The sequence below is a fragment of the Tachypleus tridentatus genome, chromosome 8 (genome assembly GCF_004210375.1).
Source record: "Tachypleus tridentatus isolate NWPU-2018 chromosome 8, ASM421037v1, whole genome shotgun sequence".
Classification (NCBI taxonomy): domain Eukaryota; kingdom Metazoa; phylum Arthropoda; class Merostomata; order Xiphosura; family Limulidae; genus Tachypleus; species Tachypleus tridentatus.
The window spans coordinates 122738605-122796044 of NC_134832.1; the positions used below are offsets into that span (position 1 = coordinate 122738605).

Sequence of the window (57440 nt, forward strand, 5' to 3'; positions counted from 1 at the left end):
TCTTGCATGTAACCTTTAAATAGACATCCCATCTAATTGTTAATCTTCTCAGACACACGGTACTTCTCGTATATCAGGTACTTCATTCAAAACAAAAACTCAAAATTTACAGCGTTGAATTAACTAACTAGCTGGTTTAAAAATGAACCAATGAACTAATCATCCAATAATTTCTTCTAATCCCTTCTAACATGTTTTATGTATAATTCAAACACTTTCATAAACATGTGTGTACTTATGTTTTTTTTATAGCCAGGCCACATTGGACTATCTATTGTGTCCTCCGAGTGGACTGAACCCCTGATTTTAGCGTTGTTAATCCGTAAATTCTCCACTGTCCTGTTGATTTTTAGGTTATGCAATCATCAAGTGACATATAAAAACTCTTTCTAGATAAAACAATGCAAATATCTAAATTTGAATAAAACCACAACATATCTTATGAAACTGACTTCATCTCCAGATTTTAAAATCCTTTGAAAAATCCTATTATACAAATAAAAGAATGGCACATTGAACTTAAACATCAGAACTTAACAACAAAATAACTGATAATTAACGACAAATATAAACATAAAATCATTAATTGTGTGAAACACATTAGTATAATAAAACCTTTAATAAAAATAAATCTTATTTCTTATGAACATTACCCGATTAATGTAGATCACATAAACCTGGGTTTGGGGACTCGCCAGCCACCTAAATATATATACAAAAAACGTCATGATTAGTACAAATAGAGGCGAGAGTGAGCTGTTATTTCTATTATTCTCAAATATTACCAAGAATTAGGGCTCCACTAAGCATTAATCAAGACCTTCTTATGGTTTACTGTCTCTAAACGGTACAATAACCAAAATATTGCCTGGTTGAGATAATCCACTGGCACCATCCATGATAGCATTGTAGACATAGTCTCGACAGTAATCTCAGACTCTTCAGCTAATTGTTTTACCTCTTCCAAAGTCTTTTTTGAAGTTAACCAGGTGATTCTTATGCAGTCGCTGTACCTTAAATGAAAATAATATTAGTTTAGCTTTGGTTTGAGCTATCAGTTTCATAGACGCTGCTCTTTACTACTGTGGGCTGGATATCTTCAATCCTTGTTGTCACTAAAATCCAACCTTTGTTGGTGTAACTGCATTTGAAACTAGTTAACGTCATATCTTTGTTTCTATATGCGGTATATTTCCAATGTGCACTCTTGCTCAGGGTCAGTTACACAAACATTGTGCTGCTCAAAAAGGGTGACGTCTTACTTTCCTCTTGATTGAATGTATAACCAATTAAGTTTAGATTTTCTTGTGTTATTTTTGTGGACAACCCTTGAGCTTTCATTACCAAATCTGCTTAAACAAAGACAGTTATCCATTAAAATGTTGCAAGGTTTTCCATCAATAATTCTATTAACCTTTGGACTCATTTGTTGAAATAATAAAGTCGTTTTATCTCATATTGATCTGACTTTTGCCTTTATTGCCGTTTTGCGATGACTGTTTGGCTCTTTGTTGTACCTTTGGTAGTTTTGGGTTCTGGGACTCATCCTATATATAACATTTCTTAGTTTATTATCGTCTGTTAGTTTGTCACAACTTCGTACGTAATGTCCGTGTTTCCCCACACTTATAGTAGTCTCGTTTTTGGAATATTTTTGGAAGTAAGTATTATTTCTCACAGTATTTCCTTACAGTTCCTCTCAATGTGCCCTTTTAAATAGAAGTTTAAACTCTAATGTTTCTTTCATACATCTCTTCAATTCCAAATAACTGCTTTTCTAACTAATTTTTAAGTTTTTCTTGACTTCCATTATAGGTAGTTGTCATTTCCATACTATTTGACCCTTAATTCGAGCATGGTGCTTTTAATTGTTTATACATAGATTTAGTTAGTTGAAGTTCCATCGCTAAACACAAGGCTTTTTTTAGAGAGTTACACTTAGTTTGCTTTAGTCTATATCGCATATCCTCATACACCATAGCATCTATGAATTGGTCACGTGCCAACGAATCCATTATTTTATGTGAAAAATCTGGATAAGATAATTGGATAAACCTTCTTACATTTTTAACAACTTCAACTAAATTTTCGTCATTCCTTTTTACGCTGCTTCTAAATTTTGCTTTAGAAACTTCCTTCTGATGTAACACCCCAAACCTGTTTGATAAGGCGGCCATTAACGTGATATAGTTGTTATGACACTATTTTTGGAAAGTTACTTAATATTGTTAAAGCTGATCCTTGCAAACATCCATTAAGATTAATGGCTCTTTGTTCCCTATGCCATTCATTTACCGAGAAAATTATTCCGGACCGTGGCTAACGTGTCACAGTACATTTCCACCATAATCCGTTGGACTGAAATAGCATGCTAAATTCCATATTTGGATGAGTAGTGATACAGCTGAAACACTCCAGGAAGATTCTGTGCTCACATGTGGTGAAACAATAGTTGTAATAGTTTATTACAGGACTGGTTATCCTTTTGTGTATTCCAAAGCTAATTATATGTGATGACGAAAGTTTTAAACGGATGTAAATAGAGGTGTGGCTAGTTTAGTCCTTGTGTTCGCCAGTTCAATTTCTAGATGTTTTATCGGGATGCTGATGTTCGTCTTTATTTCATTGGTGCTCTTCTGCATATTTCTTGTGGTTTCATTGATTGTTACTAACATTGATCTGTACTTTGGTTGGTTGATTATTTTGAATTAAGATCAGAGATGCATGATAAGCTGTCTGTGCTCTGCTCACGATGGGTATCGAAACCCAGTTTCTAGCAATGTGAGTACTCAGACACACCGCTGGACCAGTGGAAACCATTATCCATACTTGTTTAATTTGTTATAATACTTCTATACATTTCCTACGATTTTTTGCATCTTGTCTTCATCAGAATGGTAGAGGCTCACATATGTTTCTAAATCTCATATCTCGTGCTTGTAATTTCTTACTCTTTCTTCTTCGTCTTCCTTTAATCCACTGTAACATTCGTTCTTTATCTTCTTTTAATTTTCTGTCTCATTCTTCGGTGGACTCAGCAGATACCCTGATGTGGCTTTGCTATAAGAAAACACACATACACACACACTTTTATTCCTTCTTGATCTGCTCCCTAGTGAGTCTATGGCAAGTTTTTGCAACGCTAAAATGATGGGTTTAATTCTCGCACTTGCTAGAGCGGAAATAAACAAATGCACTAAAAAGAAACTTTCTTGATTGTTTTTTCACTGTTACTTTTCATCATTTCCAGGAAATTTATGTTCTCGCTTTGAGCATTCATAGTGTAGGCCCGGCATGGCCAAGTGGGTTAAGGCGTTCGAGTCGTAATCCGAGGTCGCGGGTTCGAACCCCCTTGCACCAAACATGCTCGTCCTTTCAGCCGTGGGAGCGTTATAATGTGACTGTCAATCCTACTGTTCGTTAGTAAAAGAGTAGCTCAAGAGTTGGCGGTAGGTGGAGATGACTAGTTACCTTCCCTCTAGTCTTACACTGCTAAATTAGGGACAGCTAGCACGGATAGCTCTCGTGTAGGTTTGCGGAAATTAAAGAACAAACAAAGAAACATTTATAGTGATGGTAAAGTTTGATTCTGCTTTTTTAACATAACAATCCTATTTATAACACAATTTTTTTATTGTTGGATTGGTACGTTTTTATATTATTCGGTTAAAATGTTTATTTGTTTGAAGCTAATTGTGTGTGTTTCTTATAGCAAAGCCACATCGGGCTATCAGCTGAGTCCATCGAGAGAAATCGAACCTGCTGATTTTAACGTTGTAAATCCATAGACTTACCTCTGTACCAGCTGGATACTTGAAGTTAAGCATAACGCTACATAAAGGGCTATCTGTGCTACACCGACCACAAGTATCGAAACCCGCTTTTTAGCACAATAAGCCTTCAGGCTTACCACTGTACCACTGAAGGGTAGGAGACAGTTCCACTCAATTCAATTATAATATTTTTTACTTCTACTTTTATAACTTGTACAATTCCCATATAACTAAATATAAAATTACCTCACAAGAAAATTTTAATATTTTTAATTGTATCGTACTTCTCGTATCCCTAGTACTCGTTAAAAGCCGAACTTCAAAACGTATGGCGTTGAGAAAGTTAACTGTTTTGTTTTTGAATTTCGCGCAAAGCTACTCGAGTGCTACCTGCGTTAGCCGTCCCTAATTTAGTAGTGTAAGACTAGAGGGAAGGCAACTAGTCATCACCACCCACCGCCAAATCTTGGGCTACTCTTTTACCAACGATTAGTGGGATTGACAGTCGCATTATAACGCCTTCACGGCTGAAAGGACGAGCATGTTTGGTGCGACTGGGATTCGATAACCAGCCATCCTCAGATTACGAGTCGAACGCCTTAACACGCTTGGCCATGCCAGGCCCAACTCGCCAGTTAACTTGTTGGCTCAAACGTCAATCAACCAAGCCAGACTCACTAACCAAATAATAAACTTTTCTAATCTCTTCTAATACGTGTTTTATATTGTTTAAATCGTTTCCTGAATTTGAAAAAATGAACATCATGTGATGTAAGTATCCTTCTAAAAAACAAACAATATAAACGTCTATATCTTTTTTAAATAAATAACAGCCTGCAACAATATCAATCCCTAAGAATAAAAAAAAAATTGTAACCTGTAAATCTCAAGAAATTTCATAAAGAGATGCAAACCGAAACGTAAAGCAAAATAATAATAATACACATTTCTATGTAGCTGTTTGTTGTCTTTCTCGGAAATATAAATATATTTGCATTATTAAATATATTTAAACTTTAGAAGTTTGTCTGTTTCTAATTTTGCACAAAGCTACACGAGGGCTATCTGTCCTAGCCATCCCTAATTTAGCAGTGTAAGACTAGATGGAACGTTACAAGTCATCATCACCCACCGCCAACTTTGAGCTACTCTTTTACCAACAAATAGTGCGATTGACAATAACATTATAAAGCTCTCACAACTGAAAGAGCGAACATGTTTGGTGGAATGGGGATTCGAACCCGCGACTCTCAGATTAAGAATCGAGCGCCCTGATCACGTGGCCGTGCCGGGGCACGTTAAAAAGTAAATCGAGAGATGAACATTGGTACTTCCTTTATGTGGCTGTTTTTCTTCCGATTAGTTGCTTTTTTCTAATTTGTCGTGAACATGCAACAAATCAGAACAACGTAAATGTTTACTTTACATTTTCACAATTTAAAACAGCAGTCGACTTGTAATCCGAGGATTGCGAGTTCGAATCCTCATCCCACCAAACATGTTCGCTCTTTCAGTTGTGAGAGCTTTATAATGTTATTGTCAATAGCACTATTTGTTGGTAAAAGAGTAGCTCACGTTGGCGGTGGGTGGTAATGACTAGCTGCCTTCCCTCTAGTCTAACACTGTTAAATTAAGGACGGCGAGCGCAGGTAGCCCTTGTGTAGCATTGCGCGAAATTGAAAACAAAGTAACACGCATACAGTAGTAGCAAAAAGGAAATGTCGAAGTTTTTATTATTTTATAGTGGAAGTTGTAATGTTTCATACTGTAGAATTGGTCGTTTTATAATTATCAGGTTGTGTGAATATTGTAGCTAATTTCATTTAACAACCTCGGTATCAGTAGACGCACTGGCTTTGGAATCATTTCCAAATTACACAGTTAGATCCAAAATTGACGACAAAGACAGATAAATAACTATGACTCGTTGTTTTATTAATTCTGCCAGTGGTCAAAGTGTAGCGGTATACGTTGATTTGCTTGTTTGTTTGTTTGTTTTTAATTCCGCGCAAAGCTACACGAGGGCTATCTGCATATCCGTCCCTCCGTCCCTAATTTAGCTGTGTAAGACTAGAGGGAAGGCTGCCAGTCATCACCACTCACTACCAACTCTTAGGATACTCTTTCACCAACGAATAGCGTGATTGACCGTCACATTATAACTCCCCCAAGGCTGAAAGGGTGATCATGTTTGATGTGACGGGGATTCTAGCCCGCGACCCTCGGATTACGAGTCGAGTGCCTTAACCACCTGGCCATCCCGGGCCACGTCAGTTTGCATACCAGTGAAAACAATAATAAAGACGGGCTGAATGACATACCGGAGCTGAAACTGAATAAATAATAAACGGTTCTACTGTTGTAAATATATATTGTATATTTATTTATTATTTACACCTCTTGTTTCGCAAGAAAACGTTTTTGGTTTATGTCGATAGTAAGTTTCATCTCAAGACACTGCCTTTGTACTCCGTGAGGGCCATTTTTCAAGTCTCCCTTCCCCCCAATCCACTTTAAACACTGCAGGTGACTATAACTGTTATTCCTACACAAAAACTGTTTTTGTCTGATTACATGAAGAAATCATTCGTCTTTCATAAAAGCATATCCATTTTTAGATTAAAAAAAATTGACAATATGAGTATATCTCACAGCATAATTACGATTAGAAATGTTTTAGTTTCTGAATATATTTATTTAGATATATTGAGATGGTTTGAATAAAACAAAGTTATAGGGTGAATCATATAAAAATAAGATTAAAATAATATAAGTCACACCCCCTTTTCACTGACCTGTTGCCGATGTTTCTGAGCTACGACAGAGCCATCTAGTTAAACTTTTCGTCAATCTTATTTTGAATTAATACTGTAACTTTGAATAAAGTCGTTCCTCCCCATTTAAGGTGTTATAAACCAGAAAATCTTAAAGTAACATTTATTTTAATGAAACGCGTATTATGATATTGACCACATACAAAATAATACTAAAGATTGTTTACTTAGATTAAAATGTCAAACCTCATGTATCCTTCCGCGAAACGAAACGTGACCAGAGAAAAATATATTGACAATTATTTTATTAGAAAGAGAATTATGCCCACAATGTTTACCAAAACAGAGTGATTACTGAATTCTTTTCGTTGGGTTATGAACTTAATCTCCTAATCAAAACTTATTTATACGTAAACAGGTTCAGAAATTTATATTTTTGTTACACTTGCCTTAATTGTGTTTATGGCATCAACAGAGTTCTACCTCAAGTGTTGCCAGATCAACACAGTGTTTTATTACGAGAGCATCAATTCGCACCGATACTGAAAGGTTAGAGTAAACTGATAGAGTTAAACTCAAGGTATTGAGGTACATAACATCTGATCAAAACCTTTTATATGTATATTAATAGGTATATAATATCAGATGTGTTTGTATGTTTTTTTTTTATTTCACGCGCAAAGCTACTCGAGGGCTATCTGCGCTAGTCGTCCCTAATTTAACAGGGCCAAGTGGTTAAGGCACTCGACTCGTAATCCGAGGGTAGAGGGTTCGAATCCCCGTCACACCAAACATGCTCGCTCTTTCAGTCCCACTATTCGTTGGTAAAAGAGTAGTCCAAGAGTTGGCAGTGAGTGGTGATGGCCAGCGCAGATAGTCCTTGAGTAGCTTTACGCGAAATTAAAAAAAAAAGTCAACACTTTTTTCTTTAATTATTATCTGAATGGAAACGGAAAATAAAGATTCTACTGAAGTGAGATAGATTCAAATCCCCAGCTGTCAATAAATTAAGGTTAACACTGTAGACCACTACATCATTCCTTCATTTCATATATTCCACTTACCCCTGTTGGAGAGCAATTTGCCATTAAGGTTATCAAAAATATTAATGCACGTGCTGGTATTTTCAAACCATCAGAATTCCCTAGTTCAGATCAATATCTACCAGATAGTTACTACATGCTTCTTTTCTTCAACGAGAAGACAAAAAACAACAATTTTACTATTTTTTACTGCTTATTTCTCTTAGTATTTATTCGTTTCAGAACAAGCCCACAGTAAGCTATCTGCTGTGTCCATCACGAGGAATCGAACCATGGATTTTAACGTTGTAAAAACGAGCTCTAACAAACGTTCTACCGGAGGATCTCTTAGTATAAATTGAGCAGGAAGCTTCTGTTTGTATATGTGTGTGTGTGTATGGAAGTAAGAGTGTATGATAACACTCGAGTTAGTCAAGGTTGGCCCGACATGGCCAAGCGTGTTAAGGCGTGCGACTCGTAATCTGAGGGTTGCGGGTTCGCATCCCCGTCTCGCTAAACATGCTCGCCCTTTCAACCGTGGGGACGTTACAATGTAACGGTCAATCCACTATTCGTTGGTAAAAGAGTAGCCCAAGAGTTGGCGGTGGGTGGTGATGACTAGCTGCCTTCCTTCTAGTCTTACACTGCTAAATTAGGGACGGCTAGCACAAATAGCCCTCGAGTAGCTTTGTGCGAAATTCAAAAACAAACAATAGTCAAGGTAGTTTGGTGTTACTGATTTTAAAAATGAAGTAAGAATTTGTCTATAACCGCTAGATGCTGTGGTGTTGTAGTGTCTCAATATTCTCTCAGCACTGTCTGAAATTCTATGCAATTAACTCAGTGCAATAGGGACCCGGCATGGCCAGGTGGGTTAAGGCGTTTGACTCGTAGTCCGACGGTCGCGAGTTCGAATCCCAGTCGCACCAGACATGCTCGACCTTTCAACCGTGGGGGCGTTATAATGTTACGGTCAATCCACTATTCGTTGGTAAAGAGTAGCCCAAGAGTTGGCCAGGTGGTGACGACTAACTGCCGTCCCTCTAGTCTTACACTACTAAATTAGGGACGGCTATCGCATATAGCCCTCGTGTAGCTTTGCGCGAAATTCAAGAAACAAACAAACAAGCTACTACAAAAAATGAAACTGTTTCCGAATGTTGATTATCTCTAAGTGTTCGAATTGTAATAGTTTTATTCAAAATATTCTTATATGTAGTTAAAATAATAACTTTTTCTTTAAAACTTTATTTATTCATTGAAAATTACATTTAATAATTTTTCAAAGTCCCCCAGTGGCTTAGCGCTGTGTCTGCGGACTTATAACGCTAAAAAGTGGGTTTCGATACCCGTGAAGGCGAAGAACACTGATAGCCCACTGTGTAACAATAGTCAGCACCACTTATTGCCAACTCTCGGACTCCTCTTTTACCAACAACTTGTAGGATTTACTGTCACATTATAATGCCCCCACATCTGAAAATTACGATCCAACTGCCCTGTCAGACCTTCCTCTGGTTAGAAATTATAAACAAGAAGACACGGCCTCAGCCTATAATCTTTGACCCAGCTATTTGTTCCACGTAACGTAAAGTTTCGCATAATATTTACAAACTTGTTAAAATTAATCAAATCAAGTCTGTTACATGTTGCATACTTTTTAAGTAAAAAGCTTTAATTGTAATAATACGTCCACCAGACATAAAGTAGCTTGGTCCCTAAATATGTTACAAAACCAAGTTTGTATTTAAGGAAAGTTGTTTATACTTAATTACTAACGTGCACTGAAAACACTACATATAAACTTTTAGAATATTTTAATGTTAATAACTTCTAAGACTGACATGTTCCACCTACTCTGTTGCGAAAGTTAGAAGAGTAATTACTGATACCGAGACAAAAACTACATCTTTTAGTCTAAATACTTGTAAACAAAAGCATACTTTCTCGAACATATCTATGGACTTTTACATATTATATAGCATTAATAACTTAATTTAGCTTTTAAAGAAGAATTGCAAATGAATTATCATTGGCAATCTTTTTGAAACCGAATCGTAAGGAAATCTTCTGGCCAACACATTTGTTTTGTTTGGTTCAATCGTGTAATTAATGACACATTATAAAAGGGTTATATTATGTTTATGCATTAATTTTAAAGGGTTTAAGATTTCTAATTTGATAATCTCGAATTTCAAAGATTTCACTTCTGTCTATTTCTTTAGAAATTCTTTCTTGCTGTCAGCTGGTTTGAATCTCTTTGCTTATCCAGAGGAAAAGAACCATTGAGAAAGAAATAATTCTAAGGGTCTTGCTTATCAGTCGTCAAATATTCCAATTGCACAACAATAACACCTTGACATCTTTCATAAAATATTTAAGACTTTTAACTATATTTGTAAAGTTCAAGATTTGTTGATTTTTGGTTTTTTTTACAAGTAAAATCTCGAGAGAATAGTAGACTTTTCAAACATGTACACTTTTGGTACATCTATCTTGCCCTACAATAATAATGCATTTTATTTTAGAAGCCAAGTTTTGATGATATTTAAAAATGAATATTTTCTAACCGACACATCTTGTCTTTTTAAAAATTACAGACATCATTTCATTGTACCAAATTGTAATGACATTCTAAAGATATATTTTCTGGCCCACCCATCTTCTCCCTTTAATATTGACACATATTAAACAATATTGGTTTAATATCAATTTGCATATCAAATCAGCAATTATGAAAATGATTTCTTTGTTTAAGGATTTTCGCTCAAAGTTACTCGAAGGCTATCTTCGCTAACTTCTTAATTTAGAAGTGATAATTTAAAGAGAAGGAAGCTACTCAATACCTACTGTTACTCTAATGGAATAGTAGGATTGATCAATACATAATAATGCCCCCATGAATAAGAGGGTGAACATTTTCTGATGTGAAAATTGAGACTGCAACCAGAAGATTTGGAGTCGAGCATCTTAACTATCAGGCCTAGTGAAAGTAAACTCCACCACTTTTTTTATTAAATCGATCTATTTCTCTGTTAGCCCTAGAAATGAGTGAGAGGTTTAAAAACCTCTATAAAATAAGACGAAAACTGTAATACCTACAGGTTTATATTTTTAAAGGCTTTTTATACTTGCATCGAGTTATGATTACAGTTTGTTTCTTTTTTCCAGTCGCCCCAAACATGCTCGCCCTTTGTCTCCCGCTGGTCAGCGGTAAGTCTACGGATTTACAACGTTAAAATCAGAGGTTCCATTTCTCCCGGTGGACTCAGCAGATAGCCCGACGTGGCTTTGGTATAGGAAAATACACACTGTGACTTAATTGAACGGCTGTTTATTAAAAGTGTACTAGTCACATATTTTTGTCTCGGCATGGCCAGGTGGTTAAGGTACTCGACTCGTAATCCGAGGATAGCGAGTTCAATTTTCCGTCACACCAAACATGCTCGCCCTTTCAGCCGTGGGGGCGTTATAATGTGACGGTCAATCCAACTATTCGTTGGCAAAAGAGTAGCCCAAGAGTTGACGGTGAGTGGTGATGACTAGCTGTCTTCCCTTTAGTCTTACACTGCTAAGTTAGAGACAGCTAGTACAGATAGCCCTGGTGTAGCTTTGAGCAAAATTAAAAAAAAAAAATCGGAATTGGAAGTCTTTTTGTCCTCCATCCTTAACTTCGGTTAACATATTAGAATAACTAGACTGCCTCTTTCTAACTGGATAGATGATCTTTGTTCAGTGGTTTTGTTCTGTTCCGCTCTTTCTCATTATCTCATTAGTTTATGTAGTATATTTGGTCACCATTTTCTGGAGGAGGGCAGGTATTCATTGTATATTAAATGATATTTTGGTCTTCGTAGGTATATAATTATGTAGTGTTTCCCGTCTTAAAGGGTATTATTATATATTTCTTTGTTAAATGGTATTTTTATTTGGTTCATTGTTAAAGAATTTTCTTTATCGTGGTATTACATTTTAAATTTAGATCACAGTGTGTTTATTTTATGACTATTGTATTGACTAAAAATTATAGTTAAATGGTTTCTCATTATTGCTATATGTTGTATGTGTTTTAAGCTATGACTAAAGGAATTTTTCTTTCACTTCTTTTTTAGGATTCCATAGCTGAGTTTTGGGGTTCTTTGATGAAGGTTTTTGTCGTCCATGTGGCTTATACTTATGAAAACAAAAACCAAGGTTCTTTTTGACCGTCCATCGTGAGTACAGCGTTATGTTTACGGATGTCCACCGCTAAAATCAGAAGTTCGATTCCCCTCAGTGCGGTCAGTAGATAATACGATGTGGCTTTGCTATAAGAAAACTCCCACACATACATGCTTTTTGACCACGTCACGAGTTTAAAGTTCATTGGGTTTAAGTTAAATTTGTTTGATGGCTGAAGATCAATAAGATACAAGGTAATATGCAAAAATATCATGTGCGTTTGAGCCATCTTTATTCATGTTTAATTTTTTTTTACTTTTGTGAGTTATTTATTTATTTCTATGCAGTCTTGACATTTTAAGACACATGTTTCAATAAATCGTCGAAATTGTTTAACTTTATTTTACTTTATGTCTCTGTTTTTCTCATAGTAAGTAACACGTACTTTGGAACTGAAAACATTACAGAGTCCTTTTGCTAGCTAAATAGAAAGTTGGTGTCTGTATGTTCCACTTGGTAAATGTTATGAATGGCCAGTCACGTGGTGACACTATTGTGAAAGAAAGGATACAAGGTTTATCTCTGGATTAAGACCTATAAAAGTTCTTAGTTCTACTTGATTTTCATTGTGACTAATTCCATAGAGATATGTCTCGAGGAACAGAAAACTCTAGAACTATTGGTTTCCTGCTCAATCCTCCCATTTTAAAGTGGACCATATTTGATACTTGTGAGGGAGTAATTTTACCTGAGAATATCACTCATGATAGTTCACAAGTTGAAGTAAAAAATACCTCAGACTAAAAAAGTTATCTTTTGAAATATGTTATCGGAGAAACAAATAAATGAAACAGTTTGTTTAGTGTTACTCACAAAGCTCTACGATAGGTTACTGGTGCTTTTTCTTGAGTATCAAAACTTGAATTTTAACATGATAAGTCTTTGGATTTCCTGTTCAACGACCAGCAACTAAACAATATATATACCCAAACTGTTTGGTGAATTTTCATATTATTAGAGCTTGGGGTAAATTATGCATCACCTTACATAAGTGTACCAAAAGTTAAGTATGATTAAAACACGTTTACTTATATATATCTTACCATCTTAAGTCATCATTAACCAACTAAAGAAACATAAATCTAACCTCTAATCTATTTTTAATCAGAATAATAATATGCAAAACTGGCCTTAAATTTTCTTATTTCTTTAATGACAGTTTGTATTTTACTTTACACATAACAAAAGTAAAGTCTGCTATTTAACGTTGTTATTATATAACTAGAAGAATCATCATTTTAATTACATTCATTTCTAGAATAACTGTTAATGTCTTGTTTAAAATCTGCCTCTTACTGTGTGTGTGTGTGTTTATTGCTAAATTGTTTCCAACTCTGTTTTGTGTGTTTTAAAAATTTGCAAAATCTCTTTTTTATACAAAAATTAAATACCTCCATAAATAGTATATCAGACCTGATTCACGTTTACTATAGTTTTTTTGATAGAAGATTCTCCCGCTGGTACAACGCTAAAATCAGGGGTTCGATTCCTCTCTGAAAACGTCAAAAGATAGCCTGATGTAGCTTTGCTATAAGAAAACAAAAACACACTGACAGAAGAAACTTTTCTGTAAAGCTGCTACCTACACTAATTCCATTGTGCGATTTTAAAGGTAGCTATTGAAACTAATAATAAAGCAACACACAATATAAAATATACATAATATTGAAAATTATCTTGAATAAATGAGCCGGCAGTTTTTGTCTTTATATTATTACATAAATATGTAAGGTATCAATTCAAAAGATCGCTTACAAATTGGTGTCAAGACTGTGTTTGCTATAATTACTTGATATATGCTATTGTTTGTCTAAAAATAGCTTCAAAAACTTCTTACTGAAAATAAAAACTTTCATTCATTAAAAGTTTCAATCATCTATGTAATTAAAAGAAGAATATGTGTCAGTTAGTCAGTATGTGTATGCGTGATAGCTCACATGGATATCTAATATTCCTATTGGCTAATTGTACAATGGTACTTTTATATTTATACGAGTGCAAAAGGTAAATCACATTTTACGATCATTTTTCCGAAGAAATTTAAAATTACGATCTTTATAAGATTAAAGACAATTTCTTCAGTAACATAAACAAACACATAAGTTAATTCTGGCGATTATCATAAATATTCATTGCCTAAACTTCCTTCATTTTCAATGTTTTACAGCTATTATACTCGAATGACAATAATTACAAGCTCCAGATGATATGCACTCATGAAATTACACGTTTCAGTTCATACACATATAATTTTTTAAAAAAACCTGTAGTTAAAAATGAAGATTATCTAGAAAGATAAAGTGTTTATACAAAAAAATGTTGTGTACAAAAATATGTTTCATTTACTGTAATTATATGGTTTTACACTTCGTTACTTTAAATCTGAGTACAATAACTTCATATTATACTTGGTATATTTTTCTTTCTTCCATGTCCAACTACGTTATTGATTTGTTTTGTTTTGTAGATTGTTGTTGTTGTTGTTGTTGTTTTGAATTAAGCACAAAACTACACAATGGGCTATCAAAACCCGGTTTTTAGTGTTGTAAGTCCGTAGACATACCGCTGAGCCACTGGGGGACTGGTTTGTTTTGAATTTAGCGCAAAGCTACACGAAAGCTGTCTGCGCTAGCCGTTCCTAATTTAGCAGTTTAAGGCTAAAGGGAATGCAACTAGTTATTACCAACCACTGCCAGCAATTGGGCTACTCTTTTACCAACGAATAGTAGAACTGAACGTTACATTATAACGCCCCCACGACTAAAAGGGCGAGAGTGTTTGGTGTGCCAACTACGTTATACAGCAACTGCAATTTAAAGAATTTATCTATTTCAAACACATGTCCTTCTTATATATAATATTCCGCTTAATAAAGATGAATTTGTTAATAAAATTTATTTTGACTTTAGCTCATATGGAATAATATGCAGTTCGTATGCGAGAGTTTGTGAATTTAATTCTATCTATATACAGTGTTATTGTTTTGTCAGTATTCAAATAATTTTAAAGTATGCATATTACACAAAATACAAATTTAACCCCTACTTCAAGGATCGTCAACCTACGACTATTCTGCAATGTCCACCAAGGATAATTGAATCCATGATTTTAGTATTATAAATCCAAAGAGTTACCACTGTTCCACTAAAGTACCTTTGGTTTTTTTTAGGTTAAACTGTAGGGCATATTGCAGTTCTCGAAATGTTTTGGTCTTAGAAAAACACAGAAAAAAACAATAAACTTCTTTGAAGGGTCGCCGAGTTGTTCATAATTATAATTTTTTATATACAAATTTAGTTTGAATACACTAGAGGGCAGAATTTCACTTTCCATTAGTCAAAAGCTTAGCCCTATAATATATTATTTGATGTGTTACCGAGCTCTAATAAATAGAAGTTTTTCTTTAAATTTAGAAAATGTAAACGTGTTTTCAATGTCATTGCAACAAAACAACATTGAGAAGATATCATCACAGATACTGTTAACAGATATTAGAGAAATTTAGTTAAACTGGAGTCTGGAGAAAGTAAAACGTAGAAGTGATATATACGATAGTGTTAATTATTAGTACTGCTATTACTAATTTGTCTTATAAGGTAAATAAAAAATAAAATAGAATTAAAAGTTGGTATAGACCCTAAATTTTAGAATATTGAAATATGGGAATTTTTACTTTCAACAATTTCATTTCTAAATTCTACCTGTTTGTAGAATCTAGACCTAAGTAAGACTAAATGTATTGTTTCGAAAGCTGCAATAACATAGGTATTTGAAAGTAAAAGGAAACTGAATTTAAAACAAAGTAATGACCAACCATAAATAATGCAATAATTTTGATTAAAATCGTAATTCATATCTGAAAATTTAACAATAATCAAAATTTTTATGGTCTTGTTGTTTAACATGGTATTCTGTTTTATATAGGAATTTTACTTTCCATGGAGGATCTTTTGGTGAAAGAGCAAGCTGTTTTGGAATCGTATTTCCATTCTCTTGCCAATTTTGCCTATGACAAGGCAAAAGAAACTGTGGTAATTTTTCATTAGTTTTATATATATATATATACTGGAAGCATGATGTAATTTTGTTTTCATCACAGCCAAGTAAAATTTGTCTTTCGCTCAAAAGTATTTGAAATATATATACTCATGATAGTTCAGATTTGAAAGAACATTTCAATAATTATTAGAAAGAGCAAAAGTGTTGTAACAGATTTTCATACATGTTTAACCAATACAAGAGATAAAAAATATCAGTTGTCACCTCACTGTGAACAATATGTTGTTATTTTTTCAACTTTTGAAATTATATATGTGTTTATCTGAATTATGCATGGTAACTTTTTTCTATACTAATCAATTTTATAAAAAATATTCTGTGAGAATTTTTAATTTTGTTTCAGGAACGTGAACGTGATGCTGCACACAAAGCTCACCAGACCACCTGGATCTTAAGTAGCGTGTTAACAGCTCTGTCTCAGCTTGCTGCATGTGAAAAAAATTACACTGGCTTGTTGTTTTTGGTGCCAAAAGGGTTTCTTCGAAAGATGTGTGTTAACAGTTTCATTTAAGTTTTCTCTTTCCTGATATTAGGTTTTACGTGTATATAAATGTAATAATAAAACAATATTCATTTTAGTTGCTACAATGCATACTTTTTGGCATCAGCTCATTTTTTTTAAACTTGCTTTTATTATATTATAATCCTCATACATCCGTATATCTCACCTCATATGTTTGTAATTTCAATGTTTCTATGCACCTCAGACTTGTATTATTAAACAGAATGAAGAAGACATATGTTTTTTCATTAATAGCAGGTAATACAAGTTTACAACTAATTCTTTGAATGTGTTTTAAAAAATTACTAGTTTTTTTGGTAAAAAGTAAAATGACTGAAATGTATTTATGGTTTGAATACAGAAAAGCAGGCCATTTGATAAGATCTAAATCTGTTCTCTTCATTTAGTGAATGTAGCAGGTTGAGGTTAAATTTTATTTCATATTCTGGTATATCTTCCTAATGTAAAACTGTTTTGAATTTGTGTCGTGTGTGTGATTAATTCCTTTACACTATGAAAATAAATTAATTTCTAGTCAGTCACTGTATCCAAAATACCAGGTTTGTTGCATCAAACATTTTTTGTCACAAATACACAAGTACAGTTGTATGTTCATAATTGTATCACACACCAAGGAATAACAATAATCTTGGTGAATGTTTTATGAATTAATTGGATTATTTAGGCAGAATGTAGTTAGAATTATTATTGTTTTATTACCAAGGAAATAAAACTTTACATTTGATAAATTCAGTTTTGATTTGTTCCAAGTTCATAAAAAGATCTTGTTTCTATAGAGTTGCAAACAATTTCTAACACTTTTATTACCATTGTATTTCAGAGCTCTCTGAAAACAATATATGAAACTCTGCGTGGCGAGTTTCGAAGACTGGAAGAAAGAAGTACTGGGAAGTTGACACCTTCCTCTAGCCCATCTGTAACACCCACTCCTTCATCGTACAGTCCATCACCTTCAACTCCTATAGCATCTCCATCATCAACTGCTAGCAGTCTTGTAGGCACTCCCGTATCTAGTTCTACGGGTAGCACACACAGTAATTATTTACCTGGAATAGTTGGTCATTCTGTCGTGGGTAACAGCCCTCAGTCTGGTATAGATATGTTAGAGAAGTTCATTGGACATCTGTGTGGTCAGCTTTTCCACTATATCTGTGCTCGTATAGACTCTATGACCTTGTATCTTTTGATAACATATTTCTTTACTCAGGATATTAATTTGTAAGCTTAGGGTGTTATAACTCATAGAAAATATTATTGTTATTTGATTAAACTATAATTTTCTTTATTTGTTAGATTACCAATATATTACAAGAAAAATTATAATATAAGAAACTTTTGAAAATAAATTTGTATTTTGTTATTTTGTTTAAATTTCACTTTTTTTTTATGCATTGAACAATACTGTGTTTGTTTCACTGTTCCAATTTTAAAACTAATACTTGCTCTAAAGAAAGAAGACAGAAACAAATGACTCTATTAATATGATGAAACGTAGTAACTTCAAACAGATGAAAAGCAAATTCTTGAACCAATGATTATAATATTTCTAACTCTCATCTTTTTTTCTGTCCTTTTTTTTTAACAACCTCCAATTCATAATTTTGTACTTTAAAGCAGTTTGGAATATACAAGGAATAAATCTTGCAGATTAGAACAACCAATAACCAGAATGTTACAGTTTAAGTGTTCAAAACTTGTGAAGCATTAGAAAACAATTTGGCTAACATCTGTAGTTTGTGATTTTTATTGCTATAAGCCAAACTCTAGCAAAATTAGATAGTAACATTTAATTTATCTTCTTTTTAATACTTTTACGTCGTAGCTAAGTATTACACATGTAGACAGGTTACACATTAATCTTTAAGGTAAATGTCCGGCTCCTACATGTTATACAAACTTGTGATATTTGCTACTTGGTCAAAAACAAAGTTAAACTATCTTTCTATAACCAGATATGACTTTTTTTTTACTTTGTATTCAGTTCTGGATCCTTTATGAGTGTTTTAAATAAGATATTATTAAGCTTATTTCATCAGATATTAACATTAATAAATTTATTCACTTTAACTTGAACTCAGCTATTACAAAATGTACACAATGAGCAATAACAGATTTATCAACTACAAGGAGCTGATCCCTGCAGTCACAAACGTTGTCAACAAAAGTCGGACACTGTTTCATCATCCTCTTCTCTCTCCTCTCAAGTCAGCCTTTTGGTAAGTAAGGTGTTTTATTTTCTATGTGCACTATTTCACTTCCACCATCAAGTATGCTTGCTGTTAAGTTACTTGTATTGTTTGTTAAGTGTAAAATTTCACTTCCACTCTTGTCTCTCAAGTGTGTCTGTTGGTAAGTTATTTGTATTGTTTGTTAGGTGTAAAGTTGCACGTCCACTTTTTTTTTGTCTTTAATTAAGTCAGCTGTATTGGTTCGTAAATGAAAAATATCACACTCCTATCTTCTGTTTTTTTGGTAGTTCAAATGTATTGTTTCCTGGATTTGTCATCTGTGCATCCCTCAAAATCTATATTTAGATAGATCTTAATAGAGCTAGATGATTACTGTTTGTAATTGATTATCCACAAACATTTATTACATTCATTAGTTTCATATAAAATAAAATAATTGGTTAATCAAAATTTGTGTTAATTCAGTTGATGCCACAGAAATAATCAATTAATTAAGTTTATGGTTTATATTATTTCTTATTATTATTCCAACTGTTCAAGTAATTGAAATATTGTCATTATGATTTTACATTACTACATTTGATTAACTAGTGTTTGATGAGCATGAGGCCATAATGGCTTGGTAAGTAGAGTGGTTATTTCATGATACAAGGTCTATGGGTTCAATTCATGTTGCCATTGAACATAGCTGCCCGTTCAGTCACAGAAGCATATCCTACCTGTTTGGGTTTATTTTTCAACACCAACCCTATTTGGGTCCAACTTTCTCCACTTTGTCAATGTTTGATGGAGCTCTCAGTTCTCAAGCACTTCTCCCTCTGTTTTTGTATACGAGTTTCTGTGTTGTTTGGGGATATGGGCTTCTCTGGAAGTCCTTATTATATTGGGTTAGGCACATACATTCTATTCAGTGAGTTCTGTGTGGCCAATGGACTCTTGCTCAGGATCCCTTGGACTCCCAACTTACCCTTCCTCTTTCCTTTATAGATAATCTGCATTGGTGGTTGAACAAGGACACCACAGCAATGAAAGTAGTGCTTTTTCCATCTCATCCAGATTTGCATCTGTTCATAGATGCTTCTCTCCATGTTTGGTGAAGGCTTCTACACAGTGGCCTCAGAACAGAATATCTTACCATATCAACATCTAGTTTCTAGTGGTACAGTATGCTTTGGTTCTTTGATTCATTTTCTTCTTCTGATACTGAAGCAACACTTCGTGTTCCATTCTAACAAGTCTAACATTGTGGTCTATATTGATCACTGAGGGAGTCACTTGTTCCTGTTCTCTTTTTGGCAGAGTATTAGAACATCTTTACTAGGCCCATATGCTGTTGATAAATGTCTTTGAATGTCACATTCCAGGTGCTTTTCACCTTCTGGCAGATTGTTTTTCACGATCTATCCAGTTTAACCCATAGATTGGTCTATGCAGCCAGTGGGTACTCCTCAGCTGGATGCTTTTGCCATTTTACTTGAACACCAGGTTACCTTTTTTAGGGGTCTGGATCCTCATCCTCAGCCCCTGGCAGTGGATATTCCCAGTCAGGATTGGACCATCTTGTATCTTTTGTGTTCCTTCTGACTTCATTGATCTTTTTGTCCCAAGTTTCTTCCAGATTATGCTATCAATATTATTCTTAACTACACTACCCTCCTTATATTTGAACTTTATCTTATTCTTCCATGTCCAATCAGATTTATTTCTACTCATTTTAGTGCCTGGGTATTGTCAGTCTGACATATTTCTCATTCATGTTTTACATACTTTTCTCTCATCCACATGTCTTCTACTTTATCTAGATTAATCTTTCCTACCCCAAACTTTGGCATTTAATGAGGAACTTTTTTCCTTCTCACTGATTTTACCTCCATTCATTTTCCACCTTGATTCCTAGTCTGATTAGGATAACATTCTGTGTCCAATACTCGCTCTTCCTTGTTACATTACCCACGTGGTCTCCTTAGTGGTTCCAGTTCTCTCACCTCTCCAATTCCTAGCACCATTCACTTGTACCTGAATTTGTCAACTCATTCAATTGCTTTATTCCTCCCTGTTTCTTTCTTCCTGAATTCTGTTTCAGGTGCTATCATATCAAATAATTCACCTTATTTTATTCCTGTTACCTCAACTCCATCACCCATTGGAAGAAATTCTTCATTCAGACATGTACTACATCTCAGATATTCCTCTCCTGATATCTTTATTTGGGTGGCTGTTATTTTGTTGTCAGGGTACTGTCTTCAGCTTGTTGCCATCCTTCAAACTTTAGTATAGCTGTTACTGGTTAAGTTATCTTTTCTCTATATATATTTTTCACCTCTAATGACAAGCATTACCAGTCCAGGTATGCTTTCTATATGTCAAATGTGCACTACGCGGCCAAGATGTATAACCATGGCGAAGGACCCACTCTTTTGAGAAGGGGTGTTCTACAAGACGACTAGTACATTTCCTCATGATATATTGGCTTTGTCAATATGCCTGTTCCAGACCATACTAACCCATGGACTTACATGTGGCAAGCAGAAGGAAATAGTTGCCCATCCTTGCTGTCCCTTCGATTGAATAAATAAGGATTGGTCTGCTTTTCGAAATAGATTTTTCATGGTCACCCATTGCACTGTTTTCAGTGTTGGCATTTTTCCAGATTCTCGCTGCATTTTGTCCCACCCACCCCTTGTTAAACTTGTGAAGTAAAGAAGTTCCTTCCACTTTCTTGTTTTGAGCAATTGAGATGGGGTGGACCATGAAAGAGTCCTCCTGGAAATGATCACTTCCTTACAGTTCAAAGTAGGGAGGTGGTGTTCTGCTGGTGTAGTTGGCATCCTCCAATCATGTGCTAGTAGGTCTCTGAGGTTGATGTTGCATCCACCTTATGTATGGTTCTGTATGTAGGGTGTAGTTGCTTATATTTACTACTTGCTGTCCACTTCTGTGAAATGGGATCCAATAGGTTTCATTGGGCCCTAATTTTTATGTGGTTTTATCAGTGGGATGATGATGTGCATGTCAACAAATAATACACTCCACCTTTGTTCAACATATCCCAGAGGTCAATGTTCCACACATCTTCTGTATGGTTTTATCAGGAAGGTGAGGTTGCTCATAATTTATAGATGCGATCCACTTCCATGTGGTGGGATCTGGAGATTGCTATTGTGCTTCAGCCTGTGTGCCATCCAATTTAGAGGATGTTGCAATTTGTTTTGAATAGTTACTTTGATGTATCTTAATGAACTATTAAAATAGTTAGATATGTAGGCCAGATTTTAAATCTTGCATGAGCACTCATTATTGAACAATTAGCAGTGATATGTTTTAATTAAATGGTAAATTGGTGAAGTTTGTGTACCTTGTTTAAACTTGTATGAGCAGTTTTGCACAACTGTAAAAATTATCTAAATAATTTACTAAACTGTTTAGGTATGTGGGCCAAGTTTTAAGCACTGATAGATATGGCTAGATGATTTAATAAACTATTTGGAGAAGGCCCACATATTGGTGAGAGTCTCACTTCCTCCTCTGCAACCTGAGTTACATCTGTTTACAGAAGATTCTCTTCAGAGGTGGGGTGCATGAATTGATAGCCAGGAGATTTGGGGTCATTGGTCTGTGTAGGAGATTTCCTCTCAGACTGCTGGCTGTTTGTCAGGTTTTGAATCATATGTTTTCTCTTGCCAGTCATCTGCAGGTTATGATTCATTTTAACATTTCTACTGTGTAACTTCTATTAATCACTCAGGGTGAACAAGATACCATTTCCAGTATTTTTGCACTTTGGATCTTCTTTCTTAGACCCACACATGTCAAATGTTTTGATGACATATCATGTCACAAGTGCTTTTACTATCCTGCTCAGATCTTCTTTATCCTAGATGTGGTCCCAGCAACCTGCCATTTTTTGGTGTCTCTTTCTGCATCTGGGTACACCCCTTACTGCTGACCCTCAATCTCAGTTACATTGATTCCAGTCCACAGTTCCCCATACTCTAGCCTCGGCTATTGATGCCTTCAGCCATTATTAGTTTCCTTTGTTCCTTTATGTTTACCCATCCCTCCATTTACATCTTTGGGTGGTCTTCTTTATACATGCTACTCTAGTTGCTCATTCCAGGTCCACTGAAACTTGGTTCCATAATTTCCATAGACTGCAGGTGATCCCTTTCTCTTCCATTCCACACCATACTTATTCCATCTTCTCACTTTGCTTTTTTTAAGGTCCATGGCTAAATTTTCCAGTTTCTCTCACATAATAGCATCACATTTAGCCCATTCCATTTGCTTTTCTTTGGCCATTTGTCTATGTAAATAAGGCATTTATCTCTCCTGCATTGACTCAGGGTTTCTGGGCTTTCACTCAGCAGTTGCTTTGAATATCAGAGTGTCTCATATAACCCTCTGAGAAGGGTTCTTTAGTCTCCTCAATTTTGGGTGGCATTATCTCATAATTTCAATTTTTTCTATTTGCATATGGTTCTTTTTTCCCCTGTTCATTCCATATTGATTCATTTCTTCTAACTCCATCTACCACTGAGGCATTCATCATTTCCAGCCTTGGAAATTATTGTGGTCCTTCCTGCCCTAACCTTTCCTCAGTTTACATCTCTATGTGTTCTTTATTTTACTTGTCTTTAATGACATACAAGTTCCTCCTCCTGGCCTGTGATTGTCATAGGTTGGATAATTTCATCCTCAACATTACCAGGTCCTTGTACCTTATTCTTTATCCTGATCATGTTTTTCTTCCTACAACCTATGCAGCTTAAAATTTTCAGGTCTCCTATATGCTTATCCTTATTTCTCATTTCTGACCTTTTCCTGATCCAGATGGACTCCTCTGTCCTGTGTGTGCCCTCCATTGATATATTACTCACTTAGCTTTATTTTGGGGTCCTTGTTTCTGCCTGTTACTCCATTTGCAATCTTCCTTTTCCTGTGATATTTCCCTGGTTAGCCTGACATCATGGGTTCAACATGTGATTCAGGTGACTAATTCCTCCTTATCTCTTTCCTGACCATTATGTGGTTATTAATAATGTGGTTCATTTTGGGCTTGTTCAGTATCATGAGAGCTAAGTTCATGTGATGGACTTCAGATACTGGATGATGCATTCCTGGGTCCTGGTATTAGACCACCCAGTGTGTTCTAGGGCTTGAGGTGAAGACAGTATAGGTTTTGATCTTACCCTTGCTAGGATATTGATACCCAGCAAGAAAGGTTTTGGACATAGTTGACTTGCCAAGCATGGTTTGTTGCTAGCTAACCACTCTACACTTTGGTGTACATCATCTCTTATCCATCTTCCATCATGGGATTGAATGATTCTACTTCTTTTATTTCCCTTTGTTGCACCATCTTTCCCCATGTAGATGAACTCTCTTCTTGTTTTGCCATATTAAAGATAGGAAATAAAAGTTGCTGTAATGAGTTTAAAAGATATTCTAATGTAATATGTATTTATGTCATCACTCTTAAAGATATGTAAATAATTAATGATAGTTTTGGCATTAGGTTTTTGGAAAATATGTTGAAGTTCTAGATAAGGCCCAGAAAAGGTTTTAGAACAAGTTTACAGCAAGTAAATTATAAGAACTTTGTTTTATTATTAATATAAATTAAGTGTAGAAATGAGTTACATAGACAACTTTCACTGTGAATATGTTCATGTATTTTTGTTTTAGCTTTGAGTGCAAATCTCTCTTAAAGCTAATAGAAGCTCAAATAGAAATGGAAGAGCTTCACTTTCTTCCTGCACTACTAAATTTATACAATGCTCATACTCGTATTGGATCTTGGACTTCCACTATGAACCAGAGTGTTGAGGTATGTTTATTTGATCTTGTACCTATCACATTGAGATATTGAAGGTAAAATATAAAAGTTATACACTGGAAACTAAATTGAGTCTCTGTCATTCCTTATAAAGATTAAGCATATGACATGCAAGGAATCTATTTCTAACCTTAAAAAATTACACTCTGCATCTTGTTATCTCTTTATGTGGTTGTTTTAGCTAAATCCTTAAATATCAAAAAAACTTTCTTAGGTATCAGAACTTTTTCCAACACATTGTTTTCTGGTTTATATATATACACACACACAGTAATGCTCATAGAAATCTTCTTGTAAAATTAAAATTAGGCTTAAGTTTATTTTTGAATAACAAGTGAAATTTAGCTGATCTGATAACAGAGCTCACCAGGAAAGAAAGAAAAGACTTTTACACCAATCTGAGATTGATTTTGTATTAATATCTACAATTGTTTGTTGTTGTTTTTTTGTTAAAGTAGCTGAAATATGATTTTATTATTAAAATTTAGTAACATAATAAAGATCTTCAGGATATTTGTCCCTTATGTTACATTAAGTATGGACAAATGTAAAGCTTTGATGTAAGTGAATGTAAGATGTTTAGGACATTAAGAAAAAGACATTTTATAACCAAAATAGATTTGTATGCTTGATTATTTGAGAAGGTGGTTTTTAATATCTCATTTTTTCATATCAAAGGCAGTTTCATAATTCTCTTAAATTAATTGTTTTTGAAATGTTTTAGTGGGAGATTATATGTTTCAACCTTTAAATTAGTTTTATAACTAACAACATCATTGCAAGACTGTTTCAAGTTTCTTTACTGTATCAACAAGGTTACCATTCTCATGCATAATACTGGAGTGAAAGTTTTTTTTTAAGAAACTGTTTTAGACTCTAGACTTTTAATTCTTTTCTAATCTAATTCAGATCACTTTAATTCAATCACAATCCTGATATGATTAAAATACTAACAGATAATTTTAATGCTGAATGGCTTACCTTTTTTAGATACCAAGGTTGAAGTTTTTAATGCTTAAGTGTTATCAAAGGCCAACTTTTACAGGACAGTATTTTCATTTTGGTAGTTTTTTGTTTTATTTTACCCTTTGGATATGAGTAACATAATTGGTGTGTTAATTTATTCAGCTTATAACATAGTTCTTTTTTCCTCATTCCAATGAAATACAAAACATAAAGGCTATGTTACCAGGAATTGTTTAAAAACTATGATTACTCCAAAAATTAGTAAACAAGTTGAAAACAAAAAAAAAAGGTTTGTTGTATTCTACTGTTTACTAGTAATAATTATATAGAAATTACCATAAAATTAAATCTATTTTGAATAACAAAATTTAGAATTGTCTTTAAACCAATATTTCATTTATGTAATTATATAAATTTAAAGACAGGATTCATATTATGCATTGCTCTTATGTCATATATAAATTGACATGTCCATGATGTCTTTGGCTATATAGATTCTACAAATTATTGTCTGACCTCACAGCTTATAATCAGTTGTCCATACTTTACTACTGCTCAGAGGACTGTGACATAAATGTCATTTCAAAAACTAACATCTTAGTGAGTGCAGATGGTAAAGAAATGCTCTTTGTTTCAAAAATAATTTTAATGCATTGGAAAATACACATTTTGTTTGTCATATATATCTCTGCTTTTTTTCTCTGTTGAAATAGTACCATCTACAAACTCAATAGAAAAATATAGATTATTAAGTCATATGTTGTGTAAAAAAAATGATTAAAATACAGATTCATTACGTACTAAACATGTTCACCTTTTCAGCTGTGTGGGGATTATAATGTGATAGTCAATCCCTCTATTCATTGGTAAAAGAGTTGGTAAAAGCTCAAGAGTTGGCAGTGGGTGGTGATAACTAGCTGCCTTCCTTGTAGTCTTGAACTGCTAAATTAGGGACAGATAGCCCTCGTGTAGCTTTGTGCAAAATTCAAAAATAGACAGTTTCATTAAGATTCCACTTCTTATAATCCATCAGTTTTATATGTTTTAAAGACTTGAGCAGATAGTATACTTGAGATGTTAAAATACACTGTTTTACTGAAAACCCTTATTTGACCAGTAAAGATGTGATTATTGATAGTATATTTTTTTCTGATGACACATATTACAATATTTTGTGTTTGGTTTTCAGATATTACTGCATATAAAATACATTATACAGTAAAACCTGTCAAAAGCGGAATTGCACAGGACCGAGTAAAATTTCCGGCTTAGACAGTGAACATGCATTTACTTAATTATATATAATTTGTGAGCTGAATGTTATGTTTGCTTGACTCAAGGGAAGTAAGTTATTTTACTGTTTATATTATACAGGATGTCCCAAGAAATGTATACACACTTTGATTATAAATATAATGTTTATTAAGATATATCTAGGTTTTATAATTGAAGTTTAAGAAAACAAGTGAAGAATCTTTTTGAGTTATCACAGGTATTCAAACTGATGACCATTCTGATTCAGGCACTGCTGATAACGTGGACAGGTGGAATTGCAAACTTCACAAATAATTTCATTTGGTATTTAGGTGCATTCTCTTTCACTTTCTGCTTTCAGCTCATTGATTGTTGCAGGTTTTATGCTATAAACCTTATCTTTAAGGTATTCCCATAAAAAAAAAAGTCCAAATGTGTGAGATCTGATGAACGTGGGGGAAATTCAGTGCTATTTCTTTGTCCAGTCCATTTGTTTGGCAAATTTTTTGTCAAGATAGGCCCTCACATTACAATGGTAGTGGGGAGATGTTCCATCTTGCTTGAAATAAAACTTTTCATCTCCCAATTGCTTTCGAATGTGTGGCACGACAGATTCTTGCAGCATGTTTAGATGAACTAGACCAGTGACTGTGTTTTTGAAAATGAATGGCCAAATTATGCCCAACACTGGTAATCCACACCACACTATAACTCCTGAGAAGTTTACATGGTGCTCAACTGTAACATGTGGGTTGTGAGATGCTCAGTAGGTGCAATTGTGGTGATTAACTGAGCCATTTAACTTAAATGTGGCCTCATTGCTCCAGACAATCTTGTTTGGAATGTGTGCATCCTCTGCAGATTTTTCCAGGTACCACTCACAAAATTCAACTCTCTGGTCAGAATCACCTTCGTTCAAGGCGTCGACTAATACTGGAATAAAACTTTTCAAATGAACGTGCTTCAACATGCAATGGACACTTGATTTTGGGATTCCTGTCTCACGGGCTGTTTGCTGAACAGATTTTTATAGAGATAGGTGGAGACTTTCCAACAGCTCTGCTTCTCGTGTGGGACTGGTGGATGATCGTGGTCTTCCAGAATGCCCTTTATGGATGTCTTGAACAGTTCCATTTGTTTCAAACTTATCTCTGATGCAAGTAATGGTGAGTCGCATTGGTGGATCTGTTTGAAACTCCCTTTTAAACCATCTTTGCACTTCCAATAGCACTTTAAGATAAATTTCCTTTTCTCAAAGTTTAGTCTTGCTTCTGCCATTACTTCAAATCAGTTGTACCTGTAGAAGAAGAAAGTTTGAGTGAGTTATAATCATTCAAAGTGTGTATACATGTTTTTGGGACATCCTGTATTTATTAGAATAAGAGCAAAAATAGAATTCAAAATATACATAAGTACACAAAATCTTAATCAAATTTATTTGAAGAAAGTGTACAATTTCAGTTGTTTAGTTTTTTTATAATGGGCTTTCTCATGTGGTTAAATGAGAATGCTAATTCTACAGCCTTTTCATGAAGTTCATTTTCCCCTTTCAATTTTACATACAACTTGATAGTGTTAATATAACTTAACACTTGCAATGAAGTAAGAATTTCTATTTTCTCAACTATTTTTTCCATTTTGTTTATCTTCTGCATCTCTCACACTGTTGCCATCTTACGATTCTATTATAGATTTTAAATCAGTTTCATCAGTTTCTGTTAAAACATTCTTGTCAATGTTGACAAAACTTTCTGCATTCACAAAATCATCTGCATCAATCAGAGTTTGGATTTTACTAGAATAATCATAACAAACAACTTCTCCACAATCTCTGCTATTATCAAGAATAAATCCACAGTTTCGAAAGCACTTTGTTACACATTCATCTTTTATGCATTTGATTGAATGAATTAAAAATACAATTGCATCTAACAAATCAGTTTTCATGGTCATTTCATATTCTTTCTTTCAGTCGTCATTGTTTGTAATAATATGCTGAAGCATCAGTTTTCTATATTTCAGTTTTATACACTGTATAATTCCATTATCTAGTGGCTGTAGAACTGATGTTGTACATGGAGGTAGAAAGTGTGAATGAACATTTGAAAGTTAAACTTTTAGGTGACAAGATGCATTATCTAGAAAAAGTGGAATATTCCTATTTTCTTGTTCAATTCTTTTGTTTAATTTGTTCAAAAATTCCTCGAATATAGCATTTATCATCCATGCTTTATTATTTGTTTTCCATTCTACAGAAAGTTGATTTTTCCTTAAAGTTTTGAAAAAGCACGGATTTTCACTTTTACTAGTTACCCATGGTTTCTGTAGTTTTCCATCAGCAAATTCAACCAAAAGTACAGTCGGTCGTTCTTTCGAATAGCAACTTCCGGAATAATGACGGCAGAAAAAAGAACAGAATATATTTAACCAATACTTACTGTAACAAAATGTCCAAGAATTTATTAATATTTAAACAAATTATTAATTAAACAAGAATTTATTAATATTTAAACAAATTATTAAATAAATAAGAAATTAATATTCAAAAAAATTTTTATCCCTTACTCAGGTTCTAATCCTACTTGTTGATAGATGAAGTTGGTGAAAAATAGTTTTTGTCTGCATTATGCAGGTTCCCCCATATAGAGGGCCTTTCATAAAAAAAATCTTAAGATAATACTGCAAAATTTTGATATTTCTGGTTTGTACAAGTTTCTGCACTATGCAGTTTCTGGCTTAGACAGGTTTTACTTTATTAATATCATTATTGTTGTGTTCTTAAAGATTACATGTTCCTTTAATTAATGTGTAAGTGAATCTTAAAGTAACTATTCAGGCATTGCTGAGATGGAATGATACCCAAAAGACTCAGTGGATAAACATGCTGCAAGAAATGTTGACTTCTGGGCTCACAATGTATTTTGCCTTTGTTATATCTAATGATTATCAGTGTTAGTCTTCCTATTATTTATGAAATTCCTTTTCTATTTTGTTTAGTTAAAAACTAAAGGAGATAAAAACTTTATTGGTTTTGATTTAAATTTAGTACATTTAATGACAGAATTCATTAAAAGCCTGTTGGTCTTTAATAATAAAAAAGTGACTAGTGTGTCACTTTAGTTTTTTATAACTTGGATAATGTTAAAGTAACATTTAACATTATTATCACAGTATTATTTTATACTCTGTGACTTCCACATGGTACAAGAGTTAGTATTTCTTTATGTTATCTCTATGTTCTCAGGGTCGTAAAATTACTTGTGTGGGGATTTCAAAGCCTGCAAGTATGCCAGCTCTCTATCAGTGGCTGCTTCAGTTGAGGTCTGCTCTTGTGTCAAAGGTGAGTAGACTTTCTTGTATGGGGATCTTAAGATTTGCAGGTATGCCAGCTCTCTATCAGTAGCTATTTCAGTTGAAGTCTGTTCTTGTGGGTGAGTAATTGTAAAAGTTTATTTTGCTGAAAAAACATTCAAGCAACTGATTTAGTTATAACAGTCCATCTAGCTTTGTTTTTTCAATGGTTTTAGGTGTAGAAATATGTGGAAAGAACCACTATTAAAAGTTTTGTTTAGTTATTTGGATTATTTTTTTATGCCAAGATGCAGTTTTTATCATGTTTCTAACTACTTTGTGACATGCTATGTTAGTGTGCATAAAAGTGCCAATGTATTTGTTAACTAATTTTTATATACTTTATTGTAAAATAATGTGAAATATGGAAGTCGTTTTGATTCCTAGTTCAGTACAGGACTGTGTAAGAACATTATGTGAATGAAAAAGTAAACATTAAAAGTGATCAGTGACTTATATGAAATGTGTTTCTTTTTACTTCTATTTGTAAAAACCATGTTTTATTTCTTCAGTTCACACTTTACTTTCATGATATTCTGAGCAAGCAGACAACTCCTCTTGAGATGAAGAATATTTGTTTCAAGACATCCATAGACTTGTACCAAAAGTAAGTGAAATAATGAACAACATCATTACTTTGATAAAATAAAACACTTTACTTAGAAAGTAAGATATGCAGTAGTGTAATAAAAATTACACTGTGTAATAAAATTTTTACTTTTTCTTTTTCCTGGGCAGAAAGTGTTATTTCCCAATTGCTTATGCCTAAAGTAAATGGAAAAGACCTATTTTTCTCTTCAAACTTTGCTTTTTTGACCTGGGTGCATATAATGAAAACATGAGACTATATTTGGGGGCTGATACATGAAAGTGATTTACATTACAATCGCAAATCTCAAAGAAACTACTCACTTCTAAACATTTTTGTTCATTTTGTATCACTTTAGTATAAATACATGTAAATCTTGATTCATATGTTGTTTTATTCAGACTTTATATAAATGAAAATGTGCAAATTTGCCTGTTTTACATAGAAAATAGGTTAATTTCTAAATTTCATTATCCAGGTCACAAAAGCTAAGTTTGAAGGGAATAATGGCCATTTTCTGTACTTTTACAGCATAAGCAATTAAGAAATAACACATACTGTCCAGAAACAAAATTTGTATTACAGAGTGTAATATCATCTGACTTCATCTTTTGCAAAGATTTGTTTTAAACAGAACGATCAAGATTTTGTTATATAGTATTCTTTAGTCTTATATAAAAGAGAGAGCTCTTGCATACAATTAAAAATTTTGTGATTTCAGATTACTAACTGTAACTTTGAATTATAATTATAAATAAAGTTAACAGTTCAGATGTCACTATTAAATCAACATTTTAATGCCACATTCATTATTGTAGTTTCTTTTAGATCATAACTTTGTAATTTTTGTATTAAGTAACATGTCAAAATAAAAAAAATATTCATTGGATTTGTTTTTGTTCACTGCTTAATCATTTTCATAAGAACAGTTTTATTTAATGTATTATTTTTTAGACTCTTGATCTACCATCGAAAGTCTGACGCTTTGTTTGTGGCTCTGGTATTTGACACTCACGGGTTAGAAAATTACAAAGGACAAGGCTATCACCATCCAGACAAGATAGTTGAACCTCCGAAAGGACTTGATTCATACCCAACAATTGTTTGCCATCCTCCTGTAATTTGTATTTCTTTAAGACTTAATATTTTATCGGCTTGATTCTCTGCACTGTTAAAAAGAAAAAAAAAGTAAATGTATCTCATGACCTTTGGGTCAACTCTGTGAACACACAATTAACATGCCTATGCTACCACTGTGTAAACCTAGATCAGTAACTTTTTTGTGTGTACCCTCTGAATAAAGACATAGCTTGCATACATTACAGTAGATTTGGCCTACATCAGTGACTGCTGTTGCTATTGGCAGGACAAATAGGAGTTTTGGTCATATCTCTAGGAATATTAAATACAGGTGTAAAGAAATTATAATGTAATTGTACTGGCTAGGTCACTTTTAGAGTGTTGTGTTTAGTCTTGGGTTCCTTACCTTAGAAAGGATGTTTTTTCTCTTGAAAAAAGAAGTTATAAGGGATCTTATAAAGGGAATTGGTAGTATTCATACCTCTTCTCTTTTTTTTGTGTGTGTTCTTAATGGTGACAACAGTAAGACTAAAACACAAATATAAATATTGTCAGGGTAAGATTAATCTTCAGCTAAGACAGTTTTATTTCTAACAGAGTGGTTGGCTTTTAGAACAGGCTGTCTTCAAATCTGACAAATGCAGTTAATCTGAGGTAGTTTAAGGGAAAGCTTAATTAATATTTGGAAATTAAGGGCTAGCTTTGAGTGTTTTAGTGTTTATTTAACTAAGTGGATAGGACAGCCTAGATGAACCAAAATAGGGTCCCTTGTCTTTTAATATTATATTATACCCTCCAGATAAGGACAACTTGCATACATTACCACAACATGGCCCTAGATCAAGGGGAACTGAATATATTATTTCTTTACTCAGTGTGAATTGAGCCTTTGTATTGTCTTTTTTGGTATTAGAAAACATAATTTAAATTCACTTTATCAAAATAGTATCCTCTCCACATCTTTTGCATAAATTTATTTCATGTTGATTGTATTTCCTAAGATGGGTATATAAACCATGAAAGGTGGGCAAAAGTCAAGAAAGAATGAGGTTTGTAACATATGTTATTTTGTTAGCAAAAGTTGATTAAAGAGAGTACCACTATGTGTTTTGTATAAGAATATTATATGTAATTATGCTTTTAAAATTCTTTGTTAGATAATCCTTTGATCATGATTTTATATGTAGTAGAAATCACTTCTACTAAACAATCTACACTTTTTGTCATACTGTTATATGACAGTTATAGTTCTACATTAAAATTTACTATAGTAGTAGTAGTACATGATATTTTTTAGTTTTTAAATGCAGCTTCCTATTGCATGTTAATGTTTAAACAAAGAAGGATAAAATATATGTCAAATTATGTGAATGTATAAAACCTTTAGGTTTTACTCCATTTTGTCAGTTTCTGATGCAGTACCTACCTCACAAGATTAGCTATTGTCTAGTGCTGCTATCTATATGCGAACTTTTTTTACGAATGCCACAAGCCTTCTACTTCCTCCGTATTGGAATTGCAAGATTCTAATATCTCTCTCTCATGCATCACCTCCTCACCAATAGGAGCATAACATACTCTTGTAACACTGTTACTCGTTCAATACTTATCTCGAGAATTGTCACTTTTCCTTTGGTAGTGCTTGAGTTTGGATGTACTAATTTGCTTGTTTAATGATTCATGTTTGAGTTTATTTCCTCATGAAGTGATTGTTTTTTAAATTAATTGGCTTTCATTTAGCCTGTTTCTTCTATTAGTATCAGGTAGTTCTAGTCACTATTTTCTGCACTTGAATTTAGTGAATGTTTATGTGCAACGAATTCTGAAGTTAAAGCTACCACTTTGGGGGTTACACCAGTGACCAATGTTGTTGTTTTTTATCAGGTTTGAAGTGTGGATGACCCCACTTTGGATTTATTTGCTTTTATATGCTAGGAGATGAAATATTACATGATTCAATCTTTGTCCTCAGATGTTGCCCAGGCTGGCAAAGTCTTCAGTTGTCTTTTTCAACTTTCAAATTTGGTCTTTCCTTCCCATTTCCGACCTGATGAGTATACTAAGCTTAATGTGGTCTTTATGAATTTTATGTCACAGGTTTTTGAAATTTTAATCCTTCTCTCTATTTCTTATGCACCTCATCCTTCCTTATTGCACAAACAATCTTCCCAACCTTTTTTTGATTTCTTCTTTCACCTGATATTTGTGTTCATGCTGATCATGCTGCCTTGCGATTAAGTGAGGAGATTAGTGTGGACTTCAGATCACTTTGCATTTCCTTACCCTTGTGCTGAGTGTCCATTTTTATATTAGCAGTTGCTAGGTTCCTTCCTGCCTATTTGAAGGGAAGCTCCCAAATCATCTGTCAGTTTTACCCATACCCAGTTTTCTTGCTTGCATCTTATCCCCTTATGAGGCTATTTTGGTATCTTTGTTTACACCTCCTTTCTAAGGAGTCATGATGGGTTGCCCTTCTCTTCCCCACTTTAGCCCACGTATCGTTTTCAACTCTGATGTTACGTACGTGGTTTCTATATTGTTTGAACCTTATAAGTTGTGATGCTGTATTGGCTCAGGTCCATTCACCCTCAATATATCTTAAAGATTTGTGTATGGCCTGAATTCTGAGGCACTACATTTTTGAAACAGTCGTAGAAACTCTTATAGCTTTGGGTAACATCGTTTCACAGCAGGTTCATCCTTGTGAATATCATAGCCAGTTTCTTTCAATGAGAACCTTTTAGACCTGCAACTAAATTTTCCATTCTTCCTTCTCACAGCTCTTATTCATCTCTTCAACTTGGGGTACTTCTCATAACTGTCCTTGATGACACATCTCATGTCACTACCAGTTCAGGTGATCACCCAGTGGGAGCTCAGCTGTTTGAATCCTTCATGTTTACCCTTCCTTTACTGGCAATCAATGGTTGCTTCAGGTTCTATCAAAAGGATTTATTATCCAGTTTCTTTCCCCATCTTCAGTCTCTCCTTCCCTTCCCCTTGAAATCCTGTGACCAGGCAGCACCTGTCCAAAGAGGTTCAGGCATTGCTCTAGCGATGGGCCATTGAACCTGTTCCCTGTCACATCAGTCTTTTGTTTGTCCATCTCAAGGTAGTTTGTCAGTTTTAAGCCTTCCCCTTTAGACTTACTTTAGCACCTGATGTGTTTTTTCTGAGTAATCCAAGCTTTCGCTTGACATCTCCATGTTCTGGAGCTGTAATGGGTGACTAACTTCTTCTGGCTCATTCTACAACCCCACTTGAATGGACTGGTTAATCAAACTGGAGAGGCCCTTCCTCAAACCCACTCCATATCTTCTCCATTTGAGAAGATTGCTTTTGACAGTCATATCAGTTGGACCCAGCCTTCTTCTTTACAACTTCATTCAATGGAACTGTTGATTTGCCATACCCTCTCAGCTAAGTCACTCCTTACAAGTGAAGTTCCATCACTTTATGATATGGTTATTGGTGATATCACTGTTCCCCCTTTTTTGTCTCCACATTAAAACCCTTCAGTGGGCACTGGAATTTTGCTTGGGATCCTTTTTCTACCCCCATTTCCTTGCCTTTTTCCATGCAAGACAACCTGTTTTGGTAGTCAGACAAAGACCATGTGTCGGTGGGTGTGCCACTTCCTCCCCTCTATCCAGATCTACATCTTTTCACAGATGCATCCTTTTAGCAATAAAGAGCATGGGAGGTTAATCATAAGGAGGCTTGATCCATTCATTTGTGGACTAAACAACTTTGCATATCAATGTTCTCAAACTTTTAGACAGATGTCAGATGATGATTCACTTTATTCTTCTCATCTGATATTGTCTGGTGATGGTTTGTTCAGACAATTCAGTGATAGGGGCACATATCAACCACCAAAGGGACAGCCAGTTCAGAGATTTCTGTCTCCAGACATTTGATTTAATCTTATGGCATGTCATGTGCCAGGTGCTTTCAATCTGGTTGCAGATCATCTCTCGCACCCCAACAAGATATATCCCACAAAGTGAACATTATTTCCCCTTGTTTTCAGGGATCTTTTCCATTGGTGGGGTTCTCCCAGCTTGTGTCCCTTTGCTACATGCCCAAACAACAAGTTACCTCTCGTTTGGTCACATGTACCTCATTCTCAGACTCTGGCAGTCAGTGCCTTTAGCCAGGATTGATTATATCTTTATGCTTACCCATCCATCTGATTACTTCGTTCGGGGATTTATTCCTGTCATCCATTTCACTCTTTGTTTGATCCTTCTTATCACTACTTATTTCCACAGTTACAGCTACTGCTGCTCTCCCCTCTTATTCCTGTTTCACTTTCTCCCTACCTTCTTCATCAACCTTAGTCATGTGTCCTACATCTAACCTTTCACATCCTGCATCTTCGTGCTTGGTTTTCGTCTGGCTCTCAGCAAGGAAACCTAGTTTCACATATCAGCTCAATTCCTTGTTAGGTGGTTCCATCCGTCCATCCATCTTCCAAGGAGGTGTACCAATACATGTCAAAGGTATTGCATTGTTGATCTACAGCTAGAGGATTTCCTGCTGACTATTCTTCAACAACATGTGTGGCAAAATTTCTTATCTGGCTCTTTGATTGTGGTCTCCTTGCTTTCAGGATATTGGTGGTCTCTTCCCATATGTTTTGTTTTTCCTGATATAATAGAATTTTCACTTCCCCTGACCTTATCATTTCTTCTGGATATATCACCCTCCTATGCAACCTACACTTCCAGATTGAGATGCTAATATAGTCTTCTATTCCCTTATTTTACCTCCGTTTGAATCACCTTCCTCAGTTCTCATGTTTTGTCATTCCCTTAAAATGTATCTCCTTACATTCTTCCAGTGCTGCCATCTTCTGCTAAACTTTGAAGTAATAGACTGGTAGATGAGTGCTGGTGAGGAGGTGACTCATGATGAATTACATGAGAGACATTTGTTATCTTACAATTCCAATAGGAGGAGGCAGAAGGTTTGTGGCATGCACAAAGAAAAAGTTCACATATAGAGGGCAGCACTGAACAAGAATGGTTGTGCTTCCCTGGGAAAGTATGGGTTTTGAAATGAGGACACAAAAATAACAATGAAAGAAACAGAAAAAAAATAATTTGTAAAACTGTAAATTTTTCTGCTAATACCTAAGGAAAAACTGATTAAAGAGACACAAACTACTATATTTGCCATTATTATCACTCAAGAAAATAATTCTGAATAGGCAGGGGGGGACTCACAACATAAAGTTTAGAAATCACTGCAATAACTGTTATGCAAAGATTAAGATGTAAGTAACCAAAATAATAATCATTTTGTCATAAGATAGTTAAAGTTATCAAGATTTATTAACATACCTTTTGTTCAAAGTAATTCATAAGACATTGCCAAGATGTTCATAGTTTCAGGTACAACCATTTGTAAAAATACCACATGGTGAACCATTCATCCTTCTATAATTATAGTTTTCCTTTGTTCTTACAACTTCAATGGAACCATTTATCATATACTAGCATTTGCTGTATTTGTGTGCCTTAAATACTCATTAAGGTATTAGTTTAAAAACAAAAAAGACCATATTCTCAGATATGCAATACTTAACATAATTATTGAAGGATTATGAAGTTCTTTTCTGATTAGCAATTTGATAATTTCTGTTATTGTTTATAAGTTTAATAATGCCATATTTTGAAATGTGCAGTTCTTTATTTTATGAATACAGGAAAAACCTATCTCCCATTGGCCAAGTGTAATTATGATAATGAATGATAAAATGAAGGAGCTGAACAACACAGACAATATAGTTTTCTTTTACGATTCTGTGAGTGTCTTTTTTTATCTGAATGATTTAATGATGAAACAAAACTTTATTGGCACTTTATATGTTGTTTTTTGTTTTAACAGAAGCTACAGACAATTACTAAAGTGGTTTGGGACTCTTAAGTTAAAGCACTAATAACTTATTTTAATTTCTACCCATAAAATGAAATTATAGTAAACTTTGAAAATAAAATTTTACTCACAATTTGAATGTTTTAATATTTTGTGTTGTCAATCTAACTGCTGGATTCGTAAGTTTTAAAATAGGCAGCAAGTATATTAATTAAATAATTTTAAGTATTTTCAAATGGCTTATTAATTAAGTTTAACTTTAAAAATTGTACATTGGTTATATAAGAACCATAAAATTATTTATTAGAAGGCATAAACTCTTCAATGTACACTATTTGGTTAGAGTACATTCTCATCCTTGTCAGGATTTCACTAAGAAGAAAAGAGAATTAGTTAGAATGTACTGACACCAGATCATGTGGATTGAACACTTTATTCCTTCTAATAAATCAGTTCATGCTTATATATCATCGATACACAGTTTTTAAAGTTAAGAAAAATATTTCCAGTTCTAATAAGACCACATTTATTCAATACTGTGATATTACTTAACAGAAAGAAACTAGGATAACTTGTAAGTGAAGATCATTTTGTATCACATGCTAAACACCTACTAGGTAAGAGTAGTACTTGAAAATCTCATGTTGTCAATATGATTAAAACTTGTCTCTGCTTAGATGTTACATCACATTTAGTAGTATTATATTATTGCCTGTTATAACACTCACTGCAAAGAACTTAAGAGAAGGAGAGGGTGAACTCAATTTTTTTCATATAAAATGTATAAGGAGCTGTTAATAACACAAGACAATAACACAATGTTTTTCTGCTATTTGAAAAAAATGCAACTTTTGCACTGACTAATTTGATGATACTGATTCTAAAACTCATGGTGAAAGTTACTGATCATCTCTAGTTTTTGAGTTGTGACAGATTTATTCAAAATATCCTTATATATTGCACATGTAACTTTTTCTTTATTAACCATATTTATTCTGAGAAAATTGCATTTAAGAATGTGTAATCTGCATGCTTTGAAAAGTTTTCATGTTCACAGCATGAATAACAAGTACCAGTGGTTTAGTATTCCCATTGTGCAAAAATAAAGTTTTCAGATTAACTTTAGATGAGTTAATAAAAAGTCTTAATCTTTGAGGATGATATTCAGTACCTAATTCTTCCATTAGTGCATCAACATTTGTACAGAAACACAATGTATCTTGAATGCTGTTTCTGGAGCTGAGAAGTTCCACATGTTGTTTTAATAGAGACAAATCATAAATGAAATCATTTACTTCTTATGTGATTGGATGAGGGAGTTTATGTTGAGGTGCCACAGGAATAGAATTATTAGATGAAGATAAATGTTATTCATTGTCTTCCTCGAAGGATAACTCTTTTGTTTCCCAATTTGCTGTTGGATGTGGCACTGGAAGACCATCCCTCATGGTGTACTGGTTTCATTACATATACTGCATCTGGATGTTTAATGTACTGTTTAGTTTAGCATAGTAACAATCAGTTAGATGATCTTTGGCCTAACACTATCATGGGAACTACAATGTCATACTTGTTCTCTTCTTATTCAGCCAATGTGTCAAGTCAGGTGTACCAATGTTTTTCTTGTTCACCAGTTTTACACCCAAAATAGTGGTAGTAAGCTACCTTTATTTTGTGTATGACGTTTTTCCTTTCTGAAACTTTAATACATTTCCCAAAAATATAGTAGAAACTGTTTGAGTGATATTTTTCACTTTCAGATTTTACTTGAAGTGGAGGCAGACACTATTTCAGATGGTTTTCTGAAAAATATAAAATAATTTATGTTTACAGAACTAGAGTTTAAAACATTTTAGTAAACAAAGTTTTGTGCAAGTTTATTATATCACGTATTTGCTACAAGGAAGAAGATCAGACTTTGTCTTGACTGTACGTGGAGAGTGAGAAACGAAGTGACCAATTGAATAAGTGAGAGGAAACAGAGAGCCATCTGGCTCCATCCCTTTTATACTCACTTGAGGGACTTTTGAATGTTCTGGTAAACTAATCATGTGATAGTGTTGTGATTCCGAGGCTGAGTGCGTGAGCATGAGAATGAAGCAAAAGTGGTGCAAAGAACATGACATGCACAACATTGGAATTTTACACCAATACAATACAGTTAACACTTGAAGTTATTAAAAATGTATGCCTTACTTAATTTCACAATATAAAACTATTTTACTGAGTTGATTGTGTGGTATTTCACACAGTGCGGATAAAATATTGAGACACCACAGCAACTCAAAATCTAAGAGTAATAGACAAATTTTGAAATGAGTACCATCAAATTACCCTAAATCACTAGTATTTTCTACAATATCAGATTTTTACCATATTTCACAAGAATGTAAAAACAACATCAACCAAATTTATAACATTTTTAAATATTGCAGTAACTTGAAAACTGTCAACTAATGTAAAACCAGTGTCTTCTCTCTTTTGTCACTTCATACTGAGTATTTCATCATAAGTCTTGGAACATGCATGATTATTGTCTGTTCATTTTGCACACTATTTTCATTTTCAAGTAAACTGCACCCTGCTAGATGCTGAATAAAACAAGCCATAATGAGGATGTAAGCACACATGCCAATGAATGTGATGTATTAATGTGAGTGACATAATAGTCTTATCTGTGGTACCTATTCATGTTTTTCTTTGCCATTTAACTTAAAACTATAAAACTGAAGTGTTTCTAGCAACACAACTGGTATTTCTGTTATAGTTAACTACTTATATCAGTAATCTTGAAAGATCCAGCTTAGATGATGTAAGTGTTCTTTGTGCAAGCTATTATCTCCTTATTTATTTGCATATTACCAAGAGAAGAATTGAACTCACTTTATGAAGTGTCTACAGAAGTAGTTGAAATTGGTTTTCACTGTTATGAGTATACTCTACCTAATGTAAAATGATATCAAGAAACCATTACTAAACAAGAACAAACTAAGTAAATAATTTTTTGCTTAGCTTTTACATCAGAAAGCCTCCCAATGGGTCAATGTTTAGTTTACAGAATTGTTGTGTGAAAATCCAGAAATTGATTCCTGCAGTGGGGCCTGACATTGCCAGGTGGTTAGGGAACTTGACTTGCAACCTTATGTCATTATTTCAAATCCTTATCTCACCAAACATGCTTGCCCTTTTAGCACTGGGAGGCATTATATCATGATGATAAAATCCCACTATCTGTTGGTAAAAGAGTAATCCAAGAGTTGGCTGTGGGTGATAATAACTAACTGTCTTCCCTCTAGTATTTCACTTCTAAATTAGGGTAGCTAGTGCATATAGCCCTTGTGTAACTTTTCATGAAATTCAACACAAATGAAACCCTGCAGCAGTCAGAATACAGATATCCCTCTGTATAGCTTTGATTTAAAACAAATGAACAAATACACCAGAAAGTTATTGACTTTTGTTGTCATCATATTGTTGATATTAGGAACTCATTTTAAACTGTAAGAATTCATTAGTATATCATTAATTTTTGTAAATGTGTAGTTGAAGAGATAGAAGATGATAAAGTATAAATTGGTTTATTTCATGTATAATTGTTTTTAAACCATAATTTCTTTCTGTTATAGCGACTACAGACAACTTACTTCTTGGCTCGAGTTGAACCTCGTATCACATTAGTTATTATCCATGAAGGAAAGAAATCTCAGAAAGATTCTTACATTACAAATTTTCTCCAGGACTTCTGTTCTCACTTAAGATGTAACAAGATATTTGCAGGTTTGAAACCAGGTTCCAAATGAATAAGATAAAACATTGTATTTGAAGTCAAAATGTAAAAATATATGTTTTGTATACGTTTATTACTATATAGTTTTAAAAAAGTAATGTGAAAAATGAAAATGGTACAGAAATTTCAAGTGTAGATGTGTATTACGAAGAAGTAAATGGTAATAAAAATAATGTGTGTGGATAAATGAATTATTAAAAAAAAACTAATAACTTAATCTTACCAAAAGATAAAAAATAAATAACAAATTTAATAGGAATTGAACATAAAATAAACATTCCAACAACAGACCTAAAAATTACAAGCTGTGATAGAAAATGTTACATAAAAGCATAGAGTGCCAAGAAAGAATAATTTTCCTTTTAATTGGTGTTATTAATACTTATTAGCTGTTACATATTTTTTCTTTATTGAATGTGAAGAATGAACTTGTAACCCCTGTTACATCAAAAAATAAAAATTACACTTTAGGGCCATGGGTGCCATTATAGGAGTGACTGTCAACTCCTACTATTTAACTATAGTAGTTCTAAAATGAGAACTTTTGAATAGTTTTTCTCTCTAAAACATCAGGGAATACTACTACTACAGACAGCTCTTGTGCAACTTTTCACTAATATCTGAAACAGACTAACCCAAACCAGTTTCACACATAAGTTTCAAATTTACTGTACCTAATCTTACATTTTCAAACACTCTCAAGAACAAACAAATGTACAATGCGATAATAAAGAAAACTTCAAAATTGAAATGAATATATCTTAAAAACTATTTGTAATTTGAAAGTCAAAGTTTTACCATAGTACACTAAAACAGGTATTCCTTTTATCCTTTTATTCATGAAAATGCATTACAAAACCTCTCTGTACTGCATGCCCAAATGGTTGTTCTTACAAATTAGCATTTCGTTTTTTTCACTCTCTTCTAGCAATACGAGATCAGTAATTTCAGTGAAATACATTTCATTGTGAGGTACGTTGTTCACACCTTTCAACGCTGTAACAGCATGATACATCTCGTGTTATTTACGAATGTGGTTGATATTGTGATTGACAAAAATGTGAACATTTTTAATATCTTCTGTGATAGTTTTGATACGTTTTGTACATTGTGTAAACTTTCATTGAAATATCCTGTTTTTTGTATTTGATGACGTAAAACTTAATCTTCCTATACTAAACAGTATTCTGGACATAATAATTTTAAAAGCATATCTTTTGTATAATCCCCCTGCATATCTCAAGATTACATATTCCTGGAAACAACACGAACCAACGTGTTTTACTAATATATCGTACTGGTGTAGAATAGTTCTAATAATTAAATTATGATTGATTTCAGTTGAATGTATTGACAGAATGTAGTAAAGCTGATGTAATATTGAAAAAAAATTGAATATTGGTTAATTATGTTGTATTTCATATGCCAAAGAAGCTCAGTAATGTAAGTCATATTTCTTCGCATTAAGGCTGATGACGGTTTTTTACGACATGTTTCTTTACTTTACTCGCATGTGTTCTTGTAAAATGTGTATATTTGATATCAGTCTTCTTTGCCATAGGAGTAATTTTTGTATAAGGGGGGTTACCAAAAATTTCTAATTATGTTGCCAAAGAATCATTAATTATACACATCATGTTACATCTAGATTCAATGAAGAATATAATTTGTTTTTGAATTTCATGCAAAGCTACACAAGGGCCGTCTGCACTAGCCTTCCCTAATTTAGTAGTGTAAGACTAGAGGGAGGGCAACTAGTCATCACCACCCACTGCCCACTCTTGGGCTACTTTTTTACCAACAAATAGTGGGATTGACTGTCACATTATAATGCCCCTATGGCTGTAAGGGCAAGCATATTTGGTGCAAAAGGGATTCAAATTTGTGACCCTGAGATTACGAGTTGAACACCTTAACACACCTGGTCATGCCGAGCCAAAGAAGAATATAATACTCATAGAATATACTTTACCAATTTACAAGAATGATGTATTTCATCTTTTATTATAAAATATAAAGAAATTTTTTACTTAAAATATATATGTGTGTGATTATTTTAATAGCATACTGTTTTTGGATTTGCTTAAGGAAAAGATAAAAATGAAACAGACAGGTTAAAAATAATTTGTGTCAATTTTGATATGTATTATTTGACCATCCGACTATAATGGTTCCACTGTAATATTTCTATGGCATTAAAAATACTGTCCCTTTAAAATAATGTTTAATTATATGCTTTACATCAAGTGTTCATTAGACATTATTGAGAAGAATGTACTGTCTACCCCACTTACACCCCTGTTCTAACTTTAGTGTGTTACTTACTACAGATCAACTGATCATACTTCTCTTATTTTCTTGGAAATCAAACTTACCTACTTTACAATTTTCAGGTACAAGCTAATAAACTCATTAAACTACCATAATGCATTTTCCTATAGACTAGGTGGGAAAGAGCAATCAATTCTTAGGCCTAGCTTTCGACAGTGTATGAGGATTAACAAACAAAACCAAAAATAGTGTTGAAAACACTGTTTAGCAAAACACTCATAGACACTTATACATAACTGTGCTGTAATTGTTATCTCTTAAAATCAACGTTATGTTTGTGTACTTTTTAAAGAATGGTTTCAGTTATATATGCATATAACAAGATGAATAATTAATGTTATGTCATCCTTTCACCACAAAACTACTGATATAAATTGATCATGCTTATGGAACAAGGTCTCATGAAATATTTATAAAAAAAAAAAAAAGAAAATACTTGATTGAAAAGGAATTCATTATATTATAAAAATTTACCCAGTCAATATTTTCCAACTAAGTGTACAATATGCTATCTATCTAACTAAGCCTCAGTCATCCCTCATTGGATGAAGCTCTCTGTCAGACCAGTCCAGTATTTCCTATTCTTAGGATGCCATGTCCATTTGATTCCTGTTTCCGTCACTGTATCGTCCCTCCATCTTCTCTTTTGCATTCCATTAAATATTTTTCCTAAGTTGCCAATCTATTGTTCTTAATGTATGCCTACTATCAAAACACCTCACTACATGCTTGACCCATTTCCATTTAGTTCTTGGAATGAGCCTTAATGTACTCATTATATTTGTTTCTTATTCAATCATTTCTCTATCTGTCTTGAAGTGTTATATGGTAAACTATACAATATGAAAGTGTAAATTAAATGCATATATTATGTTTAGGGCTAAATACACGTTTTAATAAAAACAAACAAAATTTTTATTATGCAGTGAAGGTTTCAGTTTTCTCTTTTTGCCAGTCTTTTGCTCATTGTAGCTTGATATACAGTGATGCTCTAGTTGGTTGTTAAATTCTGGTTTTGTATTTCAAATTAGGAGTGCTTTTTTTTTTCCTTAACGCTCATTCATCTGTTGCTAAGTCTATCATTTAGAAGTATTTAATGTTTGGCTTCTTGCTTCAGTCTTTATTAAGATAATTCTAAAGCACAGTTTTGGAAGGGCTGTTTTGCACATGCTCTTTGTTTGAGTCTGTTAGCTAGAGTTCATGTCGTTCACTCAATGTAACCTTCTCCCACTGATACAGCAGGAAGTCTACGGATTTACAACATCAATAGTAGGGGTTTGATTCCCCTCAGTGGACACAGCAGATAGCTAGATGTGGTTTTTCTGTAAGAAAACCACACACACATACAATGTAGCCATTCCTCAAACATGGACACTTGTATTTATATACTACTAATGATCTTTTTCCAAGAAGTATTTTGTCTGTGAAGAGGAATAAATTAAATATTTATTTCGGTTTGAATATCACTCTTAGGCTGGCAAAAAGATAACTTTCATTGTGTTCTTTGTTCCTTTTAGTTTGATGTCATGAGAACCAGTGAAAAGTAACAACAAGGTGATATGACATTTGGGTAGGTTGAAGTGTGGAATCTTGCAATTTTAAACAATATTAATGTTTTCAGAAATGTTTATGTAAGCTAAGAGAAAATCATTTTTATTCAAGTATTTTACTAATATTGAGTACTTTATTATGATAACTACAATGAAATAACAACACAGGATAAAATGTTAGATTTGTGACAATATCTAGTTTTGAACCTGTTGTTCTGTTTGATGATCTCTAGGTCAAAGAAAGTATTTTCAATTACTTTTGTTTTTCAACAGTAAACTTGGAATTCCTGTACTTAGAATTTAAATAATTTTTAAATTTTTTGACATGGCTTTGTTATCTGAATACAATAAAAGTGTCATCAACGTATCTCTTATAAATTATTGGCTTTGATTCGGGAAGATAGGAATGTAACCAATTAGCTTCATGACAAGACAAAGATAAATTAGTTAATATGAAAGCAACTGATGAGCTTATGGCCACACCATCAATTTGGTCATGTGTCAAATTATTAAACACAAAGTGAAATTTTTTGGTTGCAGTTTCAAGTAGTTATGTTACTAAAGAAACATAATAAAACATGTATATACCAATCATTTTCTTACCATTAAATAAACGTTGTGAAATAAATACTGACAATATAAAGGTCTTAAGTGTTGTTAACTGTGAAGATGCTGCTGCTGCACAAAAGGATTTAGATCACTTAGTGAGTTGTGCAGATAAATGGCAGATGAGTTTTAATTATAATAAATGCAAATTTAAATTAACTTCGATAGGAATAACCTTAACAGTGAATTGTTGCTAGTAGTAAGGCAAATAGGACTGTAAAATAATTTGTTATAAATTTATGTATGATGAGAGCTGGCTTTAAGAATATTTTTTCTATTGAATAATAGTTTGAACTTAGTATCGAGGATAGATAAACCAGTTGTTGTCCTTAAACGTTATGTTATACATACTGACATATTTTTGTTGTTAAACAAATATAATAAAATACATGCATACCAACAGCAAAAACCTCAATAATAACTGTTTTGATGAGAATGATGTATTGATGCTCTCTGATTACTGAGCAATTGAACTAGAAGTAAATATTCACAAGCTTCTAGTAATAAATAAAAGAAAAATATTGATTACTAGAATATGTATCATAACTAGTTTTCATCAGGGTAACTAAGTTGAATGCCAGTAATAATCAGTGATGCCGAGAAAACCCACTTGTGGAGAAAAATATATATGTAAAAACGTTGTGAACCTGACGATGACCGAAGAAGGTCGAAACGTTGTTCACTCCTCTACGTAAAAAATTTTCTCAACCCAAACGAGCCGTTTTTACATATATAGAATGCCAGTATTGTTTTACACCACATGTTTGTATATATACACACAATGCCACACTTGCGATTACTTATGTGTGGTTCCCGGATGAGACTGATAAGTTTACGGACTTGCAACACTAACATTTGGGGTTCGATTTCCTGTGGTGTACGCTGCAGATAACTTTTCTCTCTCTCTCTCTCATAGTTATTTGGGTATTTATGTTTATATACCCAGGAGGGTTAGGTATTGACGACCTCTTCCTCCCTTTCTTGTATTTGTTTCAGCATCTGTCAACTGTATTAATACATTGTAACCCGCAATTACACAGGCCCTTTTCAGAGCAATGTCCATGCACAATCTACACATACACTTGGTGCAAATAAAACATTTCTCTTATAGTTCCATAATTATTTGCACTTGCATTAGATAGGTATCAACTATAAAACATTCACATAAATCCCTTTCAATGTTTATTAGTTAACTCCTAAACTAATGTGAAGTCTAGTTTATAGGTGGCCTTTTTTCTTTTATTTTGAAAAGATATATTTACTGGGGAAAGGTGTTTAGGTCCATCCTCATCATGTATACAGTATCTGTCTAGTTCGCTTACTAGTTTAGTTTTCTCCAATTTTTGTCAACATAATTTATTGTACTATGTAGGAGTCTATCTGCTTTTGTTTCTATATGTGCGTATTTATACATGAATTCTAATATGTAGTTCTGGGTACTTTGTAACCTGTTGTAAGTGGTGTATTTTGTATAGTTTGTAGTAGTTTCTTGCTTACGTTCATCCATGCAGGGGTTGCATAGTCAATGAAGAGTCAAGTGTATGTTTTATATATTTTTATGATAGTATCTGCCGTTGCTCCATTGCCGTTGCTCCATTATTTTTACCAGTTAGGCCCCTAGCATAGTTTGTTCTTTGCCAAATTTTTGTTTTAATATTATTTATGTGGTTTACCCATGTTAGCTTAGGGTCAAATGTTAGTCCTAAAAATTTTGCAGATGTAGCAGTCTGAATGAGTGCTACATTCATATAGATCTGAGGTTGTGCTTTTTTGTGTTAGTGGGATTGACCGTAACATTATAATGCCCTTATGGCTGAAAGGGCGAGCATGTTTGGTGCGACCGCAATTCGAACCCGCGATTCTCAGATTACGAGTCGAACGCCTTAACCCACCTGGCCATGCCGCGGACCATTGACGTTTTGTACGTGTTTTTTAGTCTTTTCAAGCTAAGGTATTTTTAAATTATACTTCAATACGTTTGTTAATGCAGGTTTTTATTTCGAAAATCTTTGTTGTTCGAGGAAAATGATGTTTTCAAGACTTTCGAAGAGTGAATAATAATACCTCGAATTTAAGATGCACCCTATTTTTCAGTTCAGAAAATTTCGCCGGGTTGTCCGGCAAGACACCAGCCAATCGTCGAACCAGATTAAGGTCCTTACGGGCGCAGAATGCAGCTCAAGAACAATAGTACGGCATCTACGAGAGAAAGGCTTTAAAAACCGTAAACATCTTCAAAGGTCATGCCTTTTTCCACACCACGAAACAGCTCGGTTAAAATTTGCTGAGAAGCACCAAACATGGGACGAAGGAAAGTGGAAGGTTTTGTTCTCTGATGAGAAAAAAATTTAACCTGAATGGTCCAGATAGCTTCCAACGTTACAGGCACGATAAGGATATCCCACCGGAGACATTTTCTACACGACACAGCGGAGGAGGTTCCATCATCATCTGGGGTGCTTTCTCCTGCCCTGGAACAATGGAGCTTTAGGTTATACAGGGGCGTCAAACAGCAACTGGCTACATTCGCATGTTGGAGAGATCATCCTTGTTGACTGAAAGTCCTCGCTTTTGTGGAAATGACTGGATCTTTCAGCAGGACAACGCTGCAATATACAATGCCCGCAGAACAAAGGACTTTTCATAGCGAATAACGTGATTCTTTTCGACCATCCAGTGTTTTCGCCCTAACTGAACCCCATTGAAAATGTTTGGGGGTGAATGGCAAGGGAAGTCTATAGAAATGGACGTCAATTCCAAACAGTGCATGATCTTCGTGAAGCCATCTTCACCACTTGGAATAACATTCCAGCCATCCTTCTGCAAATGCTAAAATCAACCATGTCAAAGCGAATGTTTGCAATTATTTGTAATGACGGCCGTGCAACTCACTACTAAGACCTCTTGTTGGGTATTTCCTACCCTGTTTAGGACTTCTTTTTTGGTATGGTCTTAAACTTTTGACAACTAGTATTTAGGCTAATTTCATAGTGTTCACATTTTCCCTATTAAATGCTAAAAAGGTTTTATTTTTATTTTCCCTTTTCTTATTTTCATCTTTCGAAGCTCTATTCAAATAAGTGGCTGAGTCTGACAACGCAAAATGCATATTTTATTTCGTTATGTTCATTGGCCTTAAGATTTTGGCCAGCAGTGTATATATAAAGATATTCTAAATTACATACAGTGGAGCTCCATTAAGCCGCGGACCAGTAAACCGCGAAATCGCTTAAGCCGCTGAAACAAGTCTTGTTAGCGAGGATTATCGCGGCTCACCGCTAATTTAAGAACGTGTAAAAACGCGGCTTACGAATTTAATCCTGGCTTTATAACTTCAAGGGGATATTTAAAAAGGATTTGCTTTAATTTGGGAAATAAATAAAATATATTACAATAGAAATCGACCGTTAATCTACCTTATTCATAAATTAAAGTTAATCCGCGGTAAATCCGTGAAAAGAGTGATCAATAATTAAGGTATTATTTTTAATTCGATAATCCGATATTTTTATGGAATTTTATAGATATTGGCCACAAACCCAATAGAAATCACTTCAGTTTCTGAATTAATAGTGAGCATATCATATTGACAAATTCCTACCCCATGAGTACCAAACGTAAACATACATCGTATGACGTTCAGCAAAAGCTGAATGTCGTAGAAAGAATGCGAAACTCGTGCTAAAGTTAGTAGAGAGTTAGGCATACCTGAGTCTACATTGCGTGGGTGGATTAAAGATGAGAATAAATTAAGAGCATTTCTTGATGAACTTGATGAGGGTGGTTTGAAACGCAAGAGAGCTAGAACAGCACAAGATCCTGAGCTAGACAAGGCAACGTTCAGTGCATTTTGTGAAGCCAGAAACAATGGAATTCCCATATCTGGACCAGTTATTCAAGCACAAGCAGAGAAACTACACAAGGAACTTCATGGCCTTAATGCAGATCCAGAGTTTACTGTGGATTGCATTGCATTGGTCGTTTGTGTTAAAACGGCACTTGTCAATTGTATCTGAATAGTCTATACATTAATATTATAATGATCACGCAATGGCCCGGATGAGGCTCCTCGGCGGAGCTGTCGGCGACTTCGGCTTTTCAGTCACAAAGGTTTAAGCCGCGGTTAAGCAGGTTGACCTCCGAAATACCGCGGCTTAAAGGCGCTCCACTGTTCGCACAGCGTGAAGCAGTTAACAAAAATATTGTTTGAAGCAACATCGTTGAAGCGGTTCTATAAAATTGTCTTACAAATAGAAAGAAGTATTAAAATGACACAAAAAGTCATTAAACATAAAGTCAAAAGTAAAAGATAAAATAGTAATTTAATAATACTAATAATAAGGACAATGAAAATATGTGTAGGGAGTTAAAGTTAACGGGAGCGACAATGAATGACAGATGTAATAAATTATAATGTCACATGAAATATCGTCAATCGATTAAGACCAAACTGCCTACAATTGTTGAGAATGTTGAAAGCGACGTCTTTATTACTAGCTGCAAAATACGTTTATAGGTGAACTGAATATGACTGTTGGCGCTGTTAAGTTGATCAATAAAACCTTGGGAGTAAAAACACATGTGGTATCTTAAAGGAGTCATTATTTGCCAGCCCTAACATGAAAGGTTTCTGTGGGTAGCTACAATTATTAAAAAGCTATTTTTTTCCCGCAAAGTTATAAAATAAGCTATCTTTGTTCAATCCATCACGAGGAAATGAATCCCGTATTTTAACATTGTAAGCTCGTAAACTTACCCCCGATTCGCCTAGAGACAGCTAAATAATATATATTATTTATTTATTTATTTATTGCTTATTTTGTTTTAATATCGATTACTGTAGATGGATAAGCTCTCTCATCGTTACCAAAAGTTTGATCTGTTTAATTTCTTATTAACAGATCTTAGTGGCTGTGAATTATAAAATAAGTTTCTCGAAAACTAATACAAAAACGTTTACGCTCATTTATGATTAAAAATTCAATGTGATGCATGCATGTAGCAGTTTTATTATTAAGCTTTTGATTATAATTTATGACAACATCAAATATTTCGCAGTAAACCTTATAATCACCCTAGCTACGTTCAATGTAAGAAATGACATAACATGTTTATTATAAGCTAAAATTACATCAAAATTTGGACTGCTAATTTTGTCAACTGCGCGAAGTAAAGGTCACCAATGGCTTAGGAAGAAATATGACAATTTATAAATCTAAACATCGTGTTTTGATGCCCGTGGTGGACATACCATTGATAACTAATTATGTATATAGCATTATACTAAGCAACAAACAGAATCGAAAAATAAAATTTATTTACAAATAACTTAAGAGACGATAAAAATGTAACTCATGTTTGAAACCATAGGAAAAGATCTCTGTGAAAGGTATCTGATCATATTAAAATTTTATTAGCTTACAAAGATTATTTAGTTAACATTTTTTATTTATTAGTATAAATTTAATGAATAACAAGTACCATCAAACCCAAAATGTAAGTGAGAAAGTTCTGTTTTTTAATACGTCAAGGTTCGGCATGACCAGGTGAGTTAACGCGCTCGACTCGTAATCTGAGGGTCGCGGGTTCGAATCCCCGTCGCATCAAACATATTCGCCTCTTTAGCGTTATAATATGACGGTCAATCCCACTATTCGTTGATAATAGAGTAGCCCAAGAGTTGACAGCTTCGTGGTGATGAGTGGCTGCCTTCCCTCTAGTCATACACTGCTAAATTAAGGACGGCTGGCACAGATAGCCATTGAGTAGCTTTGCGTGTGAAATTGATTAGTACTATTTGGTATAGTAATAACGATTTTTTATCGACAGATATCACCAGCCAGGGTAGAGATCATCATAATATTAAGCGCTATTAAATCAATTGAAGAAACCGTGAGAGGAAAAACACATGCAGAACCCAAAAAGCCATTAATTATCTGTCAGATACAACTTAAAGTCAGTAAAGTCTATAACGCCAGAAAAGAGCTATTCAAAAAGCGCATGTGCACGAGAAACAATATAAAGGTCACCGCTGGTAATTTCACCAAACATAATTACTACGTGCAATTTTTTACTGTTCAGGCTTATGTATAACTTAAAGAATGAAATCCAGTATTTGTTGAAAAGAGAAAAGTCATCACACAAAGATCTCTATCGAAACATAGTGACGTGATGAAGTTGAAAGTTAGACCTGGAACAGAAGAATTATCTGAAGAATGCAAAGCTGCTAAAAGTCTTCAGTTCCTGATATGGTCGTTGAGGATCTTGGGAATTCACTTGAAGGTTGAAGAAAACAGATCTGGACGGTTCTTCAAGACGTGGAAAATATGGACCTGTTTCATTTGGTTGTTGCTTATACTGAACTTCATTAACAACTTCCTTACTATGGTGTTCACTAGAAATGTAACTGGTGTAATTATGGCGATTCTTAATGAGTTTGGAATAGTAGTGTGGGGAATATCTCTATATAAATTAAACAAATTCAGTAAAGAGCTGCTGTCTATCTTATCATCCATGAGCTGCAACACCATTCTGGATTTTATGAAGTATGAAAATGAGCCTACACTTAAAGTTAAATACAATTTAATCGTCTTTAGCGTATGGTGTACCAGTTTATGGGATTTTTTATTCGAACTGTTATATTTCCCAAACACAAACTACTCGATAAAGAATACACCATCTAACATTACCTCAATCAACGTTTCAAAAACGGAAAAAATGGTGAGTCAGATCATAAAATGGTACGATTATTTTATCTATGATTTCGTTTTTTGTCCTTCTTTATTCTTTCCAGTTGTCTTATATGGATTCTATTGTATAATTCTTGGTGACCGTTTTAAACACTTCAATGACTACGTTACTCTGAAGACATCAGACATTACAGCCTGCAACATCAGATATATTCGTAAACAACATGGAAGTTTATGCACCATTGTTAATGAACTAAATGACGCCTTTTCGGGACTCACCCTACTTTGGTACATTGTAATTATTTTTAATTTTTATAGTTTTATATACTTTATTATTGACAAAGTGTACAATTTTCCTGTAGAAGATATGTTCTATGTCATGGGTCCTTATATTCCGGTTTTGATAAACATAGGTTTAATATTCATCCTGTTATCAGAATCAGCTTCGAGAGTATCGCGCGAAGCTCACGCATTGTTTCCTGTAATCTATAGATTTACAGAAACCGATTCATTTCCAGGAGACACCCGTCTTTATCGTGAACTTCTAACATTCATCACTAGGCTAAGCAATCCAATGATAGGGCTCAGTGTAGGAGATGCATTTATAATAACCAGAGGTTTTACATTCAGTGTGATTGGTGTAGTCGTGACCTTTCTGGTCATTTTGCTCCAGATGAATCCTGAAATGAAAAATATTATTGGAATTTAAATTTAAAGGTCTTTAAGAAATAACACTTGTTTGTAGAGAACGGTTTTCGCAAAAGTAATATTTATATTTCGAGGCCATTGAATGCGTTTAAAACCACCCATTTTATTAGTACAGGAAGTAATTTATTCTTACAAGTTCAAGAATGACGCTAAATTATAAACTTTCAAATGTAAATAAATGTAGCTTTCAGTATAAAGTGGTGATAATAGTAAACGTTTACAAATTATCGCCTAATGTTTTTTTTTAAGTTATTGTATCGGACACTTCTCGTAAAATGGCGTAGTTTTAAGACTTCTTATTAGTTTGTAATGTTTTAATTTGTGTATTATGCACGGACGAAACCTTATGTATATTTGTAATATTAATGAATATTATTAAAAGTTATGAATTACATGTGTGCTTTATGTTTATTTAATAAACACAAGTAACATATACTAAATCATGGCATTTAGCTAAAACATTCAATTCCTCATTTGGACGTATTAGCTCGAAGATAATAACAAAACTCTGTACCAACTCTAGGCAAGAGTTTACAATGTTATAAAATCAACTCTTAACAAATCTATAGTTAATAACATGCATAAACTTTTCTTTATTTGATAACTGTAGTTTAGACTTAAGAAGAAACACTTAATGGACATGTACTTAACGTTAGATGTTTGTTATAGCTTAGTAATTGATGTCATTTGTAAATGATTCACATCTGTGGGAAGAAAATTATAGTTTAGGTTACTAAAGGTACTTAGAGTAAGACCTAGTTATGTTGCTACTCAAGGTAGACCAGCTTTGCTCTCCTAAAAGTGCGTAATCGAATTAAGATCTAGTTATGTTGCTACTCAAGGTATACTGGTTTTTTATCCTAAAAGTGCTAAATCGAATTAAAAATTATGTTATGCAGATTTATATCTAAATATTATTCGCCATAGCAATTACAAAATAAATTTGGTTTAATCACAATAAACGGCCCGGCATGGCCAGGTGGATAAGGCACTCGACTCCTAATCTGACGGTCGCGGGTTCGAATCCCTGTCACATTAATAGCGGCCAATCCCAAGATTTGTGGGTAAAAGAGTAGCCCAAGAGTTGGCGGTGACTGGTGCTGACTAGCTGCCTTCCTTCTAATATCTTACACTGGTAAATTAGGAACGGCTAACACATATATAGCCCTCGTATAGCTTTGCGCGGAACTCGAAAACAAACTTGTCTGTATTAGAGAAAAGCATTCAAACAATAACTTCAACACTGCAGGGCATAACTTTCTGAATTAAATTTGTGGACATTATTTATGGGATGACCTGATACTATATGTGTGTGTATGTAAAAACTACCGATTGCCAGAACTGTTGCAAACTGAAATTTCGAGAACCTCGTCTAACAGTCATGAAAGGTAGTCATTGCAATATGCAGAAAGACAGTTTGTATTAAATGGTTTGCTACAGTTGGTGTACTATAAACCTCGAAAGCTATAAGTGCAATTAACGTTCGTTAATTGGAAAATTGCAGATATTTGACCAGGAACGTTAATAGATTTCGAACATTAAAGGCAGTTTAATTTCAGCATATGATGAAAACCTTAGATAACTTCAGCGGTAAAAAAACAAAACATTACGTGTGATCAGTGAAGAGTTAGCTAGCTACTCGTTAAGTGAGCTATACCGATATCAACTCGAAATTAATTCGTTCATCGTAAATTGTTCATAAAATATTCAGTTTCAGATCAGATATAAGACTAATTCTTCTTTTAAGTTTGTAAAAAATTTGTATGTGAATCACTATTTGTAATAACCATTATTTAAATCGAATATTATTTGTACATTAAAATATATTTGTGTTAAAAAAGAAAGCTGTGCGTATAATTCTTGTTGGCAGTTATCATAAATTTAATACTTATTAACGTTTAATTAACTTCTAACTTGAAATTAACGTTTAACACAATTTTAGGCTATTTCAAATTGTAAACATAACATGGTAAATTGGAAGGTCGTTTGGGATAAATTATAATATGTAATATCTAATTTATGCTAACCCTGAGTATTACATAGGAATTGTATGGTGTATAGAACTGAGAACTTCAAAACCTTTATGTGTAATTGATTTGCTATGCATTTATTTTCACATCTACGTCAGTTTTAGTTTAATGCATGTAACATATATTGTTAAATATGTACTGCGCAAGTTCCGCTTGTTCTTCAAATTTGTAGAATATTTTTTAGCGTAAAAATCAACAATACATGTTTTACGGAAACACTAGTGTATCTTCGAATATTGTTGAACTTTCGAGAATCTCGCCTGATGAGTATAAGAGCTAGCTGTCGCAAGACGCGGAAAGACAATAGAATATTGTTTGTCAGCTACAGTCAATATACTCTAAGCCTTGGAAACAATTAAGCCGTTAATTGTAATTAACGCTCATTATAATCAGAATATAATCAGAAATGTTTATAGATTTCGAACATTATAAACCATTCAACTTCAGTAAACTAACTTCAGACGTTACTATTTCTACGAGGGTATAAAATATCTTTGTCAGTAAAACAAATCAGCTTATAAACCATATGAGGCCAGCCAAAAATAGAGAACTAGCTAGCTTAAGTGAAGTGTATCAATATCAACTTACAATTAATTCATTCATTGTGAATCTGGACCGTTGATAAAATATCCAGTTCTAGCCCCGATAGAAGATTCAGTACAGTTTGTAAGTTTGTAAAACTTGTAGAAAAGCCATTTTTTGTAATAAAGATTATTATAAACTGTATTGTTACTTGAATCTTTAAACATATTTTTGTTATGAAAAAAAAGATATTTGTATCAACCTTGTTGGAAAATATCATAAATATAATAGATTTCAACATTCAATTAACTTCTAAATTCAAATTTCTGGGTATTCGAAATCATAGTACGTACATAATAGACTGGGGCTCTGCTCCGAGAACTGAATCAGAAACAAAATTTGCTATAAATTCAAATCATATTTAATTTGTATTTATCAGTGTCAACAAGATTTGATTATATCTTATTATCAAGGTTTTCTTGAATCAGTCTCCCTCGAACAACTAGAAAAATATAACAAAAGTGAATTGCTCGAAATTACCAACATCTTAGAATTGGGGGTTAAAAATGAGTGAGCACAAAATGAACTATAAAGCATATTGCTGAATACTAATCAGTGATGATTTGTTGTCTGGGGAAACATTAGGGAATACTCTAGTGTCTTCACTAGTCAATCGGAGTTGCGTGATAAATATGTCAGAAATCCAGTTAAAACTCGAACAAATCGAGCTTGAACATCTTTCTCTCGTAAGCTGAGAAAGATCAAGCCCACATCGAAGCGAAAAAGAAAGTAAACGTCTCGAATCAGAACAATTCTGTAACGAAGCCGAGAAAGAAATTAGGCTAAAAAAAGTGGAAGAAATGGAAATTAGACAAAACTCCGACAAAATGACAACTATGAACACAATCATTATATTTAGGTACCACCGTTTAAAAAAATGAAGTTCATAAATCTAACATTTTGAAAAAGTTGCCAAATCATGGAATGGCCCACCGAAAAATGGTCATTATTATTACAGAGCGTTTTGACTGATAAAGCATAAGAAATTTATGCTGCTTTCTCTCTAAAAGATTCTATTAATTATGACAAGATCAAAGCAGCTATTCTTAAAGCATACAAATTAGTATTGAAAGCTTATTGCTATACGTTTTGAGGTTATCACAAGAAAGATAGCCAAATTTAGATAGCCACAAAAAAAAAGATGTTTATTTTGACCAATGATGTAATTCTATGCATATTTGAAACATTTTTGACAAATTAAGACAATTATGTCTAACTGAGGATTTTAAATGTTGCACAAATAACGACTTCAAAACTTATTTGTATGAAAAGAAAGTTGAAACACTACAAGAAGCAACTGCTTTTTCGAGGGTTACACTTTAGCACTTAAAACAACTTTTCACAAAAAAATTCCTGCCATCTCAGCAAAAACCTGTACCTGTTCAATCCAATAACGTACAGGATTCTTTTTTAAAATCCAACTTATTTAGTTCAAAATCTTATTACAGCTGGAATAAAATTTCATCAAAGTCATCAAGACATGTCTGCCATTTTTGTAAAATCCTGGTCTTATGATGTCTGATTTTTTTGTGTTTGAAAAAGCAAACGAGGCAACACCTTGTGTGTTTTTGTCCACATATGGGAGTAGTTTCACCACATCACCCGATATTGTTGGTTTGGCTATTGATAAAAAGGCT

General features: G+C 33.7%; 2 protein-coding genes across 2 annotated transcripts; both read left to right on the forward strand.

Annotated features, from left to right (window-relative positions):
- Window positions 1-1606: 1606 nt before the first annotated feature.
- Window positions 1607-41477, forward strand: LOC143223997 (KICSTOR subunit 2-like). Its single transcript, XM_076452463.1, has 12 exons — window positions 1607-1660; window positions 11682-11763; window positions 15715-15821; window positions 16193-16342; window positions 17193-17548; window positions 18451-18588; window positions 24247-24388; window positions 29862-29957; window positions 30481-30575; window positions 31512-31674; window positions 37351-37449; window positions 41147-41477. Exons 1-12 carry the CDS (start codon window positions 1607-1609, stop codon window positions 41318-41320), a joined length of 1656 nt encoding a protein of 551 aa, XP_076308578.1. The 3' UTR covers window positions 41321-41477.
- Window positions 41478-45153: 3676 nt separating this feature from the next.
- Window positions 45154-53791, forward strand: LOC143223375 (uncharacterized). The gene is made up of 2 exons (XM_076451282.1): window positions 45154-45208; window positions 51624-53791. Exon 2 carries the CDS (start codon window positions 51966-51968, stop codon window positions 53190-53192), a length of 1227 nt encoding a protein of 408 aa, XP_076307397.1. The 5' UTR covers window positions 45154-45208; window positions 51624-51965; the 3' UTR covers window positions 53193-53791.
- Window positions 53792-57440: the final 3649 nt, after the last annotated feature.

Bases quoted from the DNA above. Each gene is read 5' to 3' on its own strand.
- LOC143223997 (XM_076452463.1), top strand. From the start codon at position 1,607: ATGTCCGTGTTTCCCCACACTTATAGTAGTCTCGTTTTTGGAATATTT. The intron at 17,549-18,450 runs GTATCTTTTGAT...ACTTGAACTCAG, and splicing joins CGTATAGACTCTATGACCTT to CTATTACAAAATGTACACAA. The intron at 37,450-41,146 runs GTGAGTGTCTTT...TTTCTGTTATAG, and splicing joins TAGTTTTCTTTTACGATTCT to CGACTACAGACAACTTACTT.
- LOC143223375 (XM_076451282.1), top strand. From the start codon at position 51,966: ATGAAGTTGAAAGTTAGACCTGGAACAGAAGAATTATCTGAAGAATGC.